At 32.7% G+C, this 72089-nt stretch overlaps 6 protein-coding genes across 12 annotated transcripts in view; 4 read left to right on the top strand and 2 right to left on the bottom strand.

The window, feature by feature from the left end:
- Positions 1-1451, top strand: part of LOC140863675 (LOB domain-containing protein 1-like) — a 2696-nt gene extending 1245 nt beyond the window's left edge. The window contains exon 2 of the mRNA XM_073267270.1: positions 698-1451. Coding sequence (XP_073123371.1) covers positions 698-1057 — 360 coding nt within the window. The 3' untranslated portion in view covers positions 1058-1451. The remainder of the gene's footprint in view (positions 1-697) is intronic.
- A 25747-nt stretch (positions 1452-27198) lies between these two features.
- On the bottom strand, positions 27199-30999 carry LOC140863250 (protein IQ-DOMAIN 3-like). Of its 3 annotated transcripts, none has more exons than XM_073266545.1 (6): positions 30835-30999; positions 30191-30267; positions 29784-30098; positions 28927-29154; positions 28444-28563; positions 27199-28197 (listed from the first exon to the last, which is right to left on the bottom strand). In XM_073266545.1, exons 2-6 carry the CDS (start codon positions 30263-30265, stop codon positions 27556-27558), a joined length of 1380 nt encoding a protein of 459 aa, XP_073122646.1. In that variant the 5' UTR covers positions 30266-30267; positions 30835-30999; the 3' UTR covers positions 27199-27555. The 3 variants fall into 3 exon arrangements, with proteins under 3 accessions (XP_073122646.1, XP_073122645.1, XP_073122644.1); XM_073266544.1 differs by having other exon boundaries at positions 30784-30980; XM_073266543.1 differs by lacking the exon at positions 30835-30999 and adding an exon at positions 30591-30769.
- Positions 31000-41456: 10457 nt separating this feature from the next.
- LOC140860923 (plasmodesmata-located protein 2-like) lies at positions 41457-43629 on the top strand. The gene is made up of 3 exons (XM_073263921.1): positions 41457-42240; positions 42833-42946; positions 43535-43629. The coding sequence occupies exons 1-3, from the start codon at positions 41457-41459 to the stop codon at positions 43540-43542; spliced, it is 906 nt and encodes a 301-aa protein (XP_073120022.1). The 3' UTR covers positions 43543-43629.
- Positions 43630-44403: 774 nt separating this feature from the next.
- LOC140860922 (uncharacterized) lies at positions 44404-45387 on the top strand. The gene has a single exon (XM_073263920.1). It carries the CDS (start codon positions 44404-44406, stop codon positions 45385-45387), a length of 984 nt encoding a protein of 327 aa, XP_073120021.1.
- Positions 45388-48092: 2705 nt separating this feature from the next.
- Positions 48093-50691, top strand: LOC140865170 (hypothetical protein At1g04090-like). The gene is made up of 2 exons (XM_073269720.1): positions 48093-48501; positions 48738-50691. The coding sequence occupies exons 1-2, from the start codon at positions 48387-48389 to the stop codon at positions 50342-50344; spliced, it is 1722 nt and encodes a 573-aa protein (XP_073125821.1). The 5' UTR covers positions 48093-48386; the 3' UTR covers positions 50345-50691.
- A 470-nt stretch (positions 50692-51161) lies between these two features.
- LOC140865169 (protein CHROMATIN REMODELING 20) lies at positions 51162-69546 on the bottom strand. Of its 5 annotated transcripts, none has more exons than XM_073269714.1 (25): positions 69376-69546; positions 68805-68867; positions 68634-68729; positions 68452-68544; positions 67066-67256; positions 66738-66984; positions 65887-66000; positions 65395-65478; positions 62256-62481; positions 62054-62138; positions 61476-61566; positions 61195-61410; positions 59922-60041; positions 58365-58531; positions 57849-57990; positions 56120-56269; positions 55947-56002; positions 55555-55858; positions 54252-54381; positions 53947-53996; positions 53518-53741; positions 52901-53104; positions 52744-52822; positions 52407-52672; positions 51162-51707 (listed from the first exon to the last, which is right to left on the bottom strand). In XM_073269714.1, exons 1-25 carry the CDS (start codon positions 69508-69510, stop codon positions 51203-51205), a joined length of 4038 nt encoding a protein of 1345 aa, XP_073125815.1. In that variant the 5' UTR covers positions 69511-69546; the 3' UTR covers positions 51162-51202. The 5 variants fall into 5 exon arrangements, with proteins under 5 accessions (XP_073125815.1, XP_073125816.1, XP_073125817.1 ...); XM_073269715.1 differs by having other exon boundaries at positions 61476-61563; XM_073269716.1 differs by having other exon boundaries at positions 67066-67296; positions 69376-69452.
- Positions 69547-72089: the final 2543 nt, after the last annotated feature.

The raw sequence follows: 72089 nt of genomic DNA, 5'->3' as shown, positions 1-72089 counted from the left end.
TCTGTATAGTGTGAATTAAATATTTTATCCACAAAAAATATTTATTTTGTGCAAGTTTTATTTTGTGCAAGTTGAATGCACGTAACTCCGACCATGCGTTTACGGTAATAAAGTTTTCTTTTAGGAAGACAAAGATATTAGTCAGAAATTAATTTTGTTTCCATTTAAGTTATATAGAAAAGCGACCAAAATCCACAAATAAGTCGGTATTGATTTTTTGTCACAACAAAGAAAAAGTTGTTTGTGTATTACTTTTGCATGACTTTAATAATTTTCTGCAAAATCAAATTTAATTAAACACATAATTAGAAAATTATTAAATTGTTGCATATTAAATTCGATATAATCCTCATACGTACTGATTAGTTTTCAATAAGATTATTATTTTAATGTGCAGTTGAAAAGGACTTGTGTTGAGGTCAATGGACCAAGGCCAACTAATCAAAATGCCCCTTATTTTCTGTGGAATTTTACTAATAAACAGCATTTATAACAAAAATTCAACTCTTTTCACCTCAGATAAAGACGTATATGGAAAATATAAATACCAACAAAATTAGGTACACCAAAATGGCATTTTATTCAAATATTAAACTTGTTAATTATTCTTGATATACGAAGACCAGCAATAATCAAAAATTTTTTTATACATATAAAAAATGTCCAACTAATATTGTATTGTGTTGTATTTTTTCAGGATCTTCCAGAAGCTCAAAGGGACGATGCAGTAACCAGCATGGTGTACGAGGCTAACGCTAGGCTAAGGGATCCGGTTTACGGTTGCGCGGGCTCGATTTGCCAGCTCCAGAAACAGATCAGTGAACTCCAAGGTGAGTTGGCTAAGGCACAAGCAGAAATCATGAACGTGCAATGCCAAAACGCCAAATTATTCGAAATAATCTGCAAAAAGATGGCAACACAAGACGATCTCGATCAAGACACTAATCGCGACTTGGCACATGAACTCATGTTCCCACATGATGAGATGATCCATAATTCCCCATTCTTTTTTGATGAAAATATTTTGGGTGTGGCTTGGGAACCACTTTGGACATGATACACATGGACAACGTACACGTTTCGAATGTTCGACATGATCATACATCAAGTTACACTGGTTAGTTATCTGTCGGGATTTCACAATATAAACTTGTCGAGATATACAACAAATATCGAACCAGTGTAATAACAATATAGTACAAGTAGTAGAGAGATAATGGATTAATAAAAGAAGAGTTGTTAGATTTGGAGGAGACTTTTATAGTTAAGAGGAAGATTTATGTAATTTTGATTTCAATTTGCTTCTACTTTTCCAAAGGAGAGGGAGATATAAAGAAGAATAAGAAATTTCATTTCTTACAAATATATAATTAATGACCTTAGACTGATATTTTCTTGTATGGAAACTTTAAGGTTACCTAATGCTATCTTTTCATCTTCATTTCTTACAATGATTTTCTTGCCAGTTTTTTACTTTACTTTACTTGTGCTTATGCATGCAATCTCCACTACACTTATAACTTTTTTTAATTTAGAATTGGTGTAATGATGTTGATTCAAAATGTAAGTAATTATTAATCTAAGGAAAAAGTGTGGAAAATATAAAATCGTGGAGGTGTTTTGTACTGTAATACCTGCCAAATTGAAAACACAAAAATCAGTTAGTTTACGATGATTATAACTACAGTTTCTCTTCCAAAAATAAATTAAATCTGAAATATTTTCCCAAAATTTATTTCCCAAAATTTAGTTTACTTAGTAATTTTGAAATTGAATTCAAATGAATTATGTTGTGCAATGACTTATTAGTTTTTCATAAATTAATCTTTGATTATCTTTAAACATTTTTTAAAAAACTTTTAAAAAAATTGATAAAAACTCAATTAGTTTATGTAGGACTAGAAAGAACGGACCTCTCGAAAACATTGGCCCACCTTTGATCGAGCCATATTTCCTTCGTTAGTACTGATTGATTCGTGAGCAAAGACGATGAAAAATGAGATGTTAAATTGAAATATAAGAATATCATAACTATATATTTTTTAACTTCAATAATTGTAAAATTTAATCTAAAAACGGGATAATACAACTATCTTTTACTTCTAAAAAGTAAAAGAAAAGATATTCCCACTTCTTAAAAGTTCTTGGAAAGCAAGTCTTAAACCAGCTTCTCCATTCAAACGACACTTCGTTATTACATTAAAAAAAATGTCCAATTTTGAATTAAAACCTTCTTTATCGTAACACTCTCTTAATTGAGATTACTTTGAACCCAAATAGTCAAATTAAATGTGCACGGAAAATATTACTTAAATTTTTGGGAAAATGATTTTCTAGTCCATTAACTTTTTAAAATTTGGTTTCGGTGACTAATTTTTAATTTTCGATTACTGTAGTCCATATGCTGACGAGGCAGCTCGACAAGTCAATATACTTTTTGGCGTTACACCATCATTTTTCAGTGTCACGTCAACAAGTAAACTAAAATTGCCGAAAATTAAAAGTTAGTAGAACAAAACACAAAGTTGGACAAGTTAGTGGACCGAAAATTTTGAGCATATACATAATCTTAAAATTCTTGTTACGTCACTAACCGTGTATTAAAATTATGCTCGAGCATATATAAGCATAAACTAAACTCTATTGGCTACAATCCTAATCATGAGAAAACCAGAAAAACTTAATGCCGTAATGAGACCAAGAAATGGTTTTGTGGTCGATCTCCCTAAGTAAATAAAGTGAATAAATGTCTCTTTTCTATTTATCAAATTAAATAAAATAAACAGTCGCCACCCGATTTCATATTACCTTTATTAATTAACTACTAAATCATACGACTTTTGTTAATTGATAAATGAGATATTCATTGATTCGTTGTCTCTCAAAGATAGTACAAAGGTAGTTATACCTACATACCTATCTATCTACACATACAATTTTATTTATTTATTTATTCATTTATATATATATATATATCTGTAGATTCGCCCCCTCTCTATTTTTTTGTTTGGTGCTATCAAGGTCTTCCAAAGTGTGCACAAGTTCAAACACTAGCTAGCCTGTTTTTATATGGTCGACATTGTTATATAATTTTTTTTACTATTGTATTTAAAAAAAATAGGTGTACAAAAAATATGTAATATTATTAACACTAATTTCCATTTAAAATAGGTGTGATGGAATAATAATTAACCGCCACAACTTTGTGGAATTTAACTTAAATAATATATGGTTTTTAATTTGGGAAAATAGCAATTTTCATTTCGAAAGTTGACCAATTAGTATGTTTTTTTAGTCTTTTTTTTTTTGAACAATTAGTCATTTTTATATTTGACGAAATGTTGATATGATAACAGATATGCCATCATGCAATCTCTGGCACGACATTGGTGTTGTACACTTGTACTAGTACTGTTTATATGGTGACATGGATGTTAGCATTAAGATGAAAACCAAAAAGGCAAGTTAATCTTGAATCTTGATTTGATTACCAAAATCCGGATATGTAGACCAATTTAGCGAGCCAAAGACATATCATAAATTACAAAGTCATATTACAATTTAATGGTTTCATAACTATGGACAATTACAAATTAAATGTGCGTGATGCCCACTATATATATTACCAAACGACAAGTCAAAGGTAAGATTTACAATAGGAAAAAAGAATGACAATAAAATAAAGTCCAATGGCTAATATTAGATTCTATTTCAAAGTATCTAGAAGCCAAAGGTTCTCAGTTCATCGATGGTTAGTAGTCCTCATCAAAACGCGTAATTGATCACTCCTTTTGAAAATTGATTGCAATTTAAATTTAAATTAATTGAAAAGAAATATACCATTAATTGCATGCAAGACCTCCGTCCCTTGTTTCTTATGAAAACATTAAATTTGTGTGTGAAACAATATCTTGGATAATATAAATGAAACAACATTAAATTTGTAATCATGCGAAGATGGTTGATAACGTCATTTCACCAAAAATTATAGACACTTATATAGTTAGTGATCATAGTTTTACATCTTTTAAAATGTGAAGAAAAACTAAAAAATATTTTTTAGAAATAATCTCAAACACTACCTAAGTGCATGTAATCAATTTGAAAACGTGGATAAGGTCATTGATTTCTATAGGAATTTAATCGTTAAAAGAAATTTGTAAATCTTTTACTATTTTATATTAAATATAGTGAGGCTGCGTTTACTTAGTAGGATATGATTATATATGGATAAATCATACTAGGACTATTAAAATGATTTTAGTGAATATGGAATAATAATGGATAAACAGTAACATGTTTACTTCGAGTTATTAATTTTGAGATTGAATTAATGAATGATGGACGAATTACAATTTTACCCTTCTCCTATGATAAATAATCTTATGTTTACTTTTATATTCATAAAATTTGGATTGGATTATTATTTAATGTTTTAAATTATTATTGATTCACATATGAGACATTTTTATTTAGCGAAATTATTGTGTAAAAAAATATGTATATTTCATAGTTACATAAAACTGATAAATTGATAAAGAAAAAAATTTTCTTCTCATGAATAAGAACAAGTAAGATGATATAATATACATCAACGAGGGATTCAAATTTGGGTCTAAAATTGCCTTCTGTTAGCACAAAACAAATGACATATAGATAGTTCCATTTTCCAATTTCTCTATAATAAAATGTTTGTCAATGTTGATGTGTGCATCATATTATAATAAACTATCTATTGAAAAGACAAAACAAAATTTCTAGCCATAAATACTGTAATATGTATTTAATTTTGAAACTTAAGTTTGCATAAAGAAAATTTTATTTAACGATTAAATACTTCCACAAGCATAAATATCCTCTAGATAAAAATAAACATAATATGTTATTGATATCCATAAACAAAAATCCAAACCTAGAGTTATAAAGAAATATGAAAATAACAAATCCAAAATAAGTAGCATGCAAAATAACCGATCCAAAATACTAGATATTCATTGTTTAACCAATCTTTTAAGGCAACATCATTTTAATGAAAATGGTCTTTGCATCATCAGGAAGTTTGAAGAAGAGTTTCAACTCTTGTGGATTATTCACCAGTTTTTTTGCCGCAAAAACCTTGGCCTCCATGGTCAACCATTCAAAACAATCTAATACCTAGAAGACATCATTAGTAGCTTCGGTATTGTCAAATGCATTCATCAAGCATTTAGTAATTTCCCCAAGTCTTGCGTCTGTCTTTTCAGAAAATTGTCTCATTACTTCATTTAGATTGTCACTATCATCCGTGCTTTTCCTCTTTTTTGATGTTTTTTTGTTAGAGGACTCGCCGGTAAGCTTTCTTGTTGATCTTGGATTCATATCATCTTCAATTTCTGAACATGGTATATCATTGAGCCCTATGTCAATATCATTCTCATTGCTTGTTTGAGTTTGATTCAAAACATCTTGTACTGCATCAACAAATATCTCACACCAATCATCATAAAATGGTCATGACTTATATCTCATAGTTTTTGCATTTGGATCACTCTGCATAACATCACACATTAGAAAATGACATAATATAAGCATAACTTACTTCATTTACGTTTGAATAATTGTAACTTGTTGCATTTCAGAGTTCTGAGGCCAATGTTTAAGAACCAGCGTCAAAAATAACATATGATGTTTCTTTATTTGCTACAAACTCGTGGAAAAAGGTAAGCTTGATTTTTACATTTTGTTTCTTTGTAGAGACAAGAATTTATCACCATTAAACAAAAAATAATATGAATTCAAATTTGACTCGAAAAATGGTGCGCAATCAGCATCAAATAGAGCATACCTTCACAAGTGCTGTCCAATCGTCATCTGGCGCATCTATCATCTTATCAGTGTCGTTCCAGCCTATTCCACTAGTTGAAAGTATACTGAACAAAGAACCATAATTTTTTTTCCAAACATGAATTTTGGAGTTTATATGCGGCGTACCGCGTATATCAGTACCTGGAAAAGTATTTTTCATTGAATCCTCAAGAACAATCAAATAACCATTACGAAATCCATTTTCACTCTTCCATCCTTTATTCACAAGATCTTTCAACGCTGAAATAACTGTCTCCTCTTCTTTTGAACTCCACATTTTCCTCCCCTTCTCATTTTTCTTACTTTTTATTCCTTCACAAGCAATCCGAGAATCTTCCATACCTATTACATTTTCACATAAACATAAATGTCGCATTGGTCAAAGAGTAATATAGGTTAGTAGTTCATTTGTGACATAATACATTGTAATAAATAACACGGCAAAATAGAAAAAATGAATGTCATTCAAAGTTTTAAAAGGACACAAAAAACAAATTCCATGCAAAAAAAAATAAGTCAATGAACACCCCTCCACTCATGATACATTGTTGTGGCCATGTTATCTCTCCAAGTTTGCCATTGTGATGAGGACTCTACATGATCTATATAACCATCTTGTTCAACTTCCTCACTATTTATTATCTCTTCCTCAGTCAAATACTCGAGGGGATCCACCGTCATTTCAGATCGTATGAAGTTATGTAGCAAGGCACATGCCAAAATCATTCGGTTTTGAACCTTTACACTATAAAAAGAAGGACTTCATAGTACAGCCCATCGCTTCTTTAGTAAACCAAATGTTCTTTCTATCACGTTATGCGCTGAGGCATGTTTCATGTTGAAATACTCTCTGTAGTTCTGTGGTGATGATGCTCCATGTCCCCAAGATTTCAAATGATAACGAACTTTTTTATATGGTGTCAAAAAACCTTCTGCATTAGCATACACATTGTCGCAAAGATAGTAACAACCTATTAAAATGTGTAAACATAAGTCAATAAATTGGAACAAGAGAAAATTAAAAATCAAATAATCATGAGTAGTTTGTATTTGTTAAATTAAATACCTTTAGGAACCTTCAACCCGTTTGGCCGACAAAGTGCATCACATAATACCCTAAAATCAGTGGCTGAACCTTCCCATCCCGGCAGAACATACACAAATTTCATATCGCAATCACAAACACCTAACACATTAACAGACGTAATACCTTTCTTTATTCTATATCTAGCATTTTCATTTTCACTTACATGAACACTGATGTGTGTTCCATCTAAAGCACCAAGACAACCCTAATAGAATTTATAATTTGGTTAATATAAACTATTGTGCTTTTATATATATATATATATATAATGTGTTTAAGAAACTTAAAAAAATGTGTTTCAACATTTTAATAAATGAATTGTACCTTAAAGAGCTTCCACCTCTCATTTGTACTATCATCTGGTACAGCACTTGGCTCGACAAGAAGGATATGATGCAATTTAAGTATAGATGATAATACGTCATGAAAGTTTTTGCTAACAGTTCTTCCACTACGCAGGTAGTCATGTCCAATAATACGATTTTTCTTGTGATGACCCAAAATGGATAGAAACTGTTATGAGGGTGTACTTCAAATTCTGAAAATGATTGCGTCAACAGCAACAACAGCAACAACAGATGAACAAAGTCGAGGCGAGAGAAACTCTCTTTACGCAAGACGAAATTGCCCGTTAACAGTGCTCAACGTTGGCGGCAATCGTCTCTAAGATACAACGACTATTCAATCGAGATATAGCAGCACAACAAATATCTCGATCTTCGTCGAACTAAAATATGTAGCAACTTTTACTTTTGTGAGAATGAGGGAAGAATTTGCAGAGAAATCTGATATTCAATCGTTTGATGTTATTAGATGTTTTTTTCAGATCCTACTTTGCGTTATAACAGTCATATATATACTATGACTCCAAAATACACGATTTATGGCGTAAGGATGCAACCCATGACAGAAAAATCCCAGAAAGAGTTGTGACTTCTTAGAGCACAGAAGGTGCGCTCGGGCGGTAATATTCTACCGCTCGAGCGGCCAACTTTTAGCCAACCTTCTGTCTCGCACTTTTGGTGTCGCGCGCGGGCGGTAATATTTTACCGCTCGGGCGCAAGCCACTTTGAACGATGCGCTCGAGCGGTCATTTATTACCGCTCGGGCGCCCAACTTCTATCAAGTTTCTGTCCCGCATATGAGGTGATGCGCTCGAGCGGTAATTATTTACCGCCCGGGCGCACTCAATAAAATAATAAAATATTATTTTATCCAAAAAGAATAATTGATCACAAGACCTCGCCACACCGAGCCGGCCGGCCGCGCGCGTGTGTTTGTTGCATCGATTAGCGTCTTGCCCCTTTACAAAACATCCGGTGCCCTAAGGGCCCAATCCCATAAACCAAACATGGGTTATTTAAGGTGAACAATACATTGAACATGTTCCAATGTGGGACAAACCAAAACAAGTTTTCCCTCCAATTTATTCACCAAATTTTCAAATTTGTTTCAACTTGGGACAACACTTTTCAAGCTTTTTCAAGCCACTTGGGTCAAGCCCATATCTTCCACAATTCATTCAATTAATTATTTTCAACAGAAACATAGCTACTTTTTCTTGGACACTTATATATCTACAATCAGTCAGACCTCCTACATGTTCTGTCAAATAACAAAGACGTGCAAATGCATTTCTACTCATCCTCAAATTGTTTACACATTCAATGTCTCCGATATCCACAATCATTCGAAGATGCGATATCTGTCCTGGTATTTTATCTGTCATGTTATATCTAACAATTCTCGTACGAATACTAGGATTACGTGGTTGCTTACGCCTTTTATGAGAAACTACCACCACATTTAAAAATATGACACAATCAGTAATAATTTCTTGTAGTGTCAAGAAAATCAAACATAATAACTCTTTGTCATCCATCTCTGAAAAAAAATTCATCATGGAATATATAGTTAGTTTAAAATGTTGAATATGTGTACTAAAGTATTCACACTCCAAAAAAAAATGACATGCAAAATAAATGATATTATGCCACAAAAAGATCAATTCACATTAAAAATTTCTAAAACACAAGTAAAAAGGACAAACGAAGACAATCCCACAAAAGCATTAATTAGGCTGGAAAATGTATCTTGATTGGGGAAACATAGTGTCCCAAAATGAGTCACAACACAGCTACCGACTACATTCTTATCATCTACGTTTAATTTCATATACGCACAACTATTTATTTAAAAAACTGCACTCTATTTTTTTATTAAAAAAACCACAGAAGTATTAGAAAATGAATTGTATCGTCTTTCTGTTAGATCTTGCAAAATCAAAATCCCACCTATTCTAAAACACACCGTGATCTCCTCTCATTTTGGTCGGTCATGAAGTATGGACATTAATTTCTAAAACACCAGAAAGAAAAATAAAATCAGAAGAGAGAACAGTAAGAACGTCAGAACTCAGAAGGGGAAGGAGCTTCAAACTGAGATGAAGCAGTGACGCTCACTCATTAAATTGCATAATGTTTCTCCAAACCACATTAAATTTTCCGATCAATCACATTGAAAAAAAACAAGAAATAAAGGAAAAAATTGTCTGAAATTCAGTTGGAACTCACATGAATTTTCATCAATCCAGCTCCGTATCCTTCCCGTTTTTATCTTAACCAAATATCTCAAAAACAGGCAAACCAGTGCTCGAACAAAATCCAATTCGTAATTTGGTAAATCAAACAGATCAAAACTTGAATCACTATCTGATTATGAATACTTTTCAACCCAATACACAACAGACCTCCTTTGATTTTCATGTTTGATTACACAGAGATGCAAATCTTGCATCAATTCATTGCTCCAAAAAAATAAAACCAGACAAAGAACATGAACTCAGAAAAATACCAAATTCATGTATAATTACCGAAGAGTATGTTAAACAATCTTTAATTCAAAAGCAAAATAAATAATAGAAAATGAAATAATAAACAGACCTTTGCTCGCAGAAGCCAAACACTGGGAACCGAGCACTTCAATGACGGTAAATAGAGATGGCGCGCCCATAAAATAAGAGAAATTGGGAGGGAAAAGAAGGAATTGGGAGGGAAACGAAAGAGGAGATAAACGAGAAGAATTTACGGGGGAGGGTAGATTAGGTTATCTGTGATTTTTTTTTCCAAAAATAACGATAAAGATGAGTAATACCTAGAAATATAAAGGATGGGCTATCACGTAAAATAAGGGTAAATAGAGATGAAATGACGGGCTTTGAGATTTGAGAAAAAATGAATTTTTTGAAGTAAACAAAGGATAATATTGGATTAATAATCTAATCCTACCTTTATCAAGCCAAGTAAACGCAGACTGATGGGACTATACAAAGCGTTTTTAGTGTCATGCATGGTTATTTTTTCCCAACTTTTTTCTTTTATACCTCTACACTCTCTCTCTCCAACTTCATCTCTTACCCAATGCCCACAACTAAATTTCATTCTCATCACTTCTCCCACCTTTTTTCTCATCCCTTCTTTTATGAGTAATATTCAATTTGATACATGAACTATTGATAAAATGTCAAATTGGTACATGAACTATTGTAAATGGTTTAATTGGTACATGATCAAATTAAAAGGTCAAGTTTACCCTTAATCTAAATTGCTACTAAGTTCAATTAATATTAGTAAATTTTGATTAGGTACATAATTTTATTTTCAAAGTTATTTATTGATTAATTTTAAAAATATCATATTTATTTAAAATTATATCATGATAAATGATTCTCAAGTCAAATTATACAACAACAACTATTATAATATATTAATAAAAATATAATAAAATAAATATATATAACCGGAGCTCGTTATTGTTTTTAAACTGTTGAAGAAAACATAATCACCATTTTAGTTTTTCAAAATCTAGTATTGTTATGTTGGTAATTCAAAAAAAATGTTCAACATTAATTTATGTCATGGCAAAACAAATCTAATAGAAAAAAATCGTAATTATTGTCTCAATTTACGCTATTCTAATGACCTAAAATTTCTACACCTGATTTAATATTTTTTAAGTTTGTATTTTTTTACTCGTGCTTAAATTTAAAAATAAATAAATAAATATTTATTTTGTTATATTTTTATCTGTATTAAATATATTTTAATCGTTTATATGATTTATTTATTGAGTGTGAATTTATTAATATATAATTTTTATTTCAATTTTTTTTAAAAAAATGGATAATTATTTAATATAGATAGAAAAAATATCATTTGATTATATATTTATTAATATTTTAAAATTACATTATATTTGAATAATTAATTTATTAATAAGTAAAATATAAATATATTATAAAAATAGTGAAATACTTATTTCTTATAAGATTAAAATTCAATTTGGTACACGAACTATTGATAAAATGTCAAATTGATACATGAACTATTGAAAATAGCTTAATTGGTACACGATCCAACTAAAAAGTCGCTTTTATCCTTTAGTAAAATTTCTTTTTAAGTCCAATTATTTTTACTAAATTCAACTAAGTGCATATTTTATTTTAAAATAACTTTTAGTTGAATTTAGTAAAAATAATTGGACTTAAAAGCAATTTGACTAAAGGATAAAAGCGACTTTTTAGTTGGATCGTGTACCAATTAAGCCATTTTCAATAGTTCATATACCAATTTGAAATTTTATCAATAGTTCGTGTACCAAAATGAATTTTACTCGTTCTTTTATCCTCTCCCTTCTCATCAATTTTTTTTTGAAACTGAACTTCATTCACAAGGACTAAATTTTTGATAGATTTGAAAAAAATTAAAAAAAAATCTACAATACAAAAGAACAAGGATAAAGCAATTAAGTACTTTAAAAAAATTTTAAAAAATTATTAAATATACAATACATTAAATCTATATATTATGATTCATACACGCAACGTGTGTACTCGATGACTAGTTTAAATAATGGAGCATTAGTTTTTGACGTCTGAAGAGAAAAATGGAATTTGGTGATCATGCTTTCTTCGGCGAGCCGAGAAAACATAGATACCATATCGGTCAATATTCTTCCTTAATTGAATAGGTTTTTTATATATATAAAAAAATTATATACGTAAGTTAATTGAGATTCTTGGTGGCGATCACTTTGCTCTACCATTTAGGATTAATCCCGAAAGGGATGCAACGTTACATGCATGTGAGTGATACTTGATATCTAACTTTTTTTGACTTATTTCACAGTTCTACATTGTAGACTTTACTCAATAAGACAAATTATTGTGAATGTACGTATCCTCTAGCCGTGGGCAACGTACATATTATATTGTGTGTATTTACCTAGTTGCAAAACAGTCACATTGTAAGGCCCGGGATTATTTAATTTTAATCCGAGAATAATTAATTTGAGAATATTTAGAGTTTAGAATTAAATTCTAATATTCTTAAATTGGAAAGGATTGAAATTGAATTAAATCGCTTTTCCGGGGACTGAATTGCAAATAGCCAAAAGTTCAGGGACTAAACTGCAAATAAGCTTATATTTATTTAAAATATCATTTCTTATTCAGTCCATTCACGTGTATCTTTAGAAAAAAGAAAGGAAAGGCAGAGAAGAACAGAGGAAACGTTCCAAACCCTTCCAACCTCCATTTTCGTCCGTAAAAGCTACGATAACTTGTGTTCCGGTTATCAAAAATTCGAAAGAAATATATATCTGCGATCACCGCTCCGAGAGCTACGTTTTGGTACAAGTTTCATTCATCTTTCTCAGATTTTATTTTTATGTTGAAGATGGAAATTTATGATTTTATCATATATGCGTATATCAGCTGTACCGATCGTGTATTCGCAGACGGTTCGGAAAAAGACTGTCGTTCGGATTTTATATGAATTTGGGAAGAATAATTAGAACACTATCATGTTTGATTGATACTGATTTTTATGGTAATGAGATGATATGTTAGAGATTATAAGTTATCTGGATTGTTGGATTGATTTGGATATTGTTTGGATTGCCGGTTTTAGCCGTTATGCCGCCGATTTGCAAATTGTCAAGATTTTGCTCTTATTGATTGAACAAAGCATGATTAGAGTTGGAATTTGATATGGTTAGATTGTATCTACTATTTTTCAGATTTGATCAAAGTGTTCCGAACTCGAGATTGTCGATTCGAATCGAGAACGATTTAGAAGGTTTGAAGTTCTTTAGTTGAAATTTTGTTATGCTTTGGAACAGATTTTGATAGATGGTTTTACTATGATGTTTTCAGACTTGAAGTACTGTCAGACACGACATCGAAAGGTATAAATGACAGCAAATCCAGATGGGATAGAACGCTTGAAATAGCTTTCATTTCAAGTATTCTCATGTCAATCACATACTTGTTTCTTTATATTTCTTATGTGATTATTTGTTTGTATTGCTTTGTTTGCTTATATGCTTAGTTGTTCAAGATGTGTTTTGAAGCTTTTAATGCATACAGTTTATGTTGCATTCATCTTGAACTCCGGCCTTAATAGCACAGAGGGCGGCCATCGCCTAGAGTGCAGATGACGTTTGGAGAGCTGTAGTGAGTGGCATGGACTGTAAATTTATTTCTAGAGTCAGCTTGACTCATGGCACAGAATATGAATTTATGTTCAGAGCCAGAAGACTCACTATAGTTGTACCAAAGTCAGAGGACTAAAATACTTGATGCCGCCTCGAATGGGAGTGTCGGTGGTTTGATAGTTATTTTATTCCTCGGGATCCCAAAGAACTAAATTTTATTGATATCAGCTTGATAGCCTTCCTTTGCCATTTGCATTGCATTCACGTTTATTATCTCGCGTTTAAAGTTGTTTATACTGGGATTTTATTTTCACCGGAGTTATCCGGCTATTGCTTTTTGTTTTGTATGTGTGCATGGCAATAGGTGGGGCAGGAGCTAGTCAGAAAAGACAAGGATAGCTCGAGATAGAGGCATAGCAAGTGAGGACATGGGCTTAAGTAGCACGACTTGTACTTTATGTTGTTGAACCATGCTAGAAGTGATACAAGAACTTTGTATATTATGGCTTGAATACATGCTAGTTTATGTTTATTATGTTTAGAAGCTTGTAAGACGTTATAAGATAGCATGTATTTGATTTGTAGCATGTATAAAAGCTTATGGCTTGTTTATCCATTCTTTGGCAGCAGATTTTTGATAGCATATTCCCCGATCGAGCGAGACCCTGCCTTTTAAAACAAATTTTTTTTTTTAGCTCTTGTTTCTTTAATTCTTTTAAGTACTTGTTTAATTGTTAATTACAAGAAATTGCCCTATGATAAGATTAGCAACCCGGGTCCCCACAACAGGTGGTATCAGAGCATAAGTTTCTGGATTTAGATAGAAGTTGATGAGCGGGGTAGTTTGAGTCTGTCTGATTGTTTAATGTTGCATGAGAGTACATGTTATATCTGATTATGTGCATTATCTGCTAGCATGCTTTATATATAGTAATAATTATGTGATTGCATGATTATGTGCTTTTATTGCTACTGCATGCTATATATATGCAATTGTATTCCAGAATATCCTTAGTCAGAACCTGAATTCTCATGAGAATGCATGAGAATGCTTATCAGAGAAGGATGAAATAAATTTCTGCATATTATATTGTTTATGCACTAATCTGTTTGACAATCAGATATGCCTCCCCGTAAAGCACCGGTCATTAGACAGCCATTAGTGGTTCCTCCAGCTGAACCAGTACAAGTACCACCGCCAATTGTTGAAACTCAGAATGCACAGGGAAGTACATCTACTGACCCGTTGGATCCTACTGCTACTCCAATGGAGACTTTGTTAAAGCGATTTCAGTCATTCAAACCGCCAAAACTGAAAGGAACAGAAAACTCAGTTGATTGTGAAAATTGGCTTGAAGATATAGAACAACTATTTGAATCACTTGACTATACAGATGATCGTCGTATCAGACTGGTAATACATCAACTTCATGAAGTTGCCAAAAGTTGGTGGATTACTATCAAACGGGCATTGGAACAACGAGGTACGATTATCACCTGGACTGTATTTAAAACTGAGTTCTATCAACGTTTCTTTCCAGTCTCCTACAGGAAGGATAAGGGTGCTGAATTTGCCAATCTAAGGCAAGGTAATTTGAAAATCGAGGAATATGTGGCCAAATTTTCAAGTCTTTTGAAGTTTGCACCACATATAGCAGCTACTGATGAAGCAATGGCGGATCAGTTTATCAATGGCCTTAATCCAGAGGTGTTTACCTTGGTGAACAGTGGACGACCAAATACTTTTGCTGATGCATTCAACAAAGCTAAGGGAGCCGAAGCAGGTATTTTGCGACAAAGAGGAACACCGTTCATTCCACAGCCATTTCCCCAGCCTGTATAAGCTTTCATTCCACAGAATCCGCCACAGTTTCAGCAAACATCTCCCAGATTTGAGGGAGGAAGCAGTGGCAGAAAGGATTCTAGATTCAGGCCAAAGGGAAAGCAATTTAAGAAGCCAGGTAGTAGTTCTTCAAGTTCTAGTGGACAGAGAAAGTTTGGGTTAGGTCAGAGAACTGGTGAATCAGGAGCATTCTGTTTTAAGTGTGGTGGAAAACATTCAAGTGATCAGTGCAAGGGTGTGACAGGTAATTGCAATATTTGTCGTCAACCTGGTCACTATGCCAAGGTATGTCCTCAAAGAGCTATAGGTGAAAGTTCTTCTCGACCAATACCTCAGGCCGAAAGGCAATCAGTGCATTCATTTTAGCCTCAGCAACCTCAGCAACAGACCAGAGGAGGAGGAAGCCAGACTGTGACTCAACCTCCTAGACAACAGGCTCGAGTTTTTGCACTTACTGAGGAACAGGCACAGGCGGCACCTGACGATGTCATAGCAGGTAACTGCTTTATTTATGGTTATCCTGCCTATGTTTTGATAGATACAGGTGCATCTCATACATTCATCTCTGAAAAATTTGTTATGATGCATTCTTTATCTTCTGAGTCACTGCCTACTGTTGTTTCTATTTCATCACCATTGGGTGAAGGTATTATATCTGTTCGAATGATTCGAAATTGTGCGTTGCAATATGACGGGAATGTGATTAATATAGATTGTATAGTACTTGGATTATCAGATTTCGATTGTATTGTTGGTATCGACATGTTAACCAAGTACAGAGCAACTGTAGATTGTTTCCAGAAAGTGGTTCGATTTAGACCAGAAATGGCATCTGAATGGAAATTCTACGGTAAGGGTTCTCGAGCCAAGATTTCTTTGATATCTGTGTTATCTATGACCCGTTTATTGCAGAGAGGGGCGAAAGGATTTCTGATTTATGCAGTCGATGTATTGAAATCCAGTCCAGCAGTAACAGATATTTCAGTTGTGCATGAATTTGCTGATGTATTTCCTGATGAAATTCCTGGTTTACCTCCAGTACGAGATATAGATTTCAGTATTGATCTAATGCCAGGTACGCAACCAATATCCAAGGCTCCTTACAGAATGGCACCTATTGAATTGAAGGAGTTGAAGGATCAATTGGAAGATTTGTTAGCCAAGGGGTACATTAGACCGAGTGTTTCACCTTGGGGTGCTCCGGTACTGTTTGTACGAAAGAAAGATGGTTCCATGCGCTTATGCATTGATTATCGTCAATTGAACAAGGTAACCATCAAGAATAAATATCCACTGCCTAGAATAGATGATTTGTTTGATCAGCTACAGGGTTCAGCTATCTATTCGAAGATTGATTTGCGATCTGGATATCATCAACTGAGAGTACGAGATGAAGATATTCCTAAAACTGCTTTTAGAACAAGGTATGGACATTATGAATTTATCGTCATGCCTTTTGGTTTAACCAATGCTCCTGCAGTATTTATGGGATTGATGAATCGGGTATTTCAGAAATATTTGGATGAATTTGTCATTATTTTTATCGATGATATCTTGATCTATTCCAAGAATGTACATGAGCATGCTGAACATCTCCGACTCATTTTACAGATTTTGAGAAATGAAAAATTATATGCTAAGTTATCGAAATGTGAATTTTGGTTGCAGAAAGTTGTGTTTCTTGGGCATATTATTTCAGGTGATGGGATTTCAGTGGATTCAAGCAAGGTCGAGGCTGTATTGAATTGGCCTAGACCTACATCAGTACCAGAAATACGGAGTTTTATGGGCTTGGCAGGTTATTATAGACGGTTTATCAGAGATTTTTCTAGCATTGCGAAGCCTATTACGCAACTGACTCAGAAGAATAAGCCGTATGTCTGGACTGAAGCCTGTGAAACTAGTTTCTTGGAGTTGAAGAAAAGGCTTACAAGTGCACCTGTCTTGACGATTCCATCAGGTACAGGTGATTTTGTTGTATATTGTGATGCTTCTCACAAGGGTCTGGGTTGTGTGCTTATGCAGAGAGGTCATGTTATCGCTTATGCTTCGAGACAGTTAAAGCCACACGAGACTCGATATCCTATCCATGATCTGGAGCTTGCCGCTATTGTCTTTGCATTGAAAATATGGCGACATTATCTTTATGGTGAGAAGTTTGAAATCTTTTCAGATCACAAAAGTTTGAAATATCTGTTTTCGCAATCAGAATTGAATATGAGACAGCGTAGATGGCTTGATTTATTGAAAGATTTCGATTGCGAGATTAAATATTATCCAGGAAAATCTAATGCAGCTGCAGACGCCTTAAGTAGAAAGGTATGTTCTTTATCCTTGTCTACGATAGGTGTATCTCAAATGGTGGAAGATTGTTGTCTTTCTGGATTAATATTTGCAACAGATATGCACCATATTTGTGTTTGTGCTATACGAGCTGAGCCAGAACTTTTGATACGAATCAAAGAAGCACAGAAAGAGGATCAGAATATTCAGAATTCGATTGCTATGGTCAGATCTGGACATCAATCTGAATATCAGGTCAGTGCTGATAATGTGTTATATGTGAATAACAGACTTGTTGTTCCAGATGTTTCAGCTTTGAAACAACAAATCTTGAAAGAGGCTCACAGTAGTCGATTCAGTATTCATCCTGGTGGCAGAAAAATGTATAATGATTTGAAAATGCAGTATTGGTGGAAACAAATGAAGTCGGATGTGACTGAATTTGTAGCCAGATGTTTGAATTGCCAACAGGTAAAAGCAGAAAGAAAGAAACCAGGTGGTCTATTGCAGAGTCTATCAGTTCCAAAATGGAAATGGGATCACATTTCCATGGATTTCGTTACACAGCTACCACGTTCATCCAGAGGGTGCGATGCCATTTGGGTGATTATTGATCGTTTGACGAAATCAGCATGTTTTATTCCGTACAGAATGACGTACAGACATGATCAGATGGCAGAAATCTATGTCAGAGAAGTGGTAAGATTACATGGTGTGCCTAAATCTATTGTTTCAGATCGAGACCCTAGATTTACATCACACTTTTGGCATAGCTTGCAACAAGCTCTTGGTACTCAATTGCATCTGAGTACAGCTTATCATCCTCAAACAGACGGACAGTCAGAGTGGACTATCCAGACACTTGAGGATATGTTGAGAGCTGTAGTACTAGATTTTGGTACTAGTTGGCAAGATTCATTACCACTTGCAGAATTCTCTTATAATAACAGCTATCAGACGAGCATTGAGATGGCTCCTTTTGAAGCATTGTACGGAAAGAAATGCAGATCACCGTTGTACTGGGATGATATCTCAGATGTTCCTGATGTTGGGCCTGATATGATCCGAGAAATGACAGAGAAAGTAAAGCTTATTCAGAAAATAATGAAAACAGCTCAGGATAGACAAGCAAAGTATGCAAATATCAGACGACGACCTCTATCTTTTGATCAGGAAGACAGAGTTTTCTTGAAGATTTCTCCGTTTAGAGGTACGGTCAGATTTGGAAAGAGAGGAAAGTTATCTCCACATTTTATCGGTCCATATGAGATTATCGAGAAGATAGGCGATCTTGCTTATCGACTTGCTCTTCCTCCATCTTTGTCTGGTATTCATGACGTATTCCATGTCTCTATGCTGCGAAAGTATCAGCCTGATCCTTCCCATATTCTTCAGCCTGATGAAGCTGAACTTGACGAGACTCTTAGTTATTTTGAGCAGCCTATTCAGATTCATGATCGCAAAGAAAAACAGCTCAGAAACAAAATAATTCAGCTAGTCAAAGTTCAGTGGAGTCGACATGGCATCGAAGAAGCGACTTGGGAGACTGAGTCAGATATGAGACAGAGATTTCCAGAGTTGTTTCATTGATGTGAGTTCTTATTTTGTTTTATGTTATTTCATTATCTTATGTGTATACAGATTGTCTATACAGCTTGCTTATGATTTCGAGGACGAACTCATGTCTTAGTGGGGGAGAAATGTAAGGCCCGGGATTATTTAATTTTAATCCGAGAATAATTAATTTGAGAATATTTAGAGTTTAGAATTAAATTCTAATATTCTTAAATTGGAAAGGATTGAAATTGAATTAAATCGCTTTTCCGGGGACTGAATTGCAAATAGCCAAAAGTTCAGGGACTAAACTGCAAATAAGCTTATATTTATTTAAAATATCATTTCTTATTCAGTACATTCACGTGTATCTTTAGAAAAAAGAAAGGAAAGGCAGAGAAGAACAGAGGAAACGTTCCAAACCCTTCCAACCTCCATTTTCGTCCGTAAAAGCTACGATAACTTGCGTTCCGGTTATCAGAAATTCGAAAGAAATATATATCTGCGATCACCGCTCCGAGAGCTACGTTTTGGTACAAGTTTCATTCATCTTTCTCAGATTTTATTTTTATGTTGAAGATGGAAATTTATGATTTTATCATATATGCGTATATCAGCTGTACCGATCGTGTATTCGCAGACGGTTCGGAAAAAGACTGTCGTTCGGATTTTATATGAATTTGGGAAGAATAATTCGAATACTATCATGTTTGATTGATACTGATTTTTATGGTAATGAGATGATATGTTAGAGATTATAAGTTATCTGGATTGTTGGATTGATTTGGATATTGTTTGGATTGCCGGTTTTAGCCGTTATGCCGACGATTTGCAAATTGTCAAGATTTTGCTCTTATTGATTGAACAAAGCATGATTAGAGTTGGAATTTGATATGGTTAGATTGTATCTACTATTTTTCAGATTTGATCAAAGTGTTCCGAACTCGAGATTGTCGATTCAAATCGAGAACGATTTAGAAGGTTTGAAGTTCTTTAGTTGAAATTTTGTTATGCTTTGGAACAGATTTTGATAGATGGTTTTACTATGATGTTTTCAGACTTGAAGTACTGTCAGACACGACATCGAAAGGTATAAATGACAGCAAATCCAGATGGGATAGAACGCTTGAAATAGCTTTCATTTCAAGTATTCCCATGTCAATCACATACTTGTTTCTTTATATTTCTTATGTGATTATTTGTTTGTATTGCTTTGTTTGCTTATATGCTTAGTTGTTCATGATGTGTTTTATAGCTTTTAATGCATACAGTTTATGTTGCATTCATCTTGAACTCCAGCCTTAATAGCACAGAGGGCAGCCATCGCCTAGAGTGCAGATGACGTTTGGAGAGCTGTAGTGAGTGGCATGGACTGTAAATTTATTTCTAGAGTCAGCTTGACTCATGGCACAGAATATGAATTTATGTTCAGAGCCAGAAGACTCACTATAGTTGTACCAAAGTCAGAGGACTAAAATACTTGATGCCGCCTCGAATGGGAGTGTCGGTGGTTTGATAGTTATTTTATTCCTCGGGATCCCAAAGAACTAAGTTTTATTGATATCAGCTTGATAGCCTTCCTTTGCAATTTGCATTGCATTCACGTTTATTATCTCGCGTTTAAAGTTGTTTATACTGGGATTTTATTCTCACCGGAGTTATCCGGCTATTGCTTTGTTTTGTATGTGTGCATGGCAATAGGTGGGGCAGGAGCTAGTCAGAAAAGACAAGGATAGCTCGAGATAGAGGCATAGCAAGTGAGGACATGGGCTTAAGTAGCACGACTTGTACTTTATGTTGTTGAACCATGCTAGAAGTGATACAAGAACTTTGTATATTATGGCTTGAATACATGCTAGTTTATGTTTATTATGTTTAGAAGCTTGTAAGACGTTATAAGATAGCATGTATTTGATTTGTAGCATGTATAAAAGCTTATGACTTGTTTATCCATTCTTTGGCAGCAGATTTTTGATAGCATATTCCCCGATCGAGCGAGACCCTGCCTTTTAAAACAAAATTTTTTTTTTAGCTCTTGTTTCTTTAATTCTTTTAAGTACTTGTTTAATTGTTAATTACAAGAAATTGCCCTAAGATAAGATTAGCAACCCGGGTCCCGACACACATCAACGGATCGAATCAACCCGCCACCACGGGTTCGAAACGATCGTTAACCTGTCATCGAGACTAATCCCATAGGATTGGAACACTACTACTTAACTATTTCCTTAATTTGGTTCTGTTAGGATCTACTTCGATTCAGTAGCTGATCATTTTAAAATCTTTTTGGTCAGGTTAGCAACCAAAAGTGTTTTTCTTGATATAAACCATAGTATTAAAATTTAAATTTATTGAAGTACGAAATATATACTCTTCAGATGAATATTAGTGATGTGTGTGAGCTGATGACTGTTTTAGCTGATATGTTCAGATTTGTTTATAGAAGTTCGAAAGCTGAATTCTCCAACGTCTCTTTTTCACTTCAACCGGTTTTCCTACAAGTAAATGACTTTTCTACCCGTGTGTGCTGATTCTTGCCTTCTTAATTCCTCCTATGACTTGTTTGTTTTCGCCCTACCAGTTTAAAGTTCTTCCGGCAGCTCCGAGCGGCAACGCCTACCGGCAACTATAGCCAGCTTAAACATTCATTCAAGAAAGTTAGAAATTTAGGTCCTTACACATTAACTTTGGATGATGAAGACTAAAATATTAATTAATGTTGATTAAATTATGATAAGTACCTTCTCCAAAGTTCATTAAAATTTTGAAACAACTTGAAGAAAACTAATAATAGCTTAGTGTGAAAAGTTGAATTTGGCTAAAAATGGAATGCAAATATTTTGTTGGACGTATTAGTTTTGTATTGCTTATATAGGTAGTCTCCGTGGAAATTAAAACCACAATATTTTAAAAGAGCTATGTGCTAGCTAGCTAGCTAGGCTTATACATGGATTAATTAGTTTAATTCTACTATACTAACGATTATTTAATAATAAATGGTAAAAAGTGTCCTTACCCAGCTAAAATCGAATACTAAAATCAATGGGAACAAGGGGGTTGATGCTACCTTTAGAGTAGTACCCCCAAGCTGATCTGGACAGCCCAGATCAAATCAACAGATCACATCATTTGATCTGCAAACTGATGTAGTCCATCCAGATCAGTTTTTGGGTGCTACCCTGAGGGTAACACGTACATATCCGAGAACAAGAGAGCCTACTTGGAACATATATATATATATATATATAAGTTTTATGATGTCCAACAAATTTTTTTCCACTTCGTTCCCGACCACTAAAATCCGATGCCGGGTTTTAGTTATTTTTTATTTTTCGCACAACTAAAACACGGCACCAAATTCTAGTGGTCAGACATGAAGTGAACATCATTTGTTTGGCAACTGAAAATTTATATATATATATATATATATATATCTTAGTAACTTTTAAAAAGGATCAAGAGATAAATATAGACGAAGACTGGGAAAGTTACCCACCATATATTAAACAACAAGTTACTTTTTAAGTTCCTTTAATTATTTTGTACAAGGGAAATTGTATTTTTGGTCCGGTTATTTGTTACTTTATGATTGTAGTTTTTTATATTTTTAAAATTTAGTTTTAGTCCGCTATAGATCTGTGTTTGTTTGAAAAAAAATTTTAGGTGCTTTTTTTAACGTACAATTCTAGTCATTTTTTTCCAATATAATGCTGATCACCAATGTGGTGTTGACGTGTGTAATATTATTACATCAATACTATCGAATAAAAATGATTAAAATTGCCACAAATAAGAAGATAAAATATAAAACTAAAATTTGGTAATATTTACGACGAAAATCACAATGAAGAAATTCACATGACCAAAAATTCAATATGATCACTTTTGCTAAATTATATGTTTGTCATATATATATATATATATATATATATATATATAATTCTTTTATGGTGCCCAACACTATATGCCCACTTCATGCCCATCATGTACAAGTCAACTCATCTATTGTACCGGTCAACTCATCTATTGTACATGGTGGGCATGAAGTGGACATATAGTAGTGGGCACCATAAAAAAACTCATAAAAAAACTCTATATATATATATATATATATATTTAAACATTTTTCCTATATATCTAAATTTCAAAGTTTTAGTATTTTACAACTATATTTTTTGACACAAATTAAATAATTAACCATCTTACTATAGTTTTAGACCCCACAAATCACAATATATTTAATTTATTTAAAGAGAATCCACTTATAAATGCATGGTTTTCTAAATGAATGAGAGCCATCCATCGACCTCTCAACGAATTGTTCATTTCATTTATTATTTTGCGGCTGTCTTTCTATAACATTCCCTATGGCAGGTTTTTTGGTTGACTTTTTTCTCACCCTTTCTTACTTGTGAACAATAAACAAATAGCATTTTCATCATATATATATATATATATATATATATATATATATATATAATCAATTCACAATAATACTAAATTTTGGATGTTTAATATATATATACTACATTATTAAACTTGAGGTACTCCTGATATCTACAAATGAACTTTCATATCATATTCCGTCATTTTATTCAATATATAAAATTTACTCTTTTTTATTACCTTCAAGGATGACTGATGAGCATGTTAAACAAGACTTTTCTAGGGCAGTTTATTTGGCTAACATAGCTTGTAAACTACTGCACGTGTTCGCATGAGAATTATTCAATTTGTACTGAAAGACAGCGCTGCGAGTTCCTAAACCATAAAAATAAAATAAAAATTATTCTTTTAGCTGTGAAAGGGAAAAACTATATCATTATAATGTTTAATTAATTACCATAAATATCGAAATATTTATAGTAAAATAAGGGCATCATTTAGTTTGACTTGAAAGCGATATTGCAAGTCAATATATATACTTTACGAATTGGTAGTAAAAACATGTTGACTTTGGAAACACGTACACGATTTTGACTCATGACCAAAAGAATCAAGTTGGTGGTAGGTCTTAAAAACAAAGCATGGGTCCAAACTTTTTCCAACACATTATTTAAATTTCTTTGTGGCTGGATATTATAATTCCCCCATTCCCACGACAAAAACCTCCCTCTTTTACATTTGATTTATATATATACACACAGAGAGAAAAAGATTTATAAAAATAAAAAAAATAAAAAAATTAATGTAAATTTTATTAAAATAATAAATCATGAGCATTATTCAAAAAAAAATAAGAAAAATAAAATATATTTATAATTATGCACAAAAAAAATCCTCAAATCAAAGAACCATTATTTTGATGGGGAGGAAAAAACAAAAAAATTAAGAATGCAAAACGAAATAAACTTAGTTAAATATACAATAAATTATTTAAAAAGGAAGAAATAGAATATTATTTGTACAAATGGTTGCCCTGCATAAATATGAACAATAAACAAAAAAATTATTGCAAATACGCATAATTAGTCGCACTCTTGACAGACCAGTGTAGATAATATTAGTCATTTAGAAAAATACTTTATCCAAATAGCCATTGAAAACACAAAAAATTTCGTAAGGGAGAATTGTGATTTTAATCTTGTAATTTGTCAAGTTTTCATCTAGTAACTTAGAAATTTTTTCAGTTTTGATCCTTTAATTTTTTTTTTCCAGATAAAGCATTTAAATTAGAGCTGTCAATTCGAGTTTGACTCGTCAGGCTTATCTGTCCTGTCACTAAAAAAAAGTAGGTTGGATCATGCTTTTGGCGACTCGTCTGGAGACGGACCGAAACGGGCTATCTGATTTATTATAATTTATGTTTAATTGATTAATTTTGAAAATTTATGTTATTTATAATGATCTATGTATTGTTAATAATAAATTTTTAAATATGTATATCATTTATAATTGTATATGTATGATTATTTTTTATTTTTTTAATTTTTTTGAATTGTGTTTTTTTGGCGGGTTGGACCGCCAAACCGCAACTCATAACGGGTTGAGTTGAAATATTTTCAAATCGCCATCAATTCTGGTCAGTCCGTCCCATCGCACTTGACGACAGGCCGAGGCAGGGCGAGAGCCCTACATTAAATCCACCGAATACAACTTATTTACCACTGATATTATCATACATGACTAATTTAATGAGAATGAAGTTTAACCTTACACATATTAAAATCCATTTAAGCAAAAAATACAGAGAAACGATAAGCTTTTTTTAATTCCTCCAATGTCGAAATATTGGGTAACGTTTTTTCTGTATATTTCTTCCTTATTTTTGCTTAAATATATATTAATGTGTAACATAGGCTTCATTCTCATCACCTGAACCACATAAAAGAACATACATCGGTATCAAATAAGTAATATTCGACGAATTTCGGGACTTTGGGCAAAAAAAATTACCAAAGCCCGAAAATCAACTTAGATGAAAAATGAACACCAAACTTTAATAAATCTTTGGACTAAAATACAAAATATTCCAACTCACCGTACTAAAATTGTAGTTTTCCGAATTTCTCAACATCATATGATCTTAGTTATTACTAAATTTTATTTATTTCATTTAAAACCATTATATGAACGACTCTTGCTATAATTATACCCTAAGTTGAGAATGTACTTAATGGGCCTACGACCTTTGAAGTGGATAATAATGGACGTATGGGCCATGAGTGAGGGAAAGCCGGGAAATCGTATAAAAAAGCCTCGGGATCATTATTTTATTATTATTATTTTTATTTTTTTTTCAGCTTTGCCTCCTTTCGATTATTTCTTGCTTCTTTACAGTGAATTCATTGCTGACAATGGAATCTTTTGTCAATAATAAAATCGTGTCTTTGCCTTCAACGGGTTTTCAAGTTGATGGAGTAGGTGGTGAACTCTTGGCCAGAGGTCAGAAGTTCGATTTTCTCTGTCAATACTTTCTTGAATTAGCTTGTTGCACAGATTTGCCCAGTGTGGTTTACCTGACTAGCGTAGTTTGTAGGCTATTGCGTTAGTCCGGAGGTTTATCCAAAGCACACAAAAAAATAGCGGATACGGGTTTCCACGTCACAAAAATAAAATAAAATAAAATTTTCTTTCCTGTATCTGGAGAGGACCTTGAGGCTTGAATTACATAGAAGAGAATATCGAAATGGCCAACAACACGTTTGCTTTTCGAAATAATGACCAATATTTATAAGGGTACCTGCAACGCAAGCTTCACATAACCCAAAACTGTGTTTGGAGTTAAAGGATTTTATGGGATTTGATGGAATTTGGAATTATAAATACTTTTTTAATGTTTGGTAAAATAGAATTTCGAAACGAAATTGGTATTTGATGAAATTTTATGGGATTTCATTTAACTGAATGAAATTCTTATGAAATTGGTCGGATTTTGTGGGATTTCATAGGATTTGAGTCTAAAAAATAAATTTTTTTTTCAAAAAATTATATTATATTACTTACTCGTAGATTTCAAATTTTTTTACGAATTTTACAAAATACCAGTTATTAAAAAATTTATATTATCAATTCACGTTGTTATATTTTAAATTTTTACAAAACACCAAAATGGAATTTCAATCCATAGATTTGAAATCCAATCAAATTTCAAATCTGATTCCAAATTCCATTTTTTAGCCATTTGAGAAAGAATATTGAACTACTGTTGTATCATTTTTCATGTGGTTGACATCTTGAGCTGGAATTTGTAATCTTTCTAACTTTTGTTTTCATTTTGCTTTGTTTTTTTTTTCTTGTTCCATCGTGTTTGGATAATATATCGAATAGTATGATTAGTATCCTCTTTCACCCGGCTACATAACTTATTTATGAATAAAAATATTAAAAATATTCTTTTTAATATTTAGTACTCTTATTTTTATCTATAAACGAATTCATCAAAACTTAGGGATGAATCATGAAATTGGTGGTGGTAAATAGGAAAATAATTCCAATAGGGACAAGAGTAGATGTAGTTTAAACAACTACTTAAAAGATGCATTTTACCTCATTCTTCCAGTATTCGAAAGCCATTAAGAGCCTATGATCGATAGAGAACCATTATCGGCTAAAAGTGCTAAATAAATCAAGAATGTGAAGTACAGACACATGCACGAAGAAGTTTGATCAAGCATTTTATTCTACAACACAAAGCTCTTAATTTTACAAGAAACATACACCAAAAATCAATATGTCTGAAGTATCCATACATCAGAATGCACAATTACAGAAAAAAAGTGAAACGTGTTAGAAAGATCTGAGTTACACTACCAACTAAAGTTAACAGGTTTCAGACGTCAAAAACCAACTCCATGAAATAAATTGCTCGTGCCGCACGAGGATGAAAGCCAAAATCAAGAAACACAAAGAAAAAGTCACTCGGTCTTCTACTTCTGCTCGTCTCTGCCTCAGCATACGTTTGTTCTCCTTCTCATTTTGTTACTTGTCCCAACAACTTTTAACCAAATTACAAGTTTGCGGCGACGTCCTTTGTATGAGAAGTGTCGATCTTAGGTGGCCCAGAATGTCTCCTTGTTCCTGCAGGGGAACCGGAGAAGGACAGTCGTTTCTTGGCAGAACCACCGGACATCCTATCAGGCGTTCCCCCTGCTCCCAATGGGCTAGGCAACCGTGCTTTAGCTCTTGCTGACTCCGTGGGTGTCATGTAACCAGGTGCAGCAGGTGAGCTTGCAAGGCTCTCATCATCTCTGACAGATGAACCAGCAATGCTGTGTCTTCGACATCTATCTGAATGATTACTGTTCATGCTCTTCAAATCATCTTCGGTGCCAATAGTACCCCTCGAGCTTGATGGCCTTACTCTACTGGTAATTTTCGAGCTGGGAGTAGAAGGTGATTGCCTGCTAGGGGGGCGACTTTGTTTTAGAGTGGTAGGTGAATGGATCTTGGCGCTGCCCCGCATAGAAAGGGAGCGACTTGTGATGCTCTTTACGGAGACTTGGTCATTGGTCAGTTCTTTGCTAATTGAACTTGCATTGTCCCACGGCCGAGCAGCCATCCAACGTTCTAGCCAACTCCAGCCCCAATGGGGATTATTTGGATCCATGAACGTCTGGTTTCCAGAAGCGGAAGAGTTCCTCCATGTTTGCTGGTACAGAAATTTTAATTCCAAGTTAATTGCGAACGCAACTTCATGCCAAGAAAAGTACAGATTTGGTCCCCTTGATATTCACCCCTAACTTAAACAACAATAGGCTATATATGAAACTACTAATGGAGTTAAACCATAATCAACTCGAGATCATGTGGTGTAAGCTGTGAGATCATTCAGATCATACATGCAATATTGCCATTAAAACACTCTTGATAGGTTCTAGAGAGTATATATTACTACCTGATGAGAGTATGCATACGCCAATGCTCGCTCCCTTTTCGTAGCAGCATCTTTCCGGTTCTGAATATTTGCTTCAACCTGCTCTTTTGACAGCAAGCTATCGTCCCAATTTTCTCCACTCTAATGTCATATATTCATAACCTTTAGCGCAAAACAACTAAGCAACTAATTGTGATAGGAAATTGCATAATGTATAACATGGACGGAGTCTAGGAAGAGGGAACAGAAGTTCTTTCAAGCTAAATAATAAAATAAATCGTATTACTAAGTTGAACAACAAAATCTGAGAAGATTCATCAAGAAATTGTAAGAAACCAGAAGGAAATCAATAGATTCGTTTCAACAGTAAATTTAGGCATCTTAACACAGGAAGAGACTGCCGGAAGAATATTTCAATGCAGAAACTGAGGAAAATAAACTATTTCAATAATAAGTAATGAAAGTTTTTCGCTTTACATCCAAAAATAAGCAGAGATCACTTACAGATTCTCTCAGCTTATCAAGCTCCTTCTCGTTCTTTTGCTGAATTTGTCTCTGAATAGCCAAGTTGTCCTCCGACATTTTAATTCTCCTCACTCGAATATTAGATTGCACGCGAGCCAGCGTCTGCATGCATTTCAAGGTGGTGGAGGCTTGTCTTTTGACAGATTGGCCTCCAATAAATGATTTCAGCCTTACAAGACCTCTCAAAGCCCTCAATGCTCTCCTTGCCTAAACAAAATATAATAACTATAAAAAATAATAGATGTAGTCACTGATATTATTATATATATATATGCTCAAGTTCGTAACATAGTCTGTTTCTTCTCTGGCTATTATCCACAGAAGTATGGGATCCAAATCCAAAATTTTAGATCAATAACAATTCTCTTAATTAGAATCAACCATCAAATGACAGTAAGAGGCTTATAAATCCTGATGGTTCATCAAAAGCTACTCTGTTATTTCAGGAACCGAGTTTCTGTCAACATGACAAAAGCCATAGCTCATGATAACAGGGTGACTCAAATTTTTAAATTTTTTTAACCATACAGCAACTCAAATGTGTCATCCCATATAAACAAGAACACATGACAGTGACCATGTTTTACCCCAACAATCCCCCCCTTCCAATAGTTATACCATTTCCAGAAGGGTAACTGTTGCTCCAGAAAATTGCAGGATAAAGATAAACGTATATCAAAGGAGTCTCCGAATTTGTTTATAAATGTAGGAATAAGGAGATAATGTATGAACTAGACAACTAAATGGAGTGGACACACAAAAATGCAAAAAGCATTCAATGAATTGCTAAATAGAGCATCCCACGTCTATATCAAATTTCACGAGCATTATCATACCATATAGCCTCGAAAAGCTGTCTGAATCTTGATAGCAGCTAATTCTTCCTTAGTTTTACCCAAATTTTGGGCAGCAGCCGTAAGGCGAACAACCTCCGCAGCGGCATGAGCAGCAGCAACTGCAGCCTCGGCAGCCACGGCAGTGGCAATAGCAACAGAATAAGCATGTCTATTCTGTTCATTCTCCGCTTCCATCAACTTCACCTCCTCCATCGACGAGTTGGCTGCCAGGGCAGTCTGGCCATTTTCTGCTGGCGCGGATACGGAATTTACGCTTCCTTGTTTTTCGAACCATGTTCCTGATTTTTGGCTTTTCTGAGTGTGAAAAAATAGACCTACTCAGCATGCATCTTCACACTAGACAATCAAATTGGGAACGTTTAAAATGATGAATCCTAATCTAATACCTTTTTTCTGTTGGCTTTAGATTCGCAACTCAAAACTCTCTTTACCGCATGTAAAAACCCTCCTCTTTTTCCCATTTCTGATACAATAAAATTGTAAAGACAAAAGGGATATCAGTACTTCGTTTTATCGTGCTGAAAGGGAAAGAAACAATTTGAGCACAGAACTTTTGTGCAAAATTCTGAATATATTTCTTATCCAATACTATTGATTCTCACTCACTCCAACCTCATAAAGTTCACAACTTTACCAAATTGGAACAGATCTAGACAAAATTTAGAGAAATATCACAATAACCAGACATCTAACTTCTTCACGTGCCAAACAATTTGAGCCATAAACATCTCGCAAACTTAGAACAAAGATTTCTCCAACAAACAAAACCAAAAACCCACTAATTACCATTGAAATGATAACACAGGTCAATTGTTAAACTCAACCCGTGATTCAACCTCATTTAACAGCACAGCCCACAATCTAGAAACGAAGGAAAGCAAAAAACTTGAAGGATCCCACCTCATTCCATCACACCAAGAACCATTCAAAAACTTTCCCATTTATAGTAAAAACAAAAAATCAACCACAAATGAAGTACCTGATAGAAATACGGAAACTCGCAGACTTAACAAAGAGTTGACCCGATTACCTTCTTTCTGGTCCAAATTATCCTAGAAATCCTCCAAATACCAGATGGGTTTTACACTAAAGGCCATGCACGGGTTCCCTGTGAAGAATCTGGAGAGAGAGAGAGAAAGAGAGAAAGAGAGAGAGAGAAGACAGATCTCAATCTGATTCAGGTTTTGGTGAAAAATTCTACATACGTTAAAGAGACGTGATTGAAGACAGAGTAACGGAAAAGGGTATTTTTGGTATTTCACCATGCAAACGGCCTAATCTGTGGGGGTCTTTGGTTACTTTAAATATTAAAACTTTTAATATCCACTGCAAGAGAGACGCAAAATGATATATTCATGGAGAAAGTTTGAAAAATGATTTTAGTCAATCAAATTTTTTGATTTATGACTTTTTTTAAAAAAAAATTTGCAAAATGACCTTCAAATACAAAGGAAATGCAAAAAAAAATAAAGAAAAAAAATTGAGAAGGTTATATTTTCAAATCATGGTCAAACGAAGGTTATTTAGTTAAATAAATCCTTCATTAATATGAGACAAATTTAAGCACAACAATTATTACTAAATGAGGAATTATTCATTAATATGAGACAAATTTAAGCACAGCAATTATTACTAAATGAGGATATTTTCGGAAAATAAAAGACAAAGAAGTTTGATGCTAAATTTATACATGAACATAAAGATGAGAATGAATCTTACAGTTAAACAAAATTATCAAACAAATTTAAAACGATTTATCGTTAACATACATTGAGTCTTATACTTGCATAAATTTGACCGCGTACGATAAATTTTGTATATTTTCATTCAGTCTTAAAAAATGTTTAATTCTTATTCAAAAAAAAATGTTTAATTCAAATAGCAATATAAGTCAATTATGAACAGTTTAGAGATTAATTCAAACACCTCTATGGCATCAGGATAGAGCAATATTACCATCACCACTCTTCAGAAAACGAAGCATTTATCGAAACTTGAGTACTATTCAGTATTCTCCCACCTGATGTGAATTGTACGATAATTATCATCAATTATAATTTTTGATAAAATTACGGGTGCTTGAGCGATCCCACCATCTTATTATTGAAATTGATTTATTGGTGGATGCTATGTGACCTTTACATAATATTTAAAAATTGTTATGTATATTATGTGGATTACATACAGAGTTACACATTATTTTTTAAATTGCAAAATTATCTCAAATGTATTTTTAATGAGTTTTTTAGATTAAAAATATATTTAAGATAATTTTATAATTTCAAAAATAATATATAATTATACGTGTAATATTTATTTTACGTATAACATAAGTCTCATAATTTATAAGAATGAGGAGTTGACATTACAATATTTTGAAAATAAAATGTGAGGAAGTATTGTAAGTATACTCAGAACTAGTAACGGCCACGCAAATAATTAATATAATAAAATAATTTAATTTAATATAATAGGTTAAAATAATTTTAAAATTTATTAATATAGGAGAAAGCTATAAGCACCACTTTGTGATTTGCCACCACGTTTGGCTTATACATAACGATCAGTTCGTGACTCCTACGTTGTTGTAAAGTTGATTAAGTAGTAAGTACGCGTTAGGATATTTATATATTCTATAAAAAGATATTTTTGATTATATGAATATATTTATTAAGGTTCTGAAAAACACAATACGATAAACAACAAGATGCGATAGATACCAAGATCAAAACTCAAGGACGTTCTTATGCTTAAACGAGTTTAGTACGGTATTAAACAGAAAAATTTGTTTCTAGTTTTTACTATATTTTTTGTATATATCAAGTCATCAATAGATCTTGAAGAACATGAATTGGATCAAATAAATAATTAATCTCATAAAATTATCTCGTAAAACGATTTGACAAGAGTTTTTGTCAACATACAAATTTAAGACAAATGTATAAATTTAAGAAATTGTTTTAAAATCAAAAGTATTTTCTTTAAAAATAAATATATTATCGAATATTTTAAATTGAAAAGTAACTTTTTATCAAAGCTTAATTGACGGTTTTTGGAAAACTAATATATATATATATATTCAAGTTGATTTACATTAATTAATCACTCATTTATATCTTCTCAAAAAAAAAACACAAATCACTCATTTATATGTATGATATTTTGGACAAAACAAATTTGATCACTTGCAATTTTAAATTTTCAAGTCAATAGATCATGTATACGTACGAGACTCTCATTAAAATCAAGCATGATCTCTTTCGTAGACTCATATATCGGAAGAAAAACTAGACATTGGGATATTCAACATGAGAAAAGTAGATAATTTATGGGTGGATAAAGTTGAAATTAAGCTTGATAAGAATAGCCACCCTAAAGGTAAGCCTAAACTCGGTATTATTAATATTTATACGATTTGGCTTATATAATATATATAACAAATTATTCGTTAAAAATTTAAAATATTTGAATTAACAATAACCGTTTCTTAATATCTTCTTTGTCCTACATATATGATCATTCATATATTTATATCACTAGTAAAAGTGACGTGCGTTGCACGTGGAAATACTTTCTATTATCGATAAACGTTGTTAAATAAATGAGTTGGGATGAGAAGAGATAAATGTGCAGTTAGTTAATAATTTTCATGATATTTAGTAAATATTAAATTCAATGTAATATGATATTTACAACATGTATTATAAAATGAGTGCGAAGAATCTTTGTTGAAAGATTTTATATGTTACAAGTCTAATTGAATTTATAGACATTTTTGCAAATAATAGTTGTAACAAATACTATAATTTTGTATAAATTAGACAATAAGGAAAATATATAATTTTTTTAAAAAAGAGAAAAATATATAATTTGATGTCGTGACATATTTAATAATAAAATTTAATAAAAATATATCAAATAATATATAGTTTTGAAAAATTATTTTACAACTACTGGTTTTGAGAAAATAATAATAATACAAATAATGCATTCTAAATTTTAAATTAAATTACAACGTCTTTTCTTGTTTACATAACAATTTTTTCTTTCCTTCACGATTTTTCGTTTACAGTCCATTTATAAACAAATTAATTTTCTCATCATCTTCGATAATAATTTTTGTGATATTTTCTCTATCAATTATTTTTATTTTTATATCTTTATTTTTTGATTCTTTTGTTGGTTTATGCTGAAAAATTCTTTGCAAGAGTATAAATAATTTCATTGTTTCCAACCTCCATTCTTGTGTTATTATCTTCTATTAGTTGTAAGTCATTATCGTTAATAATCAATGTGTTATTGGACGTTTTTTCTATTTTTAATTATTTAATATTAAGTTGTTCGAAATCCACTATTGCAATAATTTTTTTTTGCTAATTTTTTACTCGAATTTTGAATATTTTTGATTAAAAATGTTAACATTTCATCTTGTATTTCAATGGTCTTATCCATTTAGAGAATAAATGTATATATTTTTTAATTTAGTGCCTTTAAAATATTGCATTATTTTGAAGTGATGTTGTCCTATAAATAAAGAAGATTTTATTAATAATTTTTAATAATATAGAGGACCAAGAGTTTGCTGCTTTACTAAAAGTTATAACTGGAGGTAATAATGCAACTCAAATCTTTTAAACCGCACAACAATCAAGCGTCATGGTTTGATTGTTTTACAGAGCAATGACAATTATTGCACTCAACAATCTTCATTTCACTTTTTGTAATCAATGAGAATCGAACACATGACTTTATCTTTGATATCAATTGTATGACCGATCGCTTGTCATTTTACCAAAAGTTTACAGTTTCAATTTACAGTCATCATTATAACAGTTTAAAATAATACATTATCAATAACTCATGTTAGCCTATAGATATAATGTTTAAATTTTAATATAGTTTTATTTTGGAAGAATATTGATATTGATTCTTATGCAATTATTAACTCGAATTTCAATTATTTGGTTGATTAATATTGAGCAAGTATGACATTTTTGGTACTATGCATTTGTTTTATTTTTTTTCTTATGTATGTTGCTCTGAATCGATATATATGATTTATTATGTAATTGCTAATAAATAAGATATGTTAATCAAATTAAATAAAATATTCATTTTGTAATGTTCTAATTTATGTGTTAATTATTTGTTTTACAAATATTAATTTATGTAATAAAAATAATAACATATATAATGCATTCTAAACCTTAATTTAAATTATTAATAAATATTTTCCTCTATATAATGAATTTTTATCTATTTCACGATTTTTTTTCATTTATCATGCATTATTTTTTTCTCTATGAAAAAATCAATATTCTTATCATCTTTATTAACAACAATTTATATGGTGGTTCTGGCCAAACGCAAAGACCCACTTGGACTTGTTTGTGAACACGTTTGGGCGAGTCTAAACTCGTTTCTCCGGGACGAGTTTAATACAAGACTAAGTTTAGACTCGGTCCATTATATTCACTTTATTGAAGTGTTGTCGTTCTGGTAATATATATACTATTTGAAAGAAAAAATTATTACATGTTTAGTTATGTAATCAATATAATCTTTAACATTACAACTAATAAGTATTTCAAATATTTAAAAAATATTTTGGTATTTCACGAGACTTTATAAATAATACTTTATAAAATATTAGAAATCTGATAGTTTTAATTTCAATACCATCCCATAATTTTTTTAAAATGGTTTAACTTTTATGTGAAGTAAAATTAGTTAAAATTTTAATTTCAACTTTTATATATGTGATATGTGTGTGTTGATGTATTTTTTTATTTATTATTTTGTATTAAAACTTGACTATATTTGAATTGATTTATTTCAACATATGTATATTATTTAATTAACATATATATATATATATATATATTTATATATTAATAACTTTTCCAAATCTAATATTTGTATATATTTAAATATGAACTCATGATATAGTTTTTTATCTCAATAGGTCTTTACAAGAATTAAAATATATAAGATTTTTTTAAAAAAAATATTTTTATTCAGTATACAAACAAATACAAATCAAGAATTGGTGTTTCAATATTTTAAGAAACTGAATAATATTTAATTAAGATTTTGTGAATTTTTTTTAAAAATATTTGTTGAAAAAATATATCCACTTTATCTTAAAAAAAATAAAAAACAAAGTGTTTTGATATTTCAATTTTTTTGAAAACTGAATTTTTATATAATATGCACATACTTTTTTTAATTTTGATCTTATCATAATAATCGATTTTACATATAATATAAATATTGATCACTTTATCTACAAGAAAATAAAAAAACAAAGTATTTAAGTATTTCAATCTTTTTGAAAACTGAATCCTTATCTAATTTGCACATACTTTGTCAATTTTGACCTTATCATAATAATCTATTTTACATATAATATAATATTGATTTACATTTATGTCCTATAACTAAAATGTTGTTTTTACTTTTATAACCCTATATATTTTTATATGATTTTACTTATAGGATAAATAAAGGACAACATTGTTATTTCACAATGATAAAACTTTGACCTTTTATTCACTCTTTTTTTATATGGTATATAGATATAGATATAGATATAGATATAGATATAGATTTTCAATAATTAAAGTGGGATGCACTGGGGATAAATTACACTTTTGTTACATATCACATATATGAAATCATATTAATAAAATTACGAACTTTAATTTTTTTTTTAAATTATATATATATATATATATATATATATATATATATATATATGCACGCACGCACGCGCAAAATAGTATATTAATAAATTATATTTTATAAAAATAAATTGCATATACTATGTAAATTTATTAGTTCATCTTAAAATATGTTATTTTTTATCAAATTAATTAATTAAAATATGTTTATTGAAATAAAGAAATTAAAATATGTTATGGGCAAATAAATTTAGCAGTGAGACAGATAATATCTCAGCCCTTTTCACTCTGCAACAGAGGATTTAAAGCAAAGGCATGTTTGGGTGGCAATATTAATGTCTTCACATGCTAGTCATTACCAAGTTTTGTTCTTTTGTCTTTTAATGAGAATTTTCTTTTAACATATTATATATGTAAATTTCAAATTTACTGTTTTTTTTTGTTTTAGAAGAGGTAGGAGAAGTAATATTACTCGTTTCACTCTCAAAAAAAAAAATTCATCGAACTTGGATTTTCTTAGTCTAAGTTTTTATATCAAAATTAATTTTTATATGTGTAAATCTTAATTTAGATGTTCGTGTGGTTGTTTAAGCGGAGCGCCGGTTCGTGATATAGATTTTATGAATATTTGTTTTAAATATTCCTCCTCGACGTATCAAAACCAAATCCAATTCGAAGTTTATTAGTTGTTACATTTCGTTCATATTCTTCATAGTTTTTACTAAAATGGTTCATTAGCTCCCAAGGTATTAAAATAAAACGATAAGAGTAATAGTGTTTGAACTGGATATATATACGATTTAAAAATTTTGAATTACAATGTTATTATCATCTATCATTTTTAGTAAAACAGCAAGGATCGGTTTTTGATATGGTATACAAAAAACCCACCTTTAGAATTAATGCTACCAAGTAAATTAAAATAAGAACTAATATAATTGGAATGCTTTGTCATTATCATTATAACCTGATATCCTATACTATGCATGAAACATTGAAAATTCTTCTTATACGTGAAACACAGGGAGAATGTTTTTTTTGGGTCCATTAATTTGTTCATTTTTTGGATTTGATCAATTAAATTTTTAAAATTTGATTTTGGTACACTAAATTTTAATTTTTCGTGATTTTGGTTCAATTGATGATGTGACAGCTTGACACGTCATCATTTCCCGATATCACGTTAGCAGTTGGATCAAGATAACCGAAAACTAAAAATTAGAATATGAAAACACAGAAATAAACAAATTAATGGAAAAAAAAGCTATTCTCCCTCAAACAAACAAACAAATTACGCGCAAACCTGAATAAGTTTTTCCAAATTTATAACAACAATTTAATTTGAGATTTGCCAGGTCACGTTCACATCCAAATTGGATTTTATCCATTATCGTTGTCATGATGGATCACACAACTCTTATATCAAATATAAATAAACTAATAAGTTTCCCCAAGAAGTTTCAAAATTTTAGATTCAAAAAGAAGAACCAAATTTTTTTTTCCGAAAATAGTATATATATATATATATATATATATATATAGTTTCTTTCAAATGCCCACTACCATGCCCACCAATGATGTGGCACTATTCTATTGAACCTATAATTTATCACATTCAATAGAATAATAACACATCATTGGTGGGCATGATAGTGAGAATGATAGGTCTTTATATATATATATATATATATGTATATATTTATTGACATAAGAACTCATACCCGTTGCTACTCATAGGGTATGGTATTGAGTAAATTATCAAGCTTAATGCATAAATCACTTCAGTCAAGAGAATCGCACTAGTCAAACTCAACACGACATGTATTTGATCAAGAACAGTTGGTAAAAGAATTAAACTCAGATCATTTAACCACATGCTCGAAATAACTACCTTGTTATTTCGTAGCTTGATCAAAATTTTTTTAACTATATTTAGCTCATTTGACATCGCGCTCGAAAAGTCGTCAAAAATTCATAAGTCGACCGATCATTTTGGTATATCACAAAGATCAAAGATTATTTTGGCCAAGTTAGGAGACCAAAAATATAATTAATCATCCCAAAGTTCAATATTGGTCTTATATAGGGTAAGACATTTTACACTAATTAAGCTATAATTTGTGTGTTGAAGAGAAACGTCTAGTCATTAAAGATTGGGCCAAATACTTCTCCTCTTCAAGTCTACCAAATTAATTCATTGAGAACAACTTAGTTGACATCCACTTTCTGACTTTCATACACAGGAAGAAAATAATGTGTGTATTGAAGATGCAAGAAAAAGCCAAGCAACAGCTATGATATTCGTACTATTTGTTAGAGATTCATCCTTCATTGTTTCTGACTTGTGATCATTATATTTCTAATTTTTTTAACATTTTTTTTTTTAAAAATATTTTTGATACAGGTCGAGGTCGAATACATGATAGTACATTAACTTATCTAATTTCAGATTTTAATCCATTAATCATCATATTTTGTTCTTGGTGTACTAATAATTAATTAATTAAACATTTATCGGTGCCAGGTCAAAAATTTCTAGACGTTTATTAGTATTTCATAATGATAGGTTATACCTAAAAAATCAATTGGGCCTGAGCCCAATCATGAAGGTCCACTCCAAATATTTTTGAGGCACAAGTTTATTTAAATATTATATATATTAAATTCAAGCATACCCTGAATTCTACAAAAACTCATAAGAAGCTCAAGTCTGTGAAACTTTTCGAATATCTATAAATAGCTCAAATCACTTCATTATTAAGGTACACATATTCTTTAGCACTATATTGTTCTACTCTCGATTATTATTTCTTGAGTAATAATTGAATTGAGCGTCGGAGTGCCTTCGCCGGGAACCCTCCCGACTCCTCTGACTTTGTTTTGTGACGTAGGAACAACCCACTGAAGATCTCCACCGGGAACATACAAGGATTCGTTGATACTCCGAACTTGGCGTAAGCAACATGTTATATACAAGTGATTTTTGGCTACATCACATAATGTCATGTCAACACTCCAACGAAATAAGACAAAATGAAAAATAAATAAATAAATAAAATTATTGTTACAAAACCAAAATTTCGATACTTAGTGTTAAAAAAAAACCTAATTTATGTAATATTCGACGAGTATCTAATATGCTTTTTTTTAGTAGTTGTATTAAGGGTATAAGAGTCTCCTTTAATATATAAAGGTAACTAGTGGATGTGTTGCATGTATATGATTATTATATTTTTAAATATAGTATAAATACACGCTTACTTAATTATACAATTATTAAATATTGAATGATAACATAATTAACTGAGGATATATACATGAGTAATTATGTCAATATATTTTTAAATACAGTTTGAATGATAAGTGATAACAAAAACAAGAAAGGAGATAACTTAGGAATGCATAATGCATTATATGAGGTTCGTTATATAGATGAATATATTTATGGAATTTACAACTAATATAGTTCTGTTTTCATTAAAAATAATAATAATTAAGTGAAAACTTATTGTTTTTCCGGACAATAGGGATCAATTTCTGGCGGCATTCTTTGTTATAAACTCCTCTACTAATTTCTAAGCTTTGCTAGGGAAGTATTGGATTCGTACCAATCATTGTGTATCTTTCTCTGTGCATCAATACTTGATGTTTTGGAAATGAGATAAAGGTGGAAAGTAATGTTGGTGTGTTGGTTAATTGGGTAACGTCTCTGACAGTTTCATATATAGCGTCGTCCCTTGAACTAACTTTTAAGATTGAGTTACGATCAAATCTTCTATCTTTAACATGAAAAAAATCGTGAAAATTCTCACTCATTGCATTCGAATTCCAGTGCGATAGAAGCAAAGTATTACGCTGGGGTATTTGGACTCCTCAAAGTTTAAAGAGGGGAAAATTGGTGGGAAATCGATTGACTGAACGGCCATTTGTTGGCCCGGAAATTTTATATTATTGTCAAGCCCAAATATTAACATTAGGCCCAAAAATGAAATGACCCAACAATGAAGGATGTGGTAATTTGTAGTTGGTAAAAGATTTGACCAAGTCTACCATATTTTTTTTTTACCAAGTCTACCATATTTTGAGGCAATCATTTTTACTACGATACTATTGTTCATAATTTTTCTTATCACATTTCAATTTTCAGCATTTGTTTTCAAGTTCCTAGTTCGTTAAAAGATGTTTACTCCAATTTTTAGTGGCTTAACCATGTTTTTTTTTCTTTCTATATGTCATTCGAAGGATTTCTTTTTCATATTTTAGGGAATTTGTTCGGTTTATTTGCATCAAATCGAGGATGCTACAACTAACGGCCAAATTGATAAGTACTTGAGTGGTTTGATATTTTAGAAGTTGGACTTTTGTGTTTTTAACATTCAAATTCGTACAACAATACACATGTCAGCTTCATATTTGTACCACATCACCGCACTCAAAAAAATGGCTAAAATTACACAAAAAATTTTTTTTTTTAAAAAAGCAAAGTTGGCGAACTAATATTGAAATTTGACCATGTATGACACTAAAATTGTATAAAGAAGAAATATACCGGACCAAAAAATAATTTTCCCTTACAAAATTCTAAATCGAATGTATTTACTGATAATAAGATGTGGCAAATTAATATATATTTAAAAAATTAGTGAAATAATATGGATGTCAATGTCGACGACGTTTCCCATTTGGAAAAGCAACATACAGAATACATCTATAAATTATGATACCCCTTTTTCTTGAAATCCATATTTCATTATCCCCAAGTTGTCACAAAGTTAGATATAGTTAGGCTTGAAAAACACCCTATTTACATTCTCACAATTCCAACAATATTACTCCATGTCACAATATATATACAACATTATCGTACACACATGCAAATTTTCTAACCAGAAAGTGTAACACCATTCATTTAAAACAACCACCAAAATTGAGGAAAAACACTTGAAATTAATCCATGTAATCTTTCCACATGGGTGGTTCATTATTCAAGAATCATTGTGTTACATTTCTGATTTCTTCAATCTTACATTTTGTTATAATCTTACCATATCATGCTCAAAGTAGCCTAATTATATCATCACACAACCACAAGTTGATATACAACCAATGCTCAAACAAAACTTCTCCAAATCATCTCTCCCTACTCGCAAAACTCTTCCAAGATTTCATCTCCCAATCTTCGAAATCCAAGTTCTTCGAAACCATCGTCTATGACAACGATAAAACCGCGATATCGGGCACGTACCAGTGCCGAAAAGACTTGACGACGGACGAATGCCACAGCTGTGTCAGCAAATTCCCTCAACTGTCACGAGAGCTGTGCAGCGACAACAACGTGATCCCTTCAAGAATCCAACTATTGGGGTGCTACGCGCGTTACGTAGAAGACGGTCCCGAAATCGAAAACGGTCCCGGGATCCAGATTCTTCATAAAAGCTGCGGAGAATACAAAGTGGCGATGAACAGCGGGTTCGAAGAGATGAAAAGTGCTGCATTTTCGGCCCTGGAAAGCGGGGTTTGGGGTGGGAAGGGGTTTTGCGAGATGAAGTACGAATCCTTTCGTGTGATGGCGGAGTGTGCGGTGAATCTGAGAGGGTGTGATTGTGGGGAATGTGTGAATAATGCAGTGCAAATATGTGAGGAAGAGTGTGGGAATTCAGTGTCTGGTGATATTTATTTGGATGGATGCTTTGTAAGTTATGAATACTATGGAGATCGTGGGAATAATAATATTGGAGGCCCCTCATTTAAAGGTATATTATATATGTGTTTCACTTGATTGTGAAAAATTAGATACTCTAGTTAAAAGTAAGAATTTTAAGTCAGATGACGTATAGTTAACGTCTGACACCAATGTTTTTAACGTTGTTCGAGATTCAATTATAACAAAAAAATTTTTTTTCCAACTCAAAAATATCGATTTTTAATAAAATTTTCTGATAAATAAGTAAAACAATGATTTAATGTGAATAAATATTTTATTATTTTTAATATTTTCATATATGCCCCGTATAAATATATTATATGTATAGTTATGAAATAGATAGTATATATAGACAAGCATTTTGGGTTTCTTATTACTAGTTTTTTTTTAAATAAAATTTTGATCTTTTTAATTATCGGACAATGCAAATAATATATTGATGATATGTAACATAAATTTTGAAACATCAAAATTAAAAAATAAAAATCAGTTAGTAAGAAAATGAATGAAGTAAATAATTTTATAGAACAAATTAAATAAACATATATATATATATATATATGTGTGTGTGTGTGTGTGACTATCTCTTCCATTTATTTATTTATTCTTCTTATTATTATTATTGTTATTATTATTTTCAGATAATGGAATTGGAGGGCGTACACCTAAATTGGTGGCAATTGTTATTGGAGCTGCTATAATATCGGGAGTTATATTATGTGTGTTCATAAGGTCATTTCGCAAGAAAAGGGATGGTAAGTTAGTAATTAAATCCATGCTATTTAGTTTTCTCAAATTATATTGTTCTTGCATGAATCAAGTAAGAAAGGACCCAAAAAAAAAAAAGACAAAAAGACAGAAACACACAATTTTAATTTTTCTCTCCTACATGTTTTAAGAAGATTACCTTTTTAATTAAGGAAAATATTCCTTTTTTTTTTCCTCCCTTACTTGTTCAATTTTTAGTTTTAGTCTACTAATTAGTTTTAAAAGTTTTGTTTTGGTATATTAAATTTTATTTTTCGGCTATTTGATTCAGTTGCTAACGTGATACTGAAAAATTGTTGACATGTCATTAGAAAGTGCTAACGTGATATAAAAAAATTGTTGGCTTATCATAAATCACGTCAGTAATTTGATCAAAATAGTTAAAAATTAAAAATTAATAATATTGCAAAACCAAATTTTGATGACAAAATTAAACAAGCTAATAGAACAAAAAGTCATTTTCCCTTCATATACTCAAATACTTATTCCAAATTTGTTACGGTACAATAAATTGTGTAAATATTCGCCAAGATTTGATGATACATGAAATTAAATAGAAGTATTAATTTGTGCAGATTGGTGAGTTCATGAAGAAGATTTGGTTTTCATGGCTTCGCAAGTTCGAGGGAGCTTGATCAACCACTTGGCAACTTAGATGCATGTATGCCTGCAGCATTAAAGTGTTATATTCATGTAAATATAAAATATTAATATGCATTGTAAAATTAAATAAATTATTAAATTTAAGGTTTAATGCTATATCATGTTTTGAAAATCCCATTCCGATGATCGACCATAATTAGTAGTGTCTTGTCTACTTTTTGTTGGCTTATTCCACATTTCCAGTATTAGTTGATCCACTTTTGTTTTGTTTTTTTTTTTTTGTTTTTGTTTTTGTTTTTACAGCGCAATCCACTTTTGTTTTTTAAATCATAGTTGTCCTGTAAATAAGTTATTGACTAGCATAAATCTTTATGATAATGCAATCTTTTTTTTTTCTTGTTAATCTTGTAGTTGATTGAGAAAAATTTATTTTAAATCAAAACAATCGATTGTTATTCAAAAAATGAATTTTTACCCCATTGTTTCACTTGCCTCCTAATCAAGAATTCCCCCCTTACTAGATCGATGAATGAGTAAATTAGAAAGTGTCAAACACCCCAAGATTGAAGTTATAATTTAACCCAATTGGATATATATTGTCCAAATTAAACGAGATAAATTAATTAGTTGGCCACATATATATAACACACAATCCAATCCTCACAAATTCCGTATTATCCCGATGCAACAAAATTAAAGAAGCTAGATTTCCTTCACGTACATAATGTTTCTTCTCCCTTGCACTGCATGCATGCCCCCCGAGTCTTCGTCCAGGCCAATCGATCCCATTCTCCATCTTAATTTCGCGTAGCTAAATTAAAAACAATAGAAATCAATAGCCATGCCTCATTTCAAGCTCCTGGAAATCAACATAATCTCTGCACAAGACCTCCCGCCCGTGTCGAAAACCCTACGAACATTCGCCGCCGTGTTCATCGACCCCGGCCACAAATTAACCACCAGGGTCGATCAACGGGGCACCACCAACCCCACCTGGAACTACAAGCTCGCTTTCCAGGTGGACGACGACTTTCTTCGATCCAAATCCTCCGCCATCAACATCGAAATCTACAATGTCACCTGGTTGCGAGACCTCCCCATCGGCACCACCCGTCTTCTCATCAACAATCTGTCGCCAACCCTCGGGAGAAACTCGTCCGAAAGGCGGGTTAAGCTTCAGATTTGTACCGCATCGGGGCATCTTCAAGGAACCCTGAATCTTGGTCTCCAGCTTGTAGACGATACATGTCCAGAAGGGTCGAGCGAAATAATTAGTATATCCAGGACAACGGATATTGAAGAAAATAATTATCATGAAGATCAATATATATATGAAAAGGAGGTAGAATATTGCGAGATTAATGAGACGTCGAAAGAAGATAGGAGAATGGTGATCACCAGGCCAGGATCTGACCACACGACTTATACGTATAGTAACTCGCTTTTCTCCGCGATGCGGCCATTGCCGTCCGAGGTAGCTTCGGACATGAGAAAATGGCTGTATTCTAGCCAAGGGGATGACTTTGGCAGCTCCATATTTGAGAATTGGACAGAAGCTGCTGGTGGGATCAAGATCAGTGAAAAACATGCAGCCAAATCCGGAAACCCGAAACGGCCGGACGATGCAATTCCGGTGAAGAAAGGCGATGATGTTAATGATCATAAGAAAAGTTTGTTTTCGTGCATTGGAAATGCTTATGGATTCGAGTTTAGCTTCATTTGCGGGTCCAAGAAATGGAAGCACAAGAGGAAGAATAAGAAGAAGAAACAAAACTTTAAGTTGATCGGGCTTCCGGAAGAAAATCTTCGCAAGTTTTACGTGTGAATTAGTCATGCTAGCTGTTTAACTCTTCCAATAAAAAAAACTTGTATGACAAATATTTGTGATAGAAAATATTATTTTTTATGTCAAAAGTATTATTTTTTTATTATATTGTAGATGTCGATGCGTCTCATATATGTGAGATCATCGTGTAGGAGATCTACTTTGATCGAATACCTAGTCATCGGTTTTTCACTCAATATTATACACCACATCATTTGTACGTTTTATGAAAATTTAGTGTTAGAATAATTGGTTTATTCGATTTAGTTTACATTTTTAATATACTATTCATTTTTTTTTTTAGATTTGCAATCGGGAATTTATGGTTTTAAATACTTTAATGATCAGTTGGGTTATTTATTATCACACGAAACCCAGAGTCCAGACCACCATGTTTTTTTTTTTTTTTTAAAAGTAAGAACTACACAATACTCCAAGTAAACATGAAGAAGAATACAAAGACAATTCGTTGGGTTATTTCTTTTATTATAAATTAGGATGAAGATTCGAAATAAGTATATTTAATTGTTCAAATGTTGTCCTCATAGATTTGTACTTATTATCAATCAATTTACAATCTTGGTATAGTAATTATTTTTTTTTATGACAAAAAATGACGACGTAGAAAAATAATTATATATTGCTAGAAATTATATCTTGGCATTGCTAATGTCTTCATATTATTCGTCACTTTTTCTGAAAAATTACTACAAATTGGAAAAAAAAAAATACAAGTTAGTTAAAAAAATTATCACCATGAATTGAGTACTGACAAGATAACTAATAATTAAATACATATAGATCGCGTAACAAAAAAAATATAATTTTCCTGTATTGACGAAGTGCATCCATGATACACATGCACTACTATTTTAAAATAATTTAAGTTAAATTAAATAGATATGATATTTAAAATAATAAACTATAGGATAAAAACAAATAAAGTATGTGATCAGTGATATCATTATTCACGTGTTGGGGCGGAAAATATCAAATTTTCGATATATTAAAGTTATTATATTGAATTCATCGATTTTTTCGTATATAGAATTCATCGGTACGATAAATATATAAAATTTGAAAATTTTGATATATATCAATATATCGAAATATCGATGCAATATAAAAAAAATTAAAAATATATAATATTTATAAACAATAAATTTATAAATTTTAAAGAATATAAATTTTTTTTCGATATAAAACGATATATATTGATATCGTATTGAAAATAACGATATACCGAAATTTTCGATATGATATCAATATAAAAAAATTTTATATCATAATTTTCAATAAACATTACGATTTCGGTACGGTAAACTACGCACCCTATTAAATCATGTGCATAAACTAACCGAAAAAACAAGCTAGGTTGGATAAAAATAATTAATTTGGTAAAGGAATATCCGATACGGAGGTGGAATTGTTTAATAATGAGAAGGAATATTCGATTCGGAGGTGGAATCTTCCACTTACAAACCAGACATCACGAATTTATTTCAACAAGTTATATTAATATTTAATATCGTGAGTACGTTCCGCGGGTATATGAGATAAATATTTATCAATTCATGTAATGATTTTTCAAAGGATTTCATATATATTATTAAATATTTATCTTTAGACTACGGATAACTTGAAATTCCACGTCCAATTTCATAGCAATCATAGTACATGACAATTGACATAATTGATTTTCTGGTTATTTTCTATAGAAACAAACATTTTAGAAGAATACAATAAGAAGAAATACATGAATTTATTGTCGGATCTTTTTGGTTAAATCGGCATTTTTCAAATGCTTAGAAATATATATATATATATATATATATATATATATGAAAATATCGGTTCTTAAAATTTATCAAATATGCAAAATCATCTGAATAAACTAAAATAAACAAGAACATACTATGCAATAATATTTGGACAAAAAAATTGGTATCCTTTCTTTTTTTGACGGGAAAATTTATCCTTTCATAACATTAACTATTAACATAAACAACAATAAAAGTTAAGACATTGGAACCCAAAAAAAAAAAACTTCAGTAGTAAATTAGCAATATTATCAAGAGTAGATATTTTGTAAGACGGTCTTACGAACTTAATTTGTGAGATGGATTGACCTGACTCATATTTATAAATAATTTATAATAATATTTTTGACATAAAAAATAATATTTTGCATGACTAACATTCTTGTGAGACGAGTCAACTCTACCCATATTTATAATAATAAGTAATACTTTGGCATGACCCTTAAACCATCTCATAAAAATTTTTGTCATTTTTCATAAGTCGATTGAAACAAGAGATCCATACCACAAATTAATTATCTCTTGAAATCATCTTATAGATTTTTTTTTGATATTTTTAATACTCTGATTTTTTTTTAATTTCTATATCATAGATTTAAAAATACACTTATATTTAATTTATAGTAATAAATATATTTGCTTCAATAGAAAAATAATAATAAAACCTTACGTAACTAAACTTATTTTAAATAATAATAATAATAATAATTTGTGGTCCCATTGAAGTGACCGACCTGCACCAAATCGAATCGAACTTGTCTTTCTATCTATGTCTCAACTTGCCGTCTGTCTCTTCACTCAACCTCCGCATTTTGCGAAGTCAAAGAAAGCTTCCCACTCACCCAAAACAAAGGTAGAAAACCAATTATGATAATAATAATAAATCATATTCCCACCATTTTTCTTTTGTCACAAAGCAAGCAAGCTCCAAATTGGACCAGCAACTTGATATTCCTCTTTTAATGGACTAATATTTCATAGAAAAAGACTCCCCATTTCTTGTTCTCTTGTGTTTAGTACTGCTGAAATATTATAATTCCCGAGTTTCTGCAGTCTTTTCTGCAAATTTCTTTTCTTCTCTGATCGATATTCGAGTTATTTTACCGTTTACTTTTTGTGTTTATTGGGGATTCATATGTTTATATGTTTTGAAGGGGAAAAAAAAAAGAAAGAGGAGATATGTTCGGTTTCTGGGATTGCTGTGCATCATCATGCTCCGACAGTGTATTTGAAGAGTTCTTGGAGGATCCGAAGCCATTTTCTTTGCCTTCTCCTCTTCCACAGTGGCCTAAAGGTATTTTCTTGAAATTTTTTTTGGCAAAGATTCAATCTTCTTGGTTTCAAGCTTTAGTTTGGCTTTGGCAATTTTATCTATCATCTTGTCTTTGGTTTGAGATGCGAACCTATTAATCCCCTATCAGTTTTTTATTGCAAAAAGTTAGGGACGAAACACTTTGACCATTTGAAAGTGAAGTTTCTGATAATTTCCCAAGAACTTGTTAGCTAGTGTTGATTAATTCAATTTTACAGGTAAAGATTTTGCATCAGGGAAAATATGCCTGGGTGAATTAGAAGTCGTTAAAATCATGGATTTCGATAAAATATGGAGTTGCACCCCATCACGAGGGAAGGCCAAAGGTGTTACTTTCTATAGGCCTTGTGAAATTCCAGATGGATATTCATGCCTTGGTCATTATTGTCAGCCAAGTAACAAGAAACTGAGAGGTTATGTCCTTGTAGCCAAAGCCGTTGATAAAGAAAATGGTCCGAATCGGGATTCGGAATCTGAGTTTCCAGCTCTCAAAAAGCCTCTTAACTATAGTTTGATATGGAGTGATGATTCTGGTGATGATGAATGTGGTTATATTTGGCTACCAAATCCACCAGAAGGTTATAAATCCATGGGTTTTGTGGTTACCACTGAGCCTAATGAACCTGAAATCGAAGAGGTTAGATGTGTTCGAGCTGATCTTACTGAACATTGTGAAGTTACTGAGGTTACATTTGATATGAAAGCTCGCAACTCGAAAGCTCAGTTTTATATTTGGAACACGAGGGCCTGTGGAAGGGGACTGCTTGGTAAAGGTGTCCCTGTTGGTACATTCTTCTGTGGTAAAGATGAGAATCCTGAAGATGAGTTGAATATTGCTTGCTTGAAAAACCTCGATTCTTCGCTTCTTGCAATGCCGAATCTTGAGCAAGTTCATGCCATTGTCAAGGAATACGGGCCGACCCTGTATTTCCATCCAGATGAAGTTTATTTTCCTTCTTCAGTTTCTTGGTTTTTCGAAAACGGGGCTCTTTTGTTCAAAAAAGGGAGGGATAAAGGTCTTGAAATTGATTCAGCAGGATCAAATTTACCGGCTGGTGGAGAAAATGATAAAGAGTTCTGGCTTGATTTACCAGTTGATGATGATGATGATGATAATGATAGCCAAGACTATGTCAAATATGGTAAAATCGAAACATCCGAGCTCTATGTCCATGTAAAACCAGCTTCTGGAGGCTCTTTCACGGATCTTGCTATGTGGGTTTTTTGCCCTTTCAACGGCCCCGTTACGTTTAAAGCCGGAGCGTGGAATTATGCATGCAATAGATTAGGACAGCATGTTGGCGATTGGGAACATTATACACTTCGCGTCAGTAACTTCACTGGAGAGCTTTGGAGCATATATTTTTCAGAGCATAGTGGTGGTGAATGGCTCGATGCCTCGGAGTTGGAGTTCATCGAAGGAAATAAAGCAGTAGTTTACTCCTCAAAACATGGCCACGCAAGTTTCCCACAGGAGGGATGCTACATCCAGGGCTCAACAAAACTTGGTCTTGGTGTGAGGAATGATTGTGCTAAAAGCAAGTTTTTGGTCGACTCGAGTACCAAGTACCAGATTGTTGCTGCGGAGTATCTTGGAGATGAATTTGTAGCCGAGCCATATTGGCTACAGTACATGAGAGAATGGGGTCCTACCGTCGTTTACGACTCACTGCCTGAATTGGAGAAGATCATCAAACACCTTCCTTTCTTCATTAGACTTTCGGTCGAAACTCTCATGGAGCTATTTCCTACTGAACTTTACGGTGAAGAAGGGCCAACAGGACCAAAAGAGAAGGATAATTGGGTAGGGGATGAACGGTGTTAGCCAACATTTTTCATGTACTCATTTATGACTGTAGCCCGCACCCGTCTCTCGTTTCCGTGGTACGCTCAAGAAGCTGATCATGCGCTTCGGAATTCACAGTTATTATGTGAATTTGATGGCAAGAAAAAAGCTTGAATAGCCTGAAAAGTGCGCCTAATGCACAAAAAAAATTCAATGATGGAAGTGCTTTTAACATATGCCAAATTGGCATTCATTGGCAAGTTCTGCCACTACAGTATGCATGCAAATTAAGGGGACAAGATATTAGTGCTCGTGTGTGTGTGTTTTTTTGGGTTATCAGATATGTAATATAACACGAAACAAAATTAAAAAAACACATTCGATCATTACATGTGAGATTAATTTTCTGATTTTCAGCGAAAAAGTTCAACCATTTTCTGTATATTTTACTACAGGAATGGTATGTTGTATGGATGGTAATATGAAGATTAAACAATATTTAGGAAAAATGGTTTGTACATGTCATGGAAATAGATTGTTTTAAGCAACAAATTTTGGTCCAGGAATCAAATAAAAGGCGAAATTCTGGCGTTTTCCAAGTTCCAACTGAATCCATTATGCAAACCAAAAAAAAAAAAGAAATTAAAGGAAAGAGGGAGCAGCACAACATGGAGCAACATATTCCATTCTTCATAAATTTCGCACTACACTATTTGCCTTTAGTCCTTAAATGATGTGGTTTGCCTATCAAAATGTAGTTTAAAATGGCTCAAATGTCTTCAGCATTGGGACTTTTCAGCCATTTCTGCTGAAAAAGAGGGGTCGATTTAAATCCAACCAACGCTGAAATCCCAGATAATTACAAAATTTAAGCCATTAATAAAATTTTTAAAGATATTAAGGTGATGAAGAATCCAAAATATCCGGCACAGCAGCAGGAGACATCGTCATCCGACTATCCGGTTTGAGGTTTTCCCAACGAATTTCTCGGGCACATTGTCCACATATAGTTCTGCCGCCCTCCTTGCCTTGACTTCTCAAGGTCATTAAATGTGAAAGATTTGTGCAATGCCGCAGCACATAACGATTCCGATGACGTTGCCTGATTCGTTCAAGTCTGTAATCCTCCTCAGGCACCTCTGCAGTAGAAATCCCAGTATGGTTTTGATCAATTGTAGATTCAGCTCCGAGTGGCTGCTGCTGCTGCTCACCTGGTGCAGATGCATTAACAAGGATTTTCTGCTGCTCGAGTATGCTTTCTTCAGGTGTGAAACGTCGCGTCTCCTCCCACTCGAGGGTCTTCCGATATACTTCCCAAGCCAAGTCTTGTTCTTCTTTTGACAGCTTGTCTTCTTCGTTTTCTTGCAAGAGGGTTTCATGTTCATGGTAATTTGAAATCCAACTGAAAAGGAAAAACATTATCTGTTACAAACAAAATCTTGATCAACTGTGAATCTTGAAAATGTGATGATAAAGCTACAAATTTACTGATACGGAAACCGAAATTTTAGAGGCAATCTGATCATACGAAGTAAATAAATGATTTCTGTTGGTGTCTTAGTTTGTGTCCCACATCGGTTGGCTAAATAACCTGAGAGCCCTTTAGATAGACAAGAGCAACCCTCACCTCTTGAGCTAGCTTTTGAGGTGAGTTAGGTCCAAGTCAATTTCTAACAATTTCTAACAATTTCTTATGTGAATTCGAACAATACTTAGTCATATCTCTCTTCGTCCATTGAAGAGGCCATAAAGGGGATTTTCCAAATACAACACCCAACTAAGCCAAGTATCTCTCCAAAACCAGCAGGAATCCCTTTCATGTCACTTCAACTAGGTTCAAAGTTTTGAATTGTTTTGAATTTCAATGTGAATTAAGATCAAGAAAAGAAAGTTTTACAACTACAAATTTAGCCCATTATAGAATATACTCAAGATACCTAATGTGGAATAAGACAGTCTGCTATTTCACAATGAAGTGATAGACGGAGCATCAGTGAACCAACCTATTAGTAGATTAACTGATCACACGTCCTGGATCAATTAAAGACTTGAGCACTTCTAGTATAAAATATACGAAGTAAAATAAGGCCGAGTAATCCACCTGGGATGGTGTTTGTCGATCAAACTTTGAATTATTTTATCAACAGAAGCACTTCCATTAGGAGGTTGCAGTTTCTGGTTCAATGAATTTTGACCAGTCCTGTTTGGTTCCGCCACAAGTCCAGTCTCGTCGCCAAACTCAGGCAGCATTGCATCAGTACTTTCGTCCTCCCCAAACTCAAACAAATGCAATATTTCCTCTTTAGACATACTTCTGTGAACCTGCTGCCTATCAACTACCCTTGCAGCAAGGCCTTCCTTGGTCACCTATCAAAAATATACCCGTTTCGGTATCACTGACTAAACAATTCATATATTAATAACTCAGTTTGCAGTACCTGACGCTTGTAGATTTTCTCCTCCATCGTGGCATGTGCAAGTAATCGGTATGCAAACACAGGCTTCATTTGGCCATATCTGAATAGCATGAACAAGCTAAATTTACAAAACTCAACTGTATCTAAGTCTGTCTTAATAAAAGAACACGGAACACACCTCCAAACTCGGTATATAGCTTGTAGATCGTATGTTGGATTCCAAGACCCATCAACTATGATTACTCGATTAGCTGCATGAAGATTAATGCCGAGAGATCCAGCCCTGGTGGATATCAAAGTGCATTTGACCCTTCTGTTTGAAGGCTCGTTGAACCTCTCGACCAGTTTCTGCCTCTCAGAGCTTTCAGTTCTACCATCAAACCTGTCATTAGATTCAGAAAGGTTTTCGAGTTAAATCATGATCTTGCCTTATGGAAAGTAAAAGTTTCTAGAAAGATATAATAACCGACAGCAACACAACAAACAGTGTTGGAATAAAAAGGAAGAAAAGAAATCAGAAACACAAGAGAGTAATCCACTGCTAGTAAAATCACAAAGAAAGTATACACAAAATTTGTGATTCCCACTAAACTGAATCCTAAAAGAAAAAGAAAATCTCCATTTTCGGGTGTGAATCCTAATGCAAATAATGATTTAGTCAAATCTCAACGAGTGGAGTTAAATAGACATATAACTTGAAAATTGGATTTTAATGAGGTAAGCAAGACAGCAACAGGACCATTTGAATTTTGAAAATGTAAGACTTTTAAATTGCTTGACATTTCATGCACGCACCTGTACCAGTCCTTCCCTTTTTTCCATAATTTTCCGTTCTTTCTTGGACGAGGTAATTTTGAGAGATAAAACTCAATCAGGTCCAAAGTCAATAAACTCTGACTGAACACCAATGCCTTATCACCAATACACGAGCACATTTTCAGAATATCTAGCAGCAAAACCATTTTGCCACTGTAATCCACCTCATAGTTATTTTCATGAAGAAGATCTCTCCACCAGTCCTGCTTGAAATTGATGTTTGAATCAATTAGGTAAACAATTACGAAGAAAGATTAAGTGCTGCATAAAGTTTAGGCTAAAGTCTATTATAACTTTACAAAAGGAAAAAATGGAGATAGGAAACTAGAATAAACATAAGAATGATAAGAGGACACAGCAATGTGAATTGCATGCAAATGAGGAATTAGGGGAATGACAAAGGCGAACCTCGTATAGAAATCGGTTCTCATTTTTTCGGTTTGAATTGCTCAACTTTTCTGCAAACAGGGGATGATAGTTCAGTATCCTCAATGAAAACTTCAAGCATTAACGTTCATTAGGAATACATGTCACAAGTATATGCAGCAAATAAATCTTTACGATACATGAAAATTGTCATTAATGTTTGCAGATACGGAAGCACTCAAAAATTCTTTAACAAATAGCTTGGAAACTACAAAATGAGATGCAGTCCATGAATATATTTACTAACTATATTTAATCCGGCCCAGGAGATTGGGTGAAACGGGTACCTCCAGAAATGATATTGTAGTCCACGTCATCACTAGAGCTGTCATCTGCAAGACCACTTTCAACATCTTCATATTTACTAGAGTCTTTATTCTCTTTTCTAAGCTGTAAAATTCCAGGATGATTCCATATCTGCATAGAAATGATCTTGCTGAACACAGTGATTGAAAATAATAAACTGATTTCTTAATCTGTAGCTTTAATGTGATACAAGGAAAAAAGATGTCAACGAGGAATGAGTTCACTCTGTAAAGGGGACAGCAAAAGGTTCTAAAATAATAGATTTTCACATAATTCTTTGATTATCCAGGTGTCATATGACATTTTATTCTAATCATAATAACCCTTCAATGCAGTATGCCATATCACAGCGAAATATATTGCCGTACTCCATGGAATCATGGTGTAAAATGTATAATGCCTCGTGATATTTATTAGTTGTTACTAACTCGTGCAAGTTAATGAAACACATTAATGATTTAAAATTGTTTGAATTTATTCCTGTGTGCTTCATTATTAAAAGTAGATCCTTTTTTTTTAGAATAAAAGTATATCTTATTTATACTTATAAATCAACACAATGTAATTATTCAAACAAAAATTTTAGCCATACACATACAAAATCAGGAAACTTGACTTCGACAATTTTATATGAGCTGCAGCTTGAACTCAAAAAACTCTTATAATCCCATCGAAAATGAAGACCTCAAAATACTTCAATGAATGTCATGTACTGTAGCTTGACTACTAAAAAAAAGAAGCAAATAGACAACAAGACTAATTAAGTTGGGACACCTGAAATATGAGAAATCTAGGAAGGATTTCAGAATCCATAAAAAAAGAAAAAGAAAAAAAACAGGAAAAAGAAAGAGGTTGGAAGAAGCATTCTGGTGAGTAAAAAAATAGACCTTGTCAAACATAAATAAAACACCTAAAGATGTTACTTCCTATTACCAGTAAAAGTGGAAAGGATGAATAAATTTAGGTTAAGTTTTCAAATGGCCCTTACTAGAACCGAGTGCAAAAGAGGATCCACTTGGCAAACTTAGATCAGTGTGGGACCAATATTTGTCCAGTTGAATATTACTTAGCCAACCTTAGATCAGATCGCCATCAATATTTCTCGAGTTGAATATAGCCGTATTTAACTTTTAGTTTCATACCAATATCTAGAGTTTGGAACAAATTCATTCAGCATTACCATCAATAATTGCAGCGATCAGAGAATGAACGTGAATAACACATTCAAGAAAACAACTAAGATTAAATAATGTATTCATCAAAAGATCTATTGTAAAAATGTACCTGAGCCAAGGCCTGGTATCCAGCAAAAAAAGATCTCTTGATTAGTTTTTCCTTTGAAACCTTTTCCTTTGAGAAACCATGAACATCAAGAAATCTTTTATAAAGTTTTCTCTGTAAAGGAGATAACTTTACAGTTATAACAAACACAGTTTTAGGAGGTAAATCACTTTTAACCACATTCATGTCCATCCTCTGAACAAATCCTTTCAGCTCCTCATACAGAATATGAGATCTTTGATTCATGATCTTCACATCTAATGCAGTAGAATTGGTGTGTTGACCATTTTCTATTGGATTTTGGAAACTACAAACAGCAAAACGATTGATTTGGAGGCGTCCCAATAAAAGTTCAAGGATGTAGAATCAAAATGATAAAAATTTAAAAGTCTTACCGGTTCCTAAATTCATGGCTGCTACCAAGAAATCCTTCTCTTACAAAATCAACCATCTGTTTGTTCCAGATAAAATTAAGAGAAAGATAAATTTATTTTTTTAAAAAAAAGAACAAGATAGAGAAAATACATTCTCAGTTTGAATTCAGAAATCAGAAATGTGAAACACATACACAGTAATACTCCATAAGATTGTTCTGGAGAGGCGATCCAGTTAATGCAATTCTTCTCTGGCACTTCACTTGTTTTAAAGCCTGGGTTGTATCAGCCCTAGTGTTTTTTATCATGTGGGCTTCATCGCAGACAAGGATATGAGGTCCGTCCTGGAAAAGTATGCACGGTTCTTTTAAGAGCTCGACAACCAATAATTAATAAACGTGGAATCATGAAATTTCAGCAATAAGGGGATAAAATAGCAAACAACTATCCACAGTCAAAATATCACAAGTTTTTGGACTGTGGAACTTCAGTCAGTTTGCACACAATGTGTCTCCTGCACAAGAAAAAAATTATATCCTACCTATTTATTTCAAGAAGACACATTCAATATAATCATGACCGGTTTTCCTTATAAAACTTTTCCTAAATTTGAAGATATTTTTCAAATGATGTAACAGAACAACAAAAAAAGATTTCCTAAAGCTATACGGGAATCAAATATTTATAGCTAGTAGCATTCATAAACACTAACCAAACATGGCAAACCCCATTCCACCACTAAGGGCCAAGGAGTTTTGATCTTATTGATAGGATTTGCTCCACTCTGTCCTAGTTAAATATTTCTTTGTAACAATACTGTATAGTGGTAATTTTAAAGGTTATTGCTTTTGATACATCATAGTTTAGGCTCAATTGATATTTCTCAACCCTTTGTTGTATCTATAGAGGTAGGGGTTAGCCTAACCCCATTGCTGGGAAAATGTTGATTTAAATGAAAAAATGTAACTAAACCATTGAAAACGAGAAAATGACGCAATTGATACCAAGAAATACAGTTGAGTGACCACGAAGAGAGATACCTAAGGAGCAAAAACAATCAAGTCAGAAAAATCAATATACAAGCCCAATGTTGGCGAACGTACAAGAACAAAAAATGTAGCTCATAACGCATCAGCAAACATCACCAGCATAAAACTCTTAACATAATAACTAAATCATCCAAAACATCACTAGCAATCAAATCCTAAATCAATACGACCTCACCTTAGACAAGCCTGACTAATTACTTTATTGCATATCTTCAGACCCACTCCACAAATAAAAGAAGCAAACAGAATTGAAAAGGCAACAAATATCTTGAAACACTTAATATATAATCCAAATTGTTAAAGGAATCCTTGAGAAAGTGGTAACGGTAAATCATGTTCACAACCCTGAAATAAAAGACAAAAAGTACACAAGCCTTAGACTCTGAAGCACTTCTAAGGAATATGTTATACCATGCTCAATGACAGCTCTTTTTTGTTCTAGCTTCAATTTGCAATCATCTCTTATCAACGAACTTCAGAATAAATCATAAGAATGCACCTAGTGAAAAGCTGAAACCCCTATTTCAGAGCTAATATTTCTCCATTAACTTCTATAATTTTTTATTTAAACAAAAAGAAAGAATTGATCCTTTGTATTTAAAAATATATATATAGTAACAAGCATCACCTAAGCAAAGTGAGAAACTCAGGAAACGGAAGACCAAGACAACAAAACTGCATAAAATTTGAAATATGCATGTGCTGCATGCAGAATGACGTCAAATAAAACCATTTATACTAAGTGACAGTAAATACCCGACACAGGTTCATTGAACGAAAAATGATTTGCAATTCTACAACAGAAACAAAAATTTTTTTTGATGTTTCTATATTATTTATCCTTGTAGATCTATTTTCAAATAAGGTAAACAACCTGAAGTGCCTGACTAATCTCCTTGGCCAATTCTCGATCCTTTACATACTTCCCAAGGGACAAATTTCGGAAGGCGCTATAACCAATTAAGAAGACACCACCTTTGGATCGCCACTTGGTTAGTAACTCGATCCTTTTCTCCCTGAAAAAAACAAAGCAGTGATGATTGTATTTTACAGAAATTCATGCAAGTAAATGTTGCTCCGGCATAATATCACCAAATAATAATAATAATAAACGAGCATTTTAAAACCATGTTAGATGCTGCTATATATGCATAAAAGCGTCAACAAAACCAAGTAGTCGAGTTAAAAAGTCAAAAATATCCGAACAAACAATTCAACCAAACCCAGAGACAAGGGAAGAGAGGTCGATACTGCTTGTGCTCTCCCAGACGGTTATATGTCTGCTGTGGGCAAGAAAATGGACCGCTGACCAAATAACTACCATTGATTTTCTAAACATCCGTCCTTCTTTCAATCAAATTATTTAACTAATAAATGAAGGAAAAAAAACCTTAGAACATCTTCTAGCATGAAGATGCGCAGAGGCTTTAGCTCCGATGGTCTCCATTTCAGAAACTCGTGGCGCCAATTGTGTAGAACACTTACAGGTGTCACAAGGAGCGCAGTTTTTAATCCTAGGTCAACACTTCTCATAGCAGTGTATAGAAAAGCAATGACCTGCATGGAGAATACAACATCTTAAGAAACCAACATTTTTTACATACTTCCTGAACATCGTAAGAAACCAACATTTTGACATACTTCCTGTCATCCAATACCAAAACTGTTGAAAATAAGTTTTTCCGACAAAACAACTTCAAAAAATTATGAGCACGTAGAGGGCTTGTGCATCCAAGCATACAAAGGGGAAGAAGAAGAAAGCAATAACATTACAAACACAAGGAAATTACAAAGGTGTCTCGTCAACAAACAACGGATACAGGAAACATATTTAATATGGTTCAACTTTAAGCTCTCTATTCATTACTACATCTGAAACTTCCATCCATAAGTTCACCAGACACATGACTTCCAACATCAACTATTTGTCTATTTGTGTATAGGCGTGTACAACATTATCAAATCATATCATAAATCATAAATGTCATAAAAGTTTTCATGGAAATTTGCAAAGCCACATACAACTAAAAATTGAGTAAAGTAATTTTCATGGGACACCTTCAGCGAAACGATCACAGAAGTAAGGATTTAATATTTTAGGTTTCACAAAAATAGTATAAGCAAATGACTTTTGGATCATAAGAAAGTCATGGAGCATTTTGATCCCTAAGCTACCAAGCACAAGAGACAACAGAGCACTTTTAAAAGCCAAGATGTGAAAGCATCATTTGATTATGTGTCAAACTTGACAAAAGGCAGCCATACATTCCAATTACATTGTGGACATTAAAATTCATGGGAAATCTAAGGAAGGGGTGGTCCCACATCACAAGTGAAGGTTTTCAAAAGTTTGTTGCTCGAGACACTGTTTTCATCCAAGGAAAAATTTAGAATAACTCAGATTCTTATATCTGCCACCATCTCTTCCTGAACATACTGTTTTTAAACCTGATATGAACGGCATACAGAAAGCCTTTGAACATGACTGCTACGAAATGAAAGTGGTTTTGATTTGACAGATTCTCTGAAAAATATTCAATAGAACTGTTTTTTTCTTATTCAAATTTAACCACTAATATGGATGGGATGACTCAAATCATAAGTGTAGACTGTAGACTAATTGACTAAGAACAATTTGTCGGCACTTGAAAATTCAAAATCCATAAAGTAAAGATGGAATGATGGCTTTGTTTTAACAGCAAAAACAAGGTCAGACACAAAGGTTGTTAGATTTGAACAATTTGACACGTAAATATTTTATTCACTGTTCATGAAATCATCAAGCCCATGCTATAGTCATTTTTCTTATATTGATAATTCAGTATCATGTAGACAATTTATATCAAACAAATAAAGTAGCATATCATCAGAACTTCCATTTCACATATTCATCATATGCAAAATTCAACAGGTCATCCAGTCAATTAAAAGGAATGAAGAATGCTACCTGAAAAGTTTTACCTAACCCCATTGTATGAGCCAGAATGCAACCAAGACCTTTATCACCGGACCTCATTTTTCGTACTGACTGAATAATATTTTCCCACATGAATCGAATTCCTGCAATCTGCAGTGATAGCAAAAACTATGATTTAAGCATAGAGTTAATGTGTAGATCGCAAGTGAATGGATTATTTTACTCGTTTGCATGCTTTGAGGGATTTAACTGAGAATCAAAATATTGGGAAACCAACTCTCCACCAATAGGATATTTGGTTACCCAAAAGGAATGAAGTTAAAACATTAAGTCAGACAAAGAGCTACTACAAGCTCTAAGCAATACGGAAAGTGGAATCAAATTGGATGAACATGACTACTACTTTATCATTCATTTTACATTTTACCAATAAAGCTAAAGGTATTTGGAACCAATTACCCCCAAAGTCGAAAATAATACAACAAAAAACTAAAGGGTAGCACAAACTCCATTTTACCGTTTAAGATATATTGAATAGCAAGACATATATTTCAATCAGAACAAACCCTGAGAAACCAAACAACTAAATCAAGTTCTTTTAAGATGAGAAGTAGTTTATGCAGAAGAAAACATACAGTTCTAAGAAAATTTAGTCGAGCTGAGGTGAGTAAGACCAGGGTCAGGACTCAGGTTTAAGGAGAAAATTTTCAAATAAGATACTTCAATTAAAATATTGAGCGTTGAACTAAACTTACAAACCTAAAGAGTATTCAGACTTCGAAAATGTTATGATTAGCTTATATTGCATATTATCAAAATCCATCTCTTTAGCATAACTGACCAATTAATAACTCCTCTTGGAAGCCAAATTTTCACATCAAGACTCACCTTTCTACACCACAGTTCAATCAAAGACATAATTACTGAAACATCATAAAATATTATATTTAACTGATGTATTAATATATTACACAAATATCCTATGTCAGTTTTAATACAACTAGATTAGATGAACAAAATGTTGCTTATTTTTAATAGTTTTGCCATCGATTCCTTAAAAGAGTTTGTATAACGAGCTAATAGAACGATTTTAGTTTACCGAATTATTTTCCCTTTAAAGTTCAGTTGATTAGCAAGGAAGTGTGTGATTTCAGCATTAAAACATGACCAAAATTAGGTCTGGATTCTGTTGTAATAGAGTTCCAGGCAACAGAATGTAATAGAGTTCCAGGCAACTATAACATAAATAAATACTGTAGAAGATAAACAAGTCTGAGAACTTTAAAAATAAAGGTTGAAAAACCTGATGTGGTTTTAATTTTGTACATATGCTGGGAGGAATCCTCACGGCTTCTTCACCTTCCTCCCTCACCACATTAATTATGTAACCAGCAGAAGTATCACCTAGCATTTCAGAACCAGTACCATCAATTGAATTTTCACTATTGACCATTGAATTCGTCACCATGGACTTTGTAGCAATCCGCGCTTCCAAAGATTTAAGCCTCTCTTGACGTTCCTGAAAAGTTAATGTACGTATTAAAAAGGATGTTTCCCCACGCAAAGCAGAAGTTAAACTTTTACCTTTTCTATTGCAATTTTCTTCTTGGTCTCTTCTCCTAACTCAGCATCATCGAGGATTCGCCGAATTTTTTTCTTTCGTCTTCTCTTACTGCTGTCACAAAAAAAGAATGACAACGGAATTGAGTTTGAAGGATATTAGTAACAGGTAGGCAGAAATCATACTTCAAATGACAAGTATAATAAATTGATTTTAGAAGGACAGAACAATGAGCAATCAAAGATGAAGGTTTGACCATACACAGAGTATAATGCTTAGAGCCAATTTATATGTTTATTTCAAAATGACTGAAGTGAGATACTAAATATGCAAAGACAATCCCTGCGTAAAATTATTTTCTAGTGTGAAGATCACAACAAAATAAAAGAGATAAGAAACACGAATCCTAACATTGACAAAGTATTATCCAACAAGACTACAAATGTTGTGTGCTACAGAAATAAGAGAATCACAAGATTTTTAAATGAATGTCTGAAACTTCAACATGATTGAGCTATAGATGAAATAACTCTTGATTATTAGTTATTATATCCTAATGGTTCGAATCAAATCCATAAACAGAAATGAAAATCAAGTATACCTGGTAGTGACTCTGACATCAGTATCTGAATCATCTGAAGCTGAATCTGAACTCGAGACAAATTGACCTTCAGTGTTCATGATTTCTTCAAAATACAAAAATATATTTCCGTCAGGCATGGTTGCATAGTCTCTATCTATGGTAATAGTACAAGATTTCATACTGTCAGATTGTAGGATGTCACAATCACTGAGGTGCTTACCCTCCGTCAACTCAACCAAGTCAGGTGATGCTGAGCCATTTATCAAAGAAGTACCATCGTCGGCCGTTGCTTTCACAGAAACAACTCTTGAAAACTCACTCTTTTCATTATTAGTACCTTGAAGTTCAGTAACATTTTTTAGAACCTCGTCATCTTGAGCCAAGGAAGCATCTAGTTGGCACTCCTTCACCCCATCGATAGAGGAAACTTCCATTGGAATGGTATCCTGATTTTATGAAAATAGAACGAACGAAGCAAGTCAACAATAGAAAATATAAATTTGAAAAATTAAATCTGATGAAGGCAGAGAAAATAAACAAAATGAACAAATAGGGACACACGGTACCAAGGCATTTTTTTTAATAAGAAACAATACTATATTAATTACGGAAAAGCTATTAATTACAATAGGCGGACAAGTGGTCCGCTAAAAACAAAAGTCTAAGCACGACCCTACTCATATCAAATCTGATCAAGCAGTCAAATCATAAAATTCATTTTGAAATGTAAACTGCTAAAGGAAGAATAAAAATTTCTGTATGCTATGATTGACAACGTGAACCTTGGTGAATCCAGATGTAGAACAAACTTTCCTGATTAATCGTCAGAAGGCAACATATTAATTTTAGTCTTGTATGTATTGCGGTTTGACATTTTTAGTCATATATATTTCATTGAATTAATTATAGTCATGTAACCATATTATGGTGATCAATTTAGTTTTTCTCGTCCAAATCACGTAATTAAATCATAAATAACTAATATCATGTTAAATTTTATAACTACATGGTAACAAAATCTCTCGTAACATGCATGTGCATATAACAATGTAGTTATAAAAATTTTACAATGATACTTTTTTTTTGATAGGAAACTATAATGTTATATATAAAATTAGATTAGAAGATTTACAAAAAATGGACTAGTGGTCCACAGAAGCTAACTATTATCCAATGCAAACAACCACAGTTATCAAACTAAATCAAAGCCAATTTCCAATCCCTATACAAGTCTAAAATAGCCAAAGATTGAAATTTAGAACCCTTGTGGGCCTACATGGATACTCTCAATTTGATCTTGTCCCAAATTTCCTCTCCAGCCATAAGACTCAAAATGTCATATCTTAATACATATAGGACTCAAATTGACATTTTGCCTTGACACTGTAACAGCTTCACAATGTCCAATGACGATATCAATCATATAATGCAGGTAAAGACTGAAACAAAGCTAGGAATAAATATTGGGTGCTGCTACAAATGGCTCTTCATACATATCAAAGCATTTAACAAATGTAATTCAGATTGGGCTACTGAAATCTAAGCATATTCTGAATTCGAGAATTGCACCTACAATTTTCTCCTGACGTTTCTTTTAGCTTTGCCATTCGAATTTACTTGAAAAGAAACAAAAAATTTAGAGGACATCTCCCACAACCAAACACGGATATGATTTTGTGTTTAATGAGTCTGGTTAGTAAACCAACATGGCTAATGGACAACACACCAGATCCACCTTACACTGGCTTCAACGCCTATAGGTCAATCTTAGATTGTCTATCAAATAAAACTAGATCACATCAGCTATGTTCTTGTACACGCACAACTAAAATCCTCATAGATCATCTTACAAACATCATATGATTTTCCATGTAGTATTGTCGCATAAAGATTTGATGAATGATTGGTTACCCTTATTTCTTAGCCCTAAAAAATATTCTGAAGAAAACGCGACGCCCAAAAACGGAATGAGTGTGAATGAATAAAAGAAAACAGAGATGACTTGAATTTATGTAATATTTCTTACCACAATCAGTCGAGATTGACCACCAGACATATAAGATCGCTACAATCACGATATAATTTATAGCATCTAACACTAGATTTTCTATGATTTGAAACTCCGCTAACATTAATTTGAAATAGATCCGCGTCGCTCTGCTTTCCTGGATTTGAAATTTTCAGGACTTTTCTAAATCATGATAGTAATAGCCTAAAAAGCAACTTTTTTTTATCAATGCTCATTCAAAGTTTAGATCTCATCAATTAACATACCTTATTGACGACATTAAGCAAATAATGTGAGACTTAAACATCCAAAATTAATTATAACTTCGAGCATAGAAATCGTGTGTGAACACTCGAAACAAGTTCATGAATCGATGCAAAAAGGATTCAACATTCACGCATTAAAGTTTTAGGTATCTGTAACCGTAGGATTAGTATGTTATTATAAAACTAGATTCATTTCATTTTAAAAATGGTTGACACCTCAAGACAATGCATGTCAATGCATTCACATGCAAATGGACAAATGGCTAGTGGGGGACGAACCAACGATAAAGTAATCGATAAAAGCAAAGGCTTGATTTGGCAAAATCATTTGCAGCGTTAGTAGAATTTCTTAAACCTCAAAAGCCATCATTTAGTCATATCATATTGGTAAGATTGATACTAAAGAAGGGTACTGCTTGGACCTAACAAATTTGGCTATTTAAAGAGTACAGCTTTCAGACTCTCGAAGTATGGATACAGTTGTGAGCTCTGTAAGCTTGTAATGAGTACAGTTACGCACACTTAACTAAATAAAAAATCAATTATGTTGCCAAGTATGGATAGTAGGCACCATAAAGAAAGCCTGGTCAAGATCTTGTAAGTTGTAAGCACTGAAAAACTTAAAAATAGATATACGGGATCCTCTGAGCTTGAGATAGCTGGATGTCAATCAAAATAAAAAGTAGGAGAACAATATGACCTTCAATGACTTCCACTGTACTAAATAAAATATAGTCAGGTGATAATTCTAGAGATGGAGCTTTTGTAATGAAGTAACACGTCTGATACCAAAAATTTCAAGTCCAATAAATACTCAACCCAAACATCAGTATACAGAAAAAGAACTCCATCCATCTTAAAAAGTGAATATTTAAAGTCAATTTTTACAATTTTCTTTCAGCTAGGATTTCTAATTTAGGAGTTATCGCAGCACTAGACCAGTGAATTGTGCAACATATTATTTGCAGAAAATAAAAAAGCCACAACTAAGGCATATTCTCCAAAAGTATTTAAAAGACAAAGGCAGGAAATGATGTAACCAGTGGACAATGATTAAACCATTACTGGTAATCATGAAACAAAACCTTCTTAGATTGTTTTCTAAGTCTCCTTCGCTTCAAACGAATATGAAGCTGGAGATCAGTGTTAGCATCATCTTCCTCCTTGACCTGTCAGCAATTGGAAATTATGTTACTAGAACATCCTTGAAATGAGCATCATTTGAAAATTACTCTTTTGCTTCTATACAAAAAGACCGAGTAGACATTGAAAAATGATAGGATTCGTTGACTTTAGGTTCAGACGCATTATTATACCATATGACCTTTTTGACAAGAGGTAAGATGATTCTGACCAGTTCAGGGACTTTGATCTCATTCATGCTAAACAATCGAAAATAATAGATGACTGGGCCAAATAACTATTCAAAAATCGAATGACAAAAAAAGTAAACTTAGCATTTCACTACAGCCAAATATTCTCAACTGAATTAAAAAAAAAAAAAAATTAAAAAACTAAACAGAAAGGATAACTGTTTTAGCAAGTGACTAAATTGTGTGGCAGGGACTACTCCTTGCCTTTCTAAAGTTTCTCTTTTGCTCTTCTGTGAGATTCAGATCTCTTTCATTTGCTACAGCATCGGCAACAAATGGATCACTGGACGTCCCATCAACATCATCAATTTCTTCCACCTAACCAATAGAAGAGGTGAGACATTTCTATGAAAAGATGAAAAATAATATAAGCGCAACGGTTCGAAAATAATTGTGTTTCCAAAACATTAAAAAAAAATCAGGTCATCATGGAAAAGTATGGAAAAGTATGATGAAGTTTCACCGAAAAAGAGTTTCTAGCCATGGCTATTAAAGCCACAAAACACACTAAGGCATGCATTAGCCCTAGAGCTTAGACCCAAGGTGCAAGTTGAGGCGCACACCTTCTCGAAGTGGGTGCACTAAAAAATAATATTTTAAAATTTAGATGTATGAGGTCATTCAAAAGTAATCAAAACAAATAATATTTAATATACTACCAAATATGAGCGAGTATACGTTGGATCGAACTCCTTAAAGAACTCGTGTTTGTTAAATTAGACTAATAAAACATGAAGGAAAGATCATTTCACTTTGCTTGAAATTGCATTATTTTACAATATTAGAAAATTCAAAGTATGAGGCATAAGAACTCAGCCAGAAGATATGTGAAACAGAATATACCAGACTTGAAACATTATCTCACAGAGAGAGAGAGAGAGAGAGAGAGAGAGAGAGAGCATCGTTCTTATTGCAACAGCGTTGGATGGGTGATCATGGCACCACAATTATTTGAGTTCAATTAACAAATGTAAACTGATAAATTACAAGGCAGTCAATAAGTCCATAATAAGATGTTGTCAAAGGGAACATAAAATAACGCCAGCATCTTTCACCTCATCAACTCCAGGAAAGTTAAGGCCCAGCTCAGCTGCCTGCTGCGGAGTGCTGGCCAGGTAAACAGAAGCCCAATGCTTGCTGCCAAATCTGGTATCCTCTAAACCTGAGTCGTTAGAGCACATTTTGCTGAACGAATTCCAATCTACATCTGTACTATCATTTACAGCAGGACTGCATTCACTGGCCACAACTTTTTTCGTCAGGAAACCACTGGCACCCTCCTCCAGTATTTTCCCATGCCGCCTGCCCTCAATAAGCACTCCCGATTCAGAAGTTAAAACTCAGTTAATGTATATTAACTTTTAAAAATGATAGAGAACAAACCTTCTTACAGGCCTGTGGACCTGGAGATACTCTTCGGCCTGTGAAACTGATTCCATTGCATCGAGAGAAAGTTGATTACCAACCCAATGAGCCCTCTTCTTCCATGCTTCTGTGCAGCAACCACTAGGAGCTTGTTTTTCAATCCACTTGTACAGACTTGATAGTTCAACACCAGCACCATCAAGTTGTTCCTGCTCAGTCACGAACAAGAAGGTATAAATAATCTGTATCCTGCGGGAAGCAGAAATTATTTGGAAAAGCCGAATAAAGCTTTCTATAATCTAGTCATAAGCAAGTTAAATATAATGAGAGTAGGACCACATCCGTCTCATAATTATAGCCAAATAATATTGGTAACAAATTTGATTGATTAGTTTCCTTCTTGTAATGGTATCTAGTATTAAATATTAAAATTACTCAAAATGAAGTCTCTAAATCATGAGAAATTTTCGTTGTTCAGAAGTAAGAGAGATAGAAATTTTAATCAATCTTTACTCACACGTTATTAGAAGAGACCTCAAAATTTCAAAGCCTAGAGATGCAATCCTCTTTATATTCCATTAAATTGGTCTTTGGAACATGAATGTATAATTATTTAGTTTGATTCAGGACATATATACATAAATCTCTGGCTTACACACGATACGCATGTTTAATAATATAAGAATCTAAAGCTCTTAATGAAAGAGCTTCCAAACATTCCCCCACTAGCTAGAGCATAGGATACACTTTAAGCTTGGACCAATACTGTGAACTTGGATGTTGATTTTCGGTCACATGCATTGGTGATGCCATTATTCATTTAGACTCTTCCAACGACCAACTTTATGTAGTTGTTCCTGTTAGGAACTACTTTTCTAAGCAGTTCAAAAACAAGAAGAAAATTGTAAGACTTTTGATTGAAATTAACAAAGATGAATATTTTCTTCGATCTTTTTTTCTCAAATATCCATAGATATCCTAGTATTTTTCCGCTCATGACCAGTTAAATGTTTTTAAAAACTAAGGGTAATTGCACACATTACCCCTGTGAAATATCGAAATTGCTATAAACCTCATATGAAAAAATAATGATCTACTAGCTCCTTGTGTTTTTTAATCTTGAGCACATACCTCCCTGTGTTTTCAAAATCTGAGCACATAAACCCTTGTGGTATTTGTGCACAAAATTTGAAAACACAAAGGGTTTATAGTCATAGGAGGTTTTTAGCATTCTCATGATTTCATTGAGGTACTATATGCAATTATCCCTAAAAACTATTAGTTCTTTCGGGATTAAACATCTAAGTTTAACAATTATAACGGGAAAATAATGTTTATTAAAGCTGAAATTAATAACTATGGCCATTTCTGTATAAATATTTCAAAAAACAACAAAATGCATACCAGTAAATGAGCGCTCTCAGTCTCAAGCTCATCAAGCTCCACTTCCCACTCTTCCTTGAACACCGCCATCTCTTCGGCAACAGCCTTCTCCAACTATCCTCTCATGGAATAATAAAACTTAATGGGATAATAAAACAGAGAGAGATAAAAAGGTATCAAAAGAGACAAGGATGGTAACTTACATCGTCACCAGAGAGAGAGAGTGCCAATTCTTTCCTAACATCAGCCTCCACATTCAGAAGTGATTCCTCTTCCAGAGCTTCTTGAGCTTCTGCAGCCTAAAAACTAAATTATTGATTCAAGTAACAGTAAAAATGTGCTTTATCAAAGCATAAGGGGTTAAATTTTCTTACTTTTCCCTCAACTTCTAAAAGCTCAGCAATTAGCTCGTCTATGTCCTTATCAGTCAAGGGTTCCTGAGAACAGATGGAGATGGAAATATAAATGTAATCTTGTAAAGAGAATGGAAAAGACCAAAAACCAAGGCATTTTATCCAAAACAACATAATTCCAGATGCAGATAAAATAATTGACGATCAAATGCTATGCATCCAACGAAAATGAAAAATTAAGTCAATTGATACAGTGTAATTAGCACTTGCATAATTTATATGGCAAGCTAAAATTTCTCCAAATGTGGCTAAAGTTTTCCCGCATGAACAACATTCCCATAGTCCAATCAACGAATTCAGTTGATGTTAGCAATCAGTAACAAAAATAAGCCGAGAAAGAAAGAGAACTATTTCCTACAGAAAAATAAAATTTTTTTGATCAAAAGGTTGGTAAACGTACAACATCCACAACGAAGCGAAAACCCCAGGAATAAAACTTCGTTTCAGAAACAAACAAATGGGATATGACCCAAAGGGCTCCGATGATAAACAGTGATACGAGTAAGTTTCAACAATAAAGTACAAAATTCACCTCGGAATGCGGCTCTGCTTCTTCTTCTTCATCTTCATCTTCACCCTCGTCATCAATTTCCACTGAATCGTTGGAAGAATCATTCTGCAAATCGCCAATTTCTTCCCCATTCCTCTCTTCTTTTTCTATGCCCATTTTATGGGGTATCGAAATCAAGGCAGGCTTGCTTGTATTACTATTTACTACCACCATATTAATTATTAATTATTTTTATATATATATTTACTTACACCGGGGTTTATCAAAAGAGGGAAAAACAAGTTCGGGGACCCAAACGACGTCCTGTCCTCTTTTTTTTTTTTTTTTTTTTAAACACTCTATTAATTATATAGATTTAAAGTAGTTATATCCATCAACATAGATGAATAAGTTTTTTCAACCCAAGACATAAGTGAAGTGTGATATAAAACAAATTGAGCTAAACTATGGGTTACAGAATTCGCTCCTACAAACATTACATATTTTTTTGAATCTATCGAATAGGAGGAGCTCGGAAATGATCGAGATGATAAGCTCATCGTGAGCCAAAGACTTTGAGGAATCATAAATTGTTTTCACCGCATTCAAAGAGTCCGAAAACACCCACATATTACTAAAATCACAGTGCAATGCAAGCATCAAACCAAGCTAAAATCATGACAAAATCTACAGTATTTGGAGATAAAAGAATATACAATACAAAATCGTATCGAATTCATTATAAAATGTTTATGATATTGTTGTCTATCGATGGTTAACAATTCACACCACTCTATCAAATTTAGAATAAATTCTCGTGACAGTAAACTAAATTTTAACAAAATTTATTTTCGTTAGACAAAATGTGTTGATATTTACTAGTTTTTTAGATATGTAGCACTGAGCACTAGCTATTTAAAGTCTACAACAAATAATGATACAATTCAAGTCTTCTAAAATGAATCTTAAGAGGATTAAAAAAAATGAACCTTAAGAAAATATGTAATTACTAAAGGGAATGCTCAAAATATTAGCTCAATTATTAATAAATTTGAACTTATGAAGAAATATTGTCATATATATCTTAGATAAACCAAGAGTTGGTCCGCACCTGCGGATTTGTTTATGCAATTGCATGTATGAGTTAAAAACCTTAAGCCCAATCTGTTAACCCATGGAGCGAAGCCCAAATAGTTGTGCAGCTCAGTTTCGAGACTTTTCTAAATAATTTTTATTTTATTTGTTTTATTTAAAGTTGTTAGATTTGTTATAACTGAATCACTAGATCTTCTCCAAGTGCCTCAAGATCACGCGTTGTAATAAGGTATTTAAATTGATATCGTTCATCTTCAACATTCAAGGAATGAAATCACATTTTTTCATCCTCGTTCTTATTTTGTAACTTGGTATCAGAGCTTCAATGGATGACGCCTCCTTTGATTCTGGGATTTCTACCCCGATGCCCTCCATGATCGTAAATCCAAATTTTCTAGCTTCCAATTTTGATCTTCATTCAAAACATTCATTTGGTGGAACCAAGTACAAGAAGATCCTGCAACATGAATAACAATATCAGAAAGCCTAGTAGTAAGCAAGATCCGACTTGTAATACCATCGTTCGGAAAATTCATCTTCAAATCATCACAAGCCTTGGTACTCCATATATCATCGATCACAATGAGATATACCTACACAACTTTTAAGTTGTGATCCTCTCCTAAAGGTCGATTTAAGCCGCAATCGGATTTCGGATCCGATACCGAACCTAAACGGTTTGAAAGATCTTATCCTTCTAGATTTAAGTTACAAGGTTATATCAAATCCATTCACATATACTTTCAAGAATCTCAACTCCCTCCAAGCAACCATTTTTACAAGAATCATAAGATCACAATAACATCTTTGCATCCCATTAAATAAAAGCTAACATTTGATCATATACTTCTCTTGTCAGCAAAATTTGAATGGTAATGCAAGAGGATGGCCTCCAGCATTCTAGAAACCTCATGAGAACTCTCTGAAGCTAGCCTTGAGGAAACAATTATCCATATCAGTAAATATCTGCACCAGGTTCAAATTACTCCCTCCGCTGCTCTTTTTCAAGGATTTTTAATCTTCTCATCTACCATTTAGATGACTATAGTTTCAACATCAATGGCAGGGGCGGAGCCACCCTACTTTTTTTTTTAAATGTGTTGTAGCCCCACAATGGTCCCACTCTTTCTTCCTCTCAATTCTTTCGATTTTTTCCCTTAACAAACTTTCTGAAACCCTTTCAACCTTCCACCTCTCCTCTTTAATCCAACTATTCACCATTTTGGTTGCCAAAGTTTATAATTGACCATATATTTGAAAAGCTCTCATCACAAGCTATTTTTCGGCACTACTTTTGTGAAGAATTATTACTTGCCTTAGCTCGAATTTTAGAGGAGGTGAGCCAAATTTTGGTAATTTGATTTGTTCTATTTTGGTTCTTCAATTACGAGAATTGAATGTGTTATTTTATGTAGTAATTTTTTTGTGATCTGATTTTATTGGATGACAGAAGTGAAGGGTGGGGCTTATTTGTTAGACTGAGGGGTACTGGGTATAGAAAAAAATTAAAAAACAGTGTTTTTTTTTTTTGAAATACATGGTGGCCGACTCTTAATGCAATAAATATACAATATTTTGACAATACCAATGTAAGTGGTAGTTGTACACATATTTTATTTAAAGTGCTAGATTGTACAAATTTTTTTACCTTTAATGTAAAA

Source organism: Henckelia pumila, chromosome 4 (assembly GCF_033568475.1).
Source record: "Henckelia pumila isolate YLH828 chromosome 4, ASM3356847v2, whole genome shotgun sequence".
Taxonomy (NCBI): Eukaryota; Viridiplantae; Streptophyta; class Magnoliopsida; order Lamiales; family Gesneriaceae; genus Henckelia; species Henckelia pumila.
This window is presented reverse-complemented; position numbering and strand designations above follow the sequence as displayed.

Coding starts and splice junctions, on each gene's coding strand:
- LOC140863250 (XM_073266543.1), bottom strand. CDS start 30,645: ATGAGGTTGAATCACGGGTTGAGTTTAACAATTGACCTGTGTTATCAT. Junction 30,268..30,590: donor CCTGTGTTATCATTTCAATG/GTAATTAGTGGG, acceptor TTATTGTATCAG/AAATGGGAAAAAGAGGAGGG. Junction 29,155..29,783: donor CAGCTTTTCGAGGCTATATG/GTATGATAATGC, acceptor TATTTTGTTTAG/GCAAGGAGAGCATTGAGGGC.
- LOC140860923 (XM_073263921.1), top strand. CDS start 41,457: ATGGGTGGTTCATTATTCAAGAATCATTGTGTTACATTTCTGATTTCT. Junction 42,241..42,832: donor TGGAGGCCCCTCATTTAAAG/GTATATTATATA, acceptor TATTATTTTCAG/ATAATGGAATTGGAGGGCGT.
- LOC140860922 (XM_073263920.1), top strand. CDS start 44,404: ATGCCTCATTTCAAGCTCCTGGAAATCAACATAATCTCTGCACAAGAC.
- LOC140865170 (XM_073269720.1), top strand. CDS start 48,387: ATGTTCGGTTTCTGGGATTGCTGTGCATCATCATGCTCCGACAGTGTA. Junction 48,502..48,737: donor TCTTCCACAGTGGCCTAAAG/GTATTTTCTTGA, acceptor TCAATTTTACAG/GTAAAGATTTTGCATCAGGG.
- LOC140865169 (XM_073269714.1), bottom strand. CDS start 69,510: ATGGGCATAGAAAAAGAAGAGAGGAATGGGGAAGAAATTGGCGATTTG. Junction 56,270..57,848: donor AGATTAGTCAGGCACTTCAG/GTTGTTTACCTT, acceptor ATACTTTTCCAG/GACGGACCTCATATCCTTGT. Junction 51,708..52,406: donor ATCGACAAACACCATCCCAG/GTGGATTACTCG, acceptor TTTCCTTTTCAG/TTGGATTTCAAATTACCATG.